Below are 72,089 nucleotides of genomic sequence, written 5' to 3'. Positions count from 1 at the left end.
CTCTCTAGTGAACACTAGGGTTTGGGAAAAAAAGAGAAAATGAATATAGGTGCAAGGTGCCTCACGGGTTAACATATTGGATTTAATCTCCAAATAAAATTGGGTTAATTATGGAGTTGGTCATCAGAATATCAGATTAATTAATATTTTTAAGATACTTACAAATTGATCACCAAAATTGATTTAAGAAGATTGAGTTAAACATAAATGAATGAACATAAACGAATATAACCGAATGAACATAAACGAACATAACCGAACATAACCGAACGAACATAACCGAACGTTCACGAACGTAAATGAATGAACGAGACCTATGTTCATATTCGTTCATTTAATTAAACGAACACAAAATCTTGTTCATGTTCATTTAATTAGTAAATAAACACACATAAACGAACTTCCCGCCGTACGGTTCTTGAACTTCGCCGTACGGTTCTTGAACGGTTCGCTGAACGTTCTAAATGGTAATCGAGTGGTGTACGACGTTGCGTATAAACTAGTTTTTGGCCTAAAAGTAAAGCCGGTACAGGTGAAAAAGTAAAAACATTTTGGTGTTAGCAATGATGAGAAAGAAGGCCACAAGTGGGCTCAGGCTTAACACGTGTGTGCTGCCTGGCATTGCCGAATGCTATTCAAGGCCAAGGCTTTAAACCATAGATATCACAAAAGGGTTAATATATATAGATATTATATTCATGTATACAGGTTGAATTTCAGATGAATGGTTGGCAGTTGGTGTCTGATTCTCAGGTTGTTGTCTCAAGAAACATTCCTTCTTTCTAATCAGAGTAACATAGTGAAACTCAACATTTATGTCTGCTATTTGAAGAGGACTGCAATGTCTTTGTTTTGCGTGTCCAAATGTGGATTGTTTGATCTTCTTGGTGTCCTTCACTTGACAGTTTGGGGTTGCTAGGTTGGGTAATTTTGGACAAGGATATTGGTGGTCTGGTTTGGTGCAGCAAGAAAGGAGCTTTATTGGTTTCCATGACGTTGATTTGTAGCCGGTGAAAACACAATTGAAGAAGAAAACACAGGACAAAATCCACACATGAAGTTCATGAAACTTGGATCTCGACCAGACACTTTCTACAGTATTGAGGCTGTAAGGTCTCTCTCTTCTGATGTCTCTAGTGACCTTATAATTCAAGTGAAAAGAAGTAGATATATGCTTCACAAGGTAATTTTTTTCTCAGCTTGATGTGATACAATTCAGTCTCATTTTTCTTATACTGATTCTTTAATTCATTGTGCAAGCAGTTCCCTTTGTTGTCAAAGTGTTTGAGGTTGCAAAGGATATGTTCTGAATCCCCTGAAACATTACAACGCCAAATAATACAATTACCTGATTTCCCCGGTGGAATCGAGGCTTTCGAGCTTTGTGCTAAGTTCTGTTATGGCATCACAATCACCCTCAGTGCCTATAATATCGTCGAGGTCCGATGTGCTGCCGAGTATTTGCAGATGACGGAAGATGTGGAGAAAGGGAACTTGGTTTACAAAGTCGAAGTTTTCTTCAATTCCTGCATCCTACATGGTTGGAAAGATACTATTGTGACCCTACAAAGCACCAAGGCCTTTCCTTTATGGTCCGAAGACCTTGGGATTAGGAGCAGATGCATAGAATCGATTGCGTATAAAATTTCAACGCACCCTTCGAAGGTGAGCTTGTCGCATAGTCATTCAAGAAGGGTCCAGGATGATATATCGTGTAATGGAGCCGAGATCCAGGGGCACCGACCGACAATCAAAGGTTGGTGGGCTGAGGATATTACTGAGTTGAGTATTGACCTCTACTGGAGAACCATGATAGCTATTAAATCCGGCGGGAAAATACCCTCTAATCTCATTGGCCATGCACTGCAAGTTTATGCATCTCGATGGCTACCCACCATATTGGCAAAGGTAAAAAAAGCTAACAGAGAAGCAGCGGCATCAAGCTCGGATTCGGACTCTGCGACTGAGGTTACTTCAAAGCACAGGCTTCTGTTGAAATCTATAGTTAGCTTACTCCCATCGGAGAAAGGCGCTGCTTCTTGCAGTTTTCTACTTAAGCTCTTGAAAGCGGCCAACATTCTTAATGCTTCATCTTCTTCGAAGATGGAATTGGCTCGAAGAATTGCACTTCAATTAGAGGAGGCAAGAGTCAGTGATCTGTTAATACCTTGTTCATCACACTCGAGCGATACCCTCTACGATGTCGACATGGTTCAGACCATTTTGGAGCAATTCATGTCACAAGGACAAAGCCCTCCCACGAGCCCTCCAAGATCGAAGCTGGGGATTGAGATGATAAGAAGGTCGCGTTCAGCCGAAATCGGTAATATCGAGTTTCAGGAAGCCAGGAGATCCTCTTCTGCATCACACAGTTCCAAACTAAAAGTAGCAAGAACTGTGGATGGATATCTCCAAGAGATTGCCAAAGACAAAAATCTACATCTCTCTAAATTCATTGCAATAGCTGAGACAATCCCGAGTTTCTCTCGGCAGGACCACGACGATCTCTACCGAGCCATCGACATTTATCTCAAGGTAAATACAAACTGGTTTCCTGGCCTCATTAGTTTACCAATGAAGGTGCAGATTGAATTAGTTGTCGTTTATGTCCAATCCAGGCACACCCGGCCCTAAACAAGAGCGAAAGAAAAAAGTTATGCCGAATCCTCGACTGCAAAAAGCTTTCGGTAGAGGCCTGCATGCATGCTGCTCAGAATGAAAAACTTCCACTTAGAGTAGTGGTACAAGTTCTATTCTTTGAGCAAGCTCGAGCAGCCGCTACGGGGGGCAAAGTGGCCGAGCTCCATAGCAACATCAAGGCACTTTTAGCCTCTCATAACATTGTTCCATCAAAGCCTACAGGGCCTTTAAGCACTACTACTAGCAACATTCCAGCGGATGACCAATGGAGCATGTCAGGCATTAGATCCCCCAAGTCCAGAATTTCGATTTTAAAGTCGAAGACAGCTCGAGACAAGGATTTGGACGAAATCGAAGATCTTCTAAGTTCAAGGCTTTCTGTGCTCTTCCTACCGGACCCAGAAGAATGTTCAATAAGTTGTTGTTCATCAATAGAAGTGGCAACCAAAAGAATTAAGTTTTGTTTATTTTGAAGCTAGGATGATAAATTTTAAGGGTAAACCATACATACTCTTTCTCCTTTTTGAATGCGTTGTAATTTTTACCTAAAAATCAAGATTAAATTTAAGCATTATATTTCTGTCTAAACACCTTTGTTTTAGGCTAAATTGGGGTATACATTTTTTTGTCTCAATCTTCGATCGCCTGTAGCTCCAATCATAATCAATCGATTCGGATTAATTTCTAAATAAGAGTAAAGTTATGCTCTCTTTTTTATTCACTACACTTTAATTCAAAATTGGATTCGGTATCAAATTCTTTACCATTTAGTTGATGATAAATTATTATACTCAACCCCAAATCTGGTAGAATGAGCATAAGATTTGCATGACTCTATTAGTCACATGTACGGGAGCATCTGTTTAGTTTAAATTTGAATATTAATATTTTGGTACCAATTTTAAACTTTAGCTATTTAGTATTTAAATTATTTATGTTTTGTAATTTAAATTATTTTTGAATTTTTAAATAAAATAATTTAATTTTTTTGGCACAACCAAACGATTCCAGCAATTTAAGGGAGGATTGTTATCTTTAGAAATTCTAGATTTGAACATGACATTTGTACAAATTACACACCAATGAAGGGTAAAAGGTATAAACATTAAACACGACTGTTCAACTCGAGGAACTAATCCGATGCAAGCTTATTTCACAAAAATATATAATCGCATCACATTTCACATTCGAATGATGAATTATGACTCGCTTGCTTACCAATATGTTCTGCAATGAGTTCACATAGCTTTGGAAATCCTATATATATAATTGTTTGAACTTGGGTTATTTAGGAGAACAATGTTTGGTAACTTAGTGGACCCAAATGACCCAAGTGCGAATGGCTCTATTTAAAACCATGATCAATTAAGGTATTAATTGCATTAAAATATCTGAATTATAATTATAATTATAATTTATTCTAAAATTTTAGAATATTCTACAAGACTAGTATTTTTGCAATACTAATGGACACAAGTTTTAAAAGAGAAAAGAAAAGCTTGGGATCAGGCTATAAGTAGAATTTATTTCGATTTACGAGAGTCAGAAGGAAACAATAAAAAGGAATATGCAGAATGATCCTTATCCAATGTCTTTTTAAGGTTTAAAGCTGGACCGATACAGTTGCTTTTAACCTCCAATGTCATCGCCATTTATAGCTATATATATCTCCACCAGAACTCACAACTTATTACGGGTGTCATGCCATTATGTAAAAACACCAAAATCTTCAATAAATTATTTGCAACTTATTTATATATTCTTTGTTTATTTATTAAATGAATAAGTTGTAGACACCCGTTTTTGATCGGGATTAAAAATATATATATATTTATTATATTATTATTATTAATGCTAATAATTTAATAACTTACATATTTTGTAGGCCAGTCCAATTACATAACCATTCAGAATCATTTTCGCCGAACTGCCAAGCCAACATAGAGCCACCACCAAATGCCTCTAGAAGCTGTCATCATCTGGCCATCTCAGCAAATGTGAGTGGATCAAAATCAAGGTCAACAAAAGATTAAAAGTTTACCTAAACCTTTGAAATAAAGAAAAAATCCCAAAAATTACGGGATTAGGGATACCTGCTTCAGCACTAATCAAAGGAAAAGGTGGATTCGAAACAATTATAAATAGGGGAACTTTCAACGGGGAAAAAGGAGGGGGAAGCAATCAAGAACAGAAAAAAAGAACACTGATGAGGGGAATTTTCTAGATAAGAGAAATTTGTAAAAAATTTTCATTCTCTTCGACAGAATCAATACCAAGCAAGATACATCTTAAGGTTTTCAATTTATTTTTCTACTTATTATTTTCTGTTTTTATTAATTTGAAATGATTCCAAGATGAATATGATATTGCTTCATTCCATTTTTATATCTTTAAAAGACAGCAGTAAGCATAAGCACTGGTCAAAAGCAGTAACCGTGAACCATAGAGCCAACATCGAATCAGAATATCAACCATATCAACATTCGATGATCACGATTTTAGAGGCTAAATTTCAACCATAAACCATTCGAAGCAAATAAATAAGTATTAACAGTGATATTATTTTTAAAGAAATTTTTTTATTTTCAAAATTTTTATTTTGTAAAGAATACAAATAATAAAAAAAGTTTAAGTTCAATTTACCTGAGGGTGGAGATTCATTAATTGAAGCCTCGTCGGTTTCATCACACACCATTAGAGAATTCGTCATTAGGAACACGAGGGAGTAGTGAATACCTGTCGTTGGAATTTAAAAAAAAAAAAAACGCTTGGCATCATCAGTCGGTTGAAAGGACGATCAGAGGTGGATTTGGTCACCGACGTACGGTGACCTGTGAAGACTTTAGGCTTTTTGGAGTGTCGGCTATGTCGAGAGTTTAACAAGTCCTAGGTGTGTAAAAATCTGGGTTTAGTTTTGCTTTAAGATTTTAGAATGTGGAGGAAGGTGATACGTTCTATTATTGATACTGGTGTTTGTGTGTTGAAAACTCTGTTATGTGGTGGGGCTGCGAGCTGTCTAATTCTTAATTTAAGGGTGTTGTAGTTGCGGGATAGGCGGAGATTGTTCTTTGTGATTGCTGGATGTTGTGGGCTTAGTGATAAGGGCTAGAAGTATAATTTCCATGCTAGTTCCATCTTTTGAATGATACTGCCATTTTTATGCTAATATAAGACAAGGGTTTTAATTACTTGGCTTATTCAATAAGGGCCCGCTGGTTTTTACTTTCAATACAAATTTGGTCTTTGATTTTAGACTTTTATAGTAGTTGGTAGTTCTTTTATTTTTTTTATTATGTTCTAGTCCATTATATTTTAGCATATTCTTGTTAATGCGCATAGGTTTTAATTACATTAAAATATGGATTTAGTGTGTTGTGTTATATGTTGTATATTATATTTAATATTAGCTTTTATATCTTATATTTGGTATAATATTGATTGTGTGATTATTCAAGTTCTTTTATATATATATATAAATTATTGATATCATGGTCGTTTCATTTATTGTTTTGTAATGATTACTACTTAGTATCTAATGTAATTTATATGTAAGATTACTTCATCATGTTTCAATATTTATTTACTTATAATTTACGTGCATATAATCCTTAAAAAGTTGGTGCAATGTTTATACGCCATAAATTTTGCATGTTTCTTTACTTAATATATATATATATATTATGTTTAACGTATACTTTTCAATTATAAAATATTATTTTGTGCTAATAATTTACGAAATTACGCCTTAAATAATTAGGAAATATCTTCGAGGATTTTTCGCATAAATATTTATATTCGATAATTTTATTTGTTTCATTTTTATTTATTTGACCCAAATAAATGTTTCCTTTATAATTTTTTTTAATCATTAAATTTATTATATGTGTTAAGGTTAAATTATTTTATACAATGAAACATTAAATATCTCTTTAACTAACTAGGAAGATATTTTAAATTATTATTGGTATAAAATAATACCTATGATGTTTTATGGGATTATAAATCAAATTAAAAGTTGAATTTATAAATTTCATTGCAAAGACATTAAGTAATCGATCAGGTACCGATTTAGGGCGTTATGGGGTGCTAATCCTTCCCTACACGTAATCGACTCCCGAACTCATTTTCTGGTAACGCGGACTTCAATTTGTTGTTTTAATTAAAATTAATTTTTATTTAAAATGACAATGTTTTTTTGGTGCCCAATTACACCCTAATCAATGATTGGTGGCGACTCTTCGAATCATGTTTTTTTATTTGTAAAATAATTTCTAAATTTTCGAAATGAGAGGTTTGTTTCATGTTATTTTTTTAATTAAAAATCAATCAAAAGAAATAAATTAAAAATGACGTGGTTTTCAAATTCCACTTTTCCTTTAAAAAAAACGGTTACGACAGCTTGGCGACTCCGCTGGGGACTTTTTTTAGAGAGTCAGGCCGATAATCGATTAGTCAATTGTCTTTGCATATGAAAGTTATAAATTCATTCTAATTTGGTTTTTGATCCCTGGTTTGTTTTAAATTGTTGTTTGCATTTAATTTGTAATTTGATTAATGAATAAATAGTTGTACTAACGTGTGATTTACATGTTTCAGTTTTCTGACCTTCACTTTAATCTGTTGATTTTCATGGATCGAGGCAAAGGATTATGAGTTTCCCCACTGTCGCTATAACTCTTCGATATTTAGAGCCTTCTAACTGTGCTCTGTCCCGTTAGGTAGAGGTGAACGCTACGCTTACGTGAGAAAAATTGCTTTTCTCCGCATGGGCTTTAGCAAATAACCTCTAGGGTACATATGCCTTATGTTTACGAGTGAAACATTGCGTTTTCTCGCATGGACATAAAGAAATGTATCCTCTCGAATTGAACTTGACCCGTTTAAGCCTATAATGGGTGAGGGTCAAGGGTCTGGCAAGCCTAAGGGGGCACCAGCAAAGGACAATTTGAGGACCTGTTAGTGTTACCAAAACTTTGCCCGTCTTATGATGAAACTCTGTCCGCAGACACAAAGGGGAAACTCATTCTAACCTTTTCCTCGAATTTATTTTTTCGATATGTATAAGAATTAGAAAAACATGCGGTTAGGTTTTATATTTTTCGTACAAAGACTGTGATCTAGAAAAATGTGGCTAGGATTTTTTTTTTTTTTGAATGACAAAGCATGTGGGTAAATCATGTTGGGTAGTCCATATGGATAAGGGTTAGGATGTATATATTTTCAAGCTTTATTTATTATATTGTTTTTCTTGATTATTATTATATACTAACACATTTTTTTTGTGTTCGTGTTTCTGTGTTTTATTACTGTTGCATTACATTATCATTCATAAAGAAAGGTGTTGGTTCACGAAGTGGTCATCAAAGTAGAAGGTGGTCATAAAATGGACAAGAGCTTTCATAACAAGGAAATAAAAAACGCGGAAGTGAGGTCGTGGTCAGAGGAAACTCAGATGAAGAAAGGCGATAGTCTGACTGAAGGCTATATATCGGTACTACCAGAAGTTGCTCCGGTCAGTCTAAAGCAAAACGATCTGCAAGAATTACGTGAAATTTGGGAGGGTTGGAATTCTGATATGAAGTATGCTTTCTGGCAAAAATATGGTGACATAGCCATGTTGTTGTACGTGAAAGTAAACGAACCCCTGATTAAAGCTTTGATCCAGTTTTGGAATCCAGCATATAGTTGTTTCACCTTCAACAAGGAAGACATGACTCCCACGTTGGAAGAGTACACTTCCCTATTTCATTTCGAAACGATACATTTGGATAGGATTTACTCAAAGGCCACAAGAGTGCAATCCTTCAAAAGCAAACTTGCAAAAATTACCGGAATGGGGGAGAAGTGGGTTGCTGATCGAATCCAAAAGAAAGGAGAGTCTGATTGTTTCCCTTGGCCGTGCCTGAAAGAACTTATTGTCAAACATGACGATATTGAGAAGAGAATGGAGATGTTTGCTTTGGGAATTTACAGTTTAGTGATTTTCCCGAAAGTTCTTTGTCATGTAGAATCCGCTGTAGTCGATTTATTCGAGCGTTTGGAATGGAAGGTGAATCCTTTGCGTTTGGCAGAGACATTCAGGGCGCTATAGTTGCAGAAGAGCAGAGAGTAGTCGCTTCACTGGTGTATCCAGTTGCTTACTGTTTGGATACGTATCCACTTCTGGAGATGGATCGAGAGTACAGTCCCGGTTTTTCAATTGCCTATTCACCATTAAAAGATTTCCTCACCAGGAATGGCCGGAGCATCTCACCAGGAAAGATGGGTTTCACTCTTCAGAAATCTACAAGATCATGATATAGTGTGGCGTGTTCCCTGGTTAGCTTTTGCTGATGTATTGTACAAATGCGGAGATTCTGATTGGGTAACCCTATTAGGGTTATGGGGTGGAGTAGGTTATGCTCCATTAATGGTATTACGACAATTGGGGCACGCCAATTCGTCCCAATTACATCCTCTAAAGACATCTGAATTTGTGTACTACGGAGATCACTACAAGAAAAATGCTCGAGTGATGTCAGATGCATGGAAGTCAATCTTTAGAACCGATTTAGTAGAGCCGAGGTCATGCTGACACCAGATTATGTGGCATGGAGAGCGGCAAGAAAGATGTCATTCCCTTGGCGGATCGTGATCAAGTAATTCCTTTGGAAGCACAATTCAGACACGTACCATCTAAGTTGGAGATACTTAAGAGTGAATTCGAAGCAGAGATCGCCAGAAAGGAGGCGAGTGTGAGGCTCTTAGACAAAAATTTTGTGTTGGACATTCATAAGGGGTTTTATAATAAACATTTGAGTTGATGCGGAGAGAAAAGAGAAGGTTGAGGCTAATTTTGCTAACTTACAGAATGATTACCGAAGAATTGTTGGGCTCGAAAAAACTTCAAAACAGTGGAGGTTGGAGCTCAAGGCTGAAAGGGATCGTCGAGTTAGGGATATCAGAGCCGAAAGAGAACGTCGAGTCAGAGAACTAGAGGCGGAGAAGAAGAGAAAGATCATGAACTCGAGTCAGAGAAGAAGTCATGGGCTAGTGCATGAATAACGAAAGGAAAGAAGCTAAAGAGTTAAGACAAAGGCATACTTTGAGCAAGAAACGAGAAGAGGAGCTCACTTTTGAAGTACGAAGGTTGCAAGTTAATATTGAGGAGCTCAAAGTTGAAGATCATAGTAGATTAAGCGAGATTAAGGAAGGAAAACGAAGGGTAGAACAGTTAGAAATTGAGAAAAATAATATGTTTCAAGGATTCGAAATGGAGGTGAACAGCATGCAAAATGAACTTGAGATTAGAGGACAAAGAATAGGTGAACTCGAAGCTGAAAAGAGACGAACCAATGAAGAATTGAAATTAGAAAGACAACAAAGATCATGTGCTTAAAGGCAAACAGGATGAAGTGTTCATTTGGATGCAAAGATGTGTAACAAAGAACGAACGAATAAGGTCCTTAATCAAGAGATGCAAGAGATAGAAGCAAGGCATGAGGAAAAGTTAACTCAGGCTCAAGCAAAGAATGAAGAGTATGGTGTTTACATTCGGCAGCTTGAAAATTCCTTGTTCACAGAAATAGTCAGCGCTGGCCATCAGATTTAAGGGTTAGTCTCGAAGAGAATGCTGCTTTACGAAGAAAGGTTAATGATTTAGAGAATGCCTTGCAAAGCTGTCAAATACAGATCTCTAGTCTTAAGCGTACTGTTGAAAGTACCCGACAGCAGTGGCAGAACTCGAGTGATCGTTTTGAAGACTGGAAAACGAATGTGAATAGCATAATCCTTGAAACCATGAATCAATTAAGCAGTGTTGCAAGACAATTGGGAGAGATGGACATTCAAGCAAGAGTTATCCATAGTTATACAAGTCCCGCATCAGATGTAGGAAAAAGGGTCAATTGGCTTGTCAATGAGATAATGGAACTGAGCACTAGAGCTAGGCCTTTTCTGTAATAAATTTTTCTTGTAATGATAAGGGTTTTGTCCTAAATGAAAGTTGTTCTAAAGATTGATCACGTCTTATGAATCAATGCCTTTCTGCATACATTTGCATTTTGTTTAAGTATTGTTTTCTGTATTTTATTCGCACTTTTATCATTTTATTACCACGTAACATGCATTCATTCATTAAAACACCAAAAATAATGTAAAATATGATTTCCAATCATTGTAGTTATTCTGGCATTCACCTCACACCCGTACGGTACTCGGATATAACAAAGAAAATGGAAGCTAGAATGATCCAACTTGAGCAAGAACAAAAACAAGCTCAAGAAGAAATGAGAGAGGATTAACTAAGATGGAAGAAGATAACAAACTCGCAAGCCGGTCTACTACAAAGGATGGAAGAAATGTTTAAGAAACATGCTACAGGTGGAAGGATTGCGGATGACCAACTAATGTCATCCGAGCAAGATCCATCACATCCTCCAGGGTTTGGAGCTGGAGCATCACATCCTGCGGGGTTTACTTCTGACCCTCAGTACCCACCAGGGTTTACACCAGAATCCCGTCCTCCTCCTGGTTTCACACCTATACATATATCCGCTCATCCTTCGGTACCTCAAGAAACTCGACCTCATGTATATGTTAGCAATGAGAATCAGCAGCACCACATGGGATCCACATTCCCAAACATTTATCAGCCTGTTTCAGGTGTAAGGATGGGGGAATTTAATACCGAGCATTTAACCCCGGATCTGAACGAGTTAGCCGAGAAGGAAAAAGCCAATGAACAGATAAATCAACAATTGAAGAAATTGGAAGAAAGGGTAAAATCGGTAGAAGTGATTGAACCGTTCTATGGGTCTGATGCTAGAGAGTTAAGTTTGGTCCCAGATCTGATTATCCCTATAAAGTTCAAGGTTCCCGAGTTTGAAAAATACAATGGAACCACTTGTCCTTCTTCTCATATAACCATGTTTTGCCGGAGGATGGCTGGCCATGTGAACGATGAAAACTGTTGATTCACTGTTTTCAAGACAGTTTGACAGGTTCTGCCGCTAAGTGGTATAACCAATTAACTAGGGCTCATATCAAATCATGGAAGGACTTGGCAAAAGCATTCCTAGAACAGTATCGCCATGTTACAGATAATTCCTGATCGGTGGACTCTTCAAAATATGGAAAAAAGAAGCAATGAAACTTTCCGACAATATGCTCAAAGGTGGCGTGATGTTGCTGCACAGGTCCAACCCCCTTTACTCGAAAAGGAGGCTACTGTAATTTTTGTCAATACTTTGAGAGCTCCGTATTTGGGGCATTTGCTTGGAAATGCCACTAAAATTTTGCTGATTTGATCATCTCTGGTGAGCTCATCGAAAATGCTATAAGAAGTGGCAAGATTGAAGTAGTTGAAGGGTCTAGCTCCAAAAAACCTGTATACCGAAAAAAGGAAAATGAAGTTAACAGTGCAAATGTCTACCACAAGAATACTGCAAATAGTGTCACAATAACCCAATCAAGGGCTGAGAGGAATGACATGAACACCATCAGAAATGATTTCAGGGGACCTCGTAAGGATAGAGAGAAGGTGTCCTTCACACCATTACCCGTACCCTATTCAGAGATATACGCCTCGTTATTCAAGGCAGATGTGGTACGCCCCTACCGTTTGACCCCTCTTCAACCACCGTACCCTCATTGGTATGACGCAAATGCGCATTGTGATTACCATGATGGAATTGCTGGCCATTCTATAGAGAATTGTTATGCCTTCAAAAAGATAGTGCAGAATTTGATTAACACAGGAGGATTACAATTTGATTCACCAGATGCATCAACACACCCACTACCGAATCATGGAGGTAAAGGGATAAATACCATCCATGAGGAGAATAGGAGGAAGGCAAAGACAAACATTCATGAAATCAAATCTCCCTTCAGATGGGTATTCCAACAACTCTATCAGGCTGGCATGATTCGACAAGATCTTAAGCCAAAGACCAATGAGTGTGAACACTATTGTGAATATCACCAAGAAGAAGGGCATGAAATTCAGCCTTGCCCTGAATTCAGGGGGTTACTACAAAGATTGATGGATAATAAGGAGGTAGAGTTCTTTGAGGAAGATAAGGAAAAAAGAGAAAAAGACGTCTTCATGACAGAAAATTCTGAGCCCGTTCACAAAATAAACAAGCCAGTAGTCATCACTGTGAAATCATCAGCAATGAATTCTGGGTCGTCAACGCCAAAAGTTGTAATCACAGCTCCTTCACCATTTTCGTTTAAAGACACCCGCAAGGTGCCTTGGAATTACACTGCCAATGTTTCATTAATAAGAGAATCTGGTTCGCTAGAGAAAATAAAGGTAGTTGAAGGTGAAGCACCAGTAGACAACTTGATGACTGGAATAGTGAATGAAGTCGGGCACTTCACAAGAAGTGGGAGGTGTTATTCTCCTGAGATGTCAAAAGAAATGGACAAAGTGAAGGCAAAAGGAAAAACTGTTGTGGTACCGCAAAAGATATTTGATGATGAACTCGCACCGATGATCAATGAGCCGGTAACAGAAACGCAAGTTCAAGAATTCTTGAAGTTTTTAAAACATAGTGAGTATAATGTAGTTGAACAGCTACACAAGCAACAAGCACGGATTTCAATTCTGGATTTGTTAATAAATTCAGAAGTACATCGGAATGCTTTGTTAAAAGTGCTCAATCAAACATTTGTGCCTGAGGATATATCAGTGAACAAGTTGGATCGAATTGTAGGGCACATAGCTGCTGACAACTACATAACTTCACTGATGATGAAATTCCTGATGGTGGAATGGGATCAGTAAAAGCCCTCAATATCACAACTCATTGTCATGGTCATGTCTTGTCAGGCGTTTTGATTGACAATGGGTCTGCACTTAATGTTATGCCTATGGCCACATTACGGAGGTTACCGGTGGACAGCTCACATATGAGGGCCTACCAAAACATTGTTAGAGCTTTTGATGGAACCCAGCGGGATGTGCTTGGAAAGATAGAGATACCATTGTTGATTGGACCAACTGTCTACAATATTGATTTTGTGGTGATGGACATCAATCCCTCATATAATTGTTTGCTTGGGAGGCCATGGATTCATTCTGCAGGGGCAGTCCCTTCGTCCTTGCACCAAAAATTAAAATTCGTGACAAATGGCCAGTTGATTAGTATTGGGGCAGAGGAAGAGATTATTGCTTCTGTGACGACTGACGCCCCATATATTGAGACGAATGAGAATGCCCTAGAGTGTTCCTTCAGAGCTTTAGAATTTGTCAACGCTACTTTCATTGCTGAAGGAAACAAGATTCCTCGCCCGCGTTTATCTGATTGTACTAAGATGACTGTGCGAGAGACTCTAGGAAAAGGAGCCAATACAGGAAAGGGTCTCGGTATATGCTTGCAAGGGAGTTTATATCCCAAATTTTTCATGATGAAGAACGATCGCTTCGGGCTGGGATTTAAGCCTGATTTTCAGCAAAGAAAGAAAGAAATGAAAAGAGAGGTGAAGTGAGAAGAGCTAGACTGAAAGGAGAGGATATTCCATGGGAGCGTATGCTTTTTCCTCCCCTAGAAAGCTTTTTCAAGTTTGGGGGAGTATTTGATATGGAGCAACAGTTAGCCAGAGCAATTGATGAAGAAGAGCAGATGAAAGACAGAGACTTGTTCAATGAAGCTATGGAGGGTTTGGTCATTAACATGATAACTGGGGATGATAAAGCGGGAAGATATTTGGCTGGAATCCGTCCTTGCTTCCCAGGGGAAACACTGAAAAATTGGACTGCAGAGGATCTCCCTGTAGTTTTTAAGATTAATTCAGAGTAATACCCAGTACTAATCCTTATACTTGTGCCCGCAAGTATTAAGGAATTTTCATAAGGGCAGCTATGTTAACTCTACTTGCTTTCAATAAAAGACAGTCTTTTATTTCTTAAATGGCTATCATTATTTACATTTTCATTTTCATTCTTTATATTCATTTCATAAATTTTGGTCTCCTTTCAAATATATTCGATTCAATTTTTCTATTTGCAGGTGTCACAATATCAATAGCATGAATGTTTCTGAATTTAATACTGAGATAAACTTTGAGCAGCCCATATGTTTGGAAGAAATCAATGAATGTCAGGATGAGGTAGAATGTGATGTTCCGAACGAACTATTAAGACTGGTAGAAAAGGAGGACAAACATATCTTACCTCACCAGGAAGAAACTGAGGTTATAACTTGGGAACTGATGATGACAAGAGAGAAGTTAAAATCGGCAGCACACTTTCTGTTGAGATAATGCAAGAATTGATAGATCTGCTCCGAGAATTCAAGGATATCTTTGCATGGTCTTATCAAGATATGCCAGGACTGAGTACAGACATAGTGGTGCACAAGCTTCCGATAAAGCCTGAGTGTAAGCCAGTTCAGCAAAAGCTCAGAAGAATGAAGCCAGAAATGTTATTAAAAATTAAAGATGAAGTGATGAAACAGATTGATGCAGGGTTTCTTCAAGCGGCAAAGTATCCGGAATGGGTCGCAAACATAGTCCATGTGCCAAAGAAAAATGGGAAAGTTCGCATGTGTGTGGATTACAGAGATCTTAATAAAGCAAGCCCAAAAGATAATTTTCCATTGCCTCATATAGATACTTTAGTGGACAACACTGCTGGTCATTCGTGGTTTTCTTTTATGGATGGCTTCTCGGGGTATAACCAAATAAAAATGAACACTGAAGATATGGAAAAAACTACATTTGTGACTATGTGGGGCATATTTTGCTATAAAGTGATGCCATTTGGTTTGAAAAATGCTGGGGCAACTTACCAAAGAGCTATGGTGACTCTTTTCCATGACATGATGCACAAAGAGATTGAAGTGTATGTGGATGACATGATTGCCAAGTCCAGGACTGAAGGAGAACACATTCAAAACTTGAGGAAGCTTTTCCAAAGACTGAGAAAATATCAATTGAAACTCAATCCAACTAAATGCACCTTCGGGGTAACATCAGGGAAGCTTCTGGGTTTCGTGGTTAGTCAAAGAGGAATTGAGATCGATCCAGATAAAGTAAAGGCCATTCAAGATCTTCCACCACCTCGTACACAGAAAGAAATTCGAGGTTTCCTAGGAAGGTTAAATTATATATCTCGATTCATTTCACAATTAACTGAAAAATGTGATACAGTTTTCAAATTACTTCGAAAGAACAACCCCGAAGTTTGGAATGACGAGTGCCAAGAGGCTTTGGAGAAAATCAAGAGATATTTGTCTAATACTCCAGTTCTGGTGTCACCAGTTCCTGGTAGACCATTGATCTTTTATCTAACGGTCTTTGAGAATTCGATGGGATGTGTGTTGGGGCAGCATGACGAATCTGGAAAGAAAGAGAGAGCCATCTATTATCTAAGCAAAAAGTTCACCGATTGTGAGATCCGATACTCGCCAATTCAAAAGCTATGTTGTGCTTTGGTATGGGCTACTCGAAGGCTCAGGCAATACATGTTATACCACACTACTTGGTTGATATCTAAGCTTGACCCTTTGAAATATTTAATGGAATCACCGGCTTTAACTGGTAGATTGGCTAGATGGCAGATGTTGTTATCAGAATTTGACATTGTATATGTGAATCAAAAAGCAATCAAAGGGAGTGCCATAGCAGATTTCCTTGCAAGTCGTGCTTCAGATGATTATGAGTCCTTGAACTTTAATTTTCCAGATGAGGATTTGATGTGCATTACAACCAAGGAGGAAACAATTTCAGATGATAAATCCTGGAGGTTGTATTTTGATGGGGCATCTAATGCTTTAGGACAAGGAATTGGAGCGATACTGATTTCCTCGGAAAATGTCTATTATCCTTTTACAAGCAGATTGGAGTTCTTTTGCACCAACAATATGGCAGAGTATGAAGCTTGTGCTATGGGATTAAGAGCAGCTATAAAAAGAAAAATCAAAGTGCTCCAAGTATATGGAGACTCCTCATTAGTGGTGTATCAATTGCGAGGAGAATGGGAGACAAAGGATCCAAAGTTAGTGGAATATCGAAGATTGATCCTTGAATTGGTAAAAGAATTTGAAGATGTCAATTTCAATTATCTCCCTCGAGAAGATAATCAAATGGCAGATGCTTTGGCCACACTGGCTGCAATGTTCCAAGCAAATAGAAGAGTTGATATGATGCCAATTAAAATGCAAATATAAAACCCCGGCACACTGTTATGATATCGAAGAAGAGGTAGATGATCGTCCATGGTATTATGACATTTTGCAATACATCAAGCATCAAATTTACCCACTACATGCATCTGAGATCGATAAAAAGACAATAAGGAAGATGACTACTGAATATGTATTAGATGGGGAAGTTTTGTACAGAAAGGGTAGTGATCAAGTTTTGATGAGATGTGTAGATGCCCGAGAAGCGAGAAGTATACTTGAAGAAGTGCATGAAGGGATATGTGGAACACATGCAAGTGGGCTTTCTATGGCCAGGAAGATCATGAGATATGGATATTATTGGGCCACTATGCATTCAGACTGTGTTGATTATGTAAGAAAATGTCACAAATGTCAAATTTATGGTGATAAGATCCATGCATCTCCGTCACCTTTGCACGTGATGACTGCACCATGGCCGTTTTCTATGTGGGGCATGGATGTCATTGGGGCAATTACACCAAAGGCTTCGAATGGACATCGCTTCATATTTGTGGCAATTGATTATTTTACTAAGTGGGTTGAGGCTGCCTCATATGCAAATATCACAAGATCTACAGTTTGCAAATTCATAAAGAGAGAGATAATCTGCCGGTATGGGTTGCCAGAAAGAATCATCACAGATAATGCCACCAATTTGAACAATAAAATGATGGTAGAACTTTGTACTCAGTTCAAGATAAAGCATTCTAATTCAGTGACCTATCGTCCAAAGATGAATGGGGCAGTGGAAGCAGCAAATAAAAATATTAAAAGGATCATCACAAAGACCACTGAGACTTACAGAGATTGGCACGACAAATTACCTTTTGCTTTATATGCATATCGTACTACAGTGCGAACTTCGACAGGGGCAACGCCTTTCTCTTTAGTTTACGGGATGGAGGCAGTCTTGCCAGTGGAAATAGAAATCCCATCACTTCGAATTCTGAAAGAAGTGAAGTTGGATGAAGCTGAATGGGTTCAGGCTCGGTTTGACCAATTGAATCTCATTGAAGAAAAGAGATTAAAAGCTATTTGCCACGGTCAGATGTATCAGAAACGGATGATGAGAGCTCATGATAAGAAGGTTCATCCTAGAGAATTTCGAGAGGGTGATCTAGTGCTAAAAAAGATTCTGCCAATTCATAAAGATTTCTGAGGAAAATGGATGCCTAATTGGGAAGGTCCATATGTTGTCAATAAGGCCTTCTCTGGGGGAGCATTGATTTTAACAGAGATGGATGGGGAAAAACTGAGAAATCCGGTAAACTCAGACTCTGTTAAGAAGTACTATGCTTGAAGAAAAAAAAATGAAAAAATAAAAAGAAGAAAAAAAAAAGAAAGAAAAAATGAAGAAGGAGGGTTCGAGATGAAAATCCACAAAGGACATCTTGAAACCAAAGGAAGACTTTGAGTTGAAAATCTGAAATGGCGGCTCAAAGGCATTTTGAGATTAGGCATCAGGCAGTTAAATCTTCTCGAAAGTCTGATATTTTGAGAGAAGCTTCACATTTACAGAACTTTTGGCAAACCTTGAAATCCTTCAGACAGAAGCTCAACTCAATAGTTATATCAAATGGATTGATTCAGGAACACTCATGCTAATGTTTTATAGGGACATTTGACTTGTGGTTATAAATTTCCACTATTTATGTGATTGTCATAACTTTGTAAATTCATTTCCTTGTCAGTGAATTTAAAGTTTTTATTTCAAGTCTCAATTTTATTCATTCTTCTTATAAGTAGATTGACATGGCATTAAAAATAAATAAAAGACTTCTTGGTATTACTCTGAATTAATACTTCCATATCAGAAATTTTAACCCTAATACTCGAAGAGAGTAGGGTAAGACATGACCAAGAAAATGCATGTGAGATGAGAAAAAGCACATTGAAAACACTGATATTTGATACGTTGACAAAGATGAACAGATCAAAAGAAAGTAGAAAAAGATTTGTATGGGAACAAGAGAAATAGCCCAAGCAAAGTGTGGGGTGCAAATGAAAGGTTGAATGACGTGTTTGAAATGAAGATTTACAAGACCACAAAGCTCATAATATTAAAATGATATCATGCATACATTAATAGGCATCTATAAATAGGAGCATGCTCATTCATTCATATTCATTGAAATGCTTCGAATGTTTTGACAGAAATTCAGAGAGAGTCAATAACAATTATGATCCACCGCAGAAGGAGATGGATCAACATTTTCAGTGAAGAGTTCATAATGAGAAGAACTCGTCCTAAAGGAGAAAGTTCATAATAAGAAGAACTTGTTCAACCTTGGTTTGGTTCCATCACAAAAATAGGTGGATCAGCATTTTCAATGGAGAGTTCATAATGAGAAGAACTCATCCGACAGAGGGAGAAGAAGTTCATAATGAGAAGAGCTTGTTCGACCTATCACTCGATTCATGACATTTCGAATCAGTGACACCTCGCTTGAGGAATTGACATTTCCAATGGAGAGTTCATAATGAGAAGAACTCATCCGAAAAAGGGAGAAGAAGTTCATAATGAGAAGAGCTTGTTCGACCTATCACTCGATTCATGACATTTCGAATCAGTGACACCTCGCTTGAGGGATCAACATTTTCAATGGAGAGTTCATAATGAGAAGAACTCATCCAACGAGGGAGAAGAAGTTCATAATGAGAAGAGCTTGTTCGACCTATCACTCGATTCACAACATTTCGAGTCAGGGACGCCTCGCTTGAGGGATCAACATTTTCAGTGAAGAGTTCATAATGAGAAAAACTCATCCAAAAGAGAGAAGAATTTCATAATGCGAAGAACTTGTTCAATCTAACAACGAAGGAAGACTGGACAAAAACTGGTTGTCTTTTTCATCTTTTCCCTATTCTTGTTAACACAAGAATGCGCAAAGAGGGGCAGCTGTAGACACCCGTTTTGATCGGGATTAAAAAATATATATATTTATTATTATTATTATTAATGCTAATAATTTAATAACTTACATATTTTGTAGGCCAGTCCAATTACATAACCATTCAGAATCATTTTCGCCGAACTGCCAAGCCAACATAGAGCCACCACCAAATGCCTCTAGAAGCTGTCATCATCTGGCCATCTCAGCAAATGTGAGTGGATCAAAATCAAGGTCAACAAAAGATTAAAAGTTTACCTAAACCTTTGAAATAAAGAAAAAATCCCAAAAATTACGGGATTAGGGATACCTGCTTCAGCACTAATCAAAGGAAAGGTGGATTCGAAACAATTATAAATAGGGGAACTTTCAACGGGGAAAAAGGAGGGGGAAGCAATCAAGAACAGAAAAAAAGAACACTGATGAGGGGAATTTTCTAGATAAGAGAAATTTGTAAAAAATTTTTATTCTCTTCGACAGAATCAATACCAAGCAAGATACATCTTAAGGTTTTCAATTTATTTTTCTACTTTATTTTATTTTCTGTTTTTATTAATTTGAAATGATTCCAAGATGAATATGATATTGCTTCATTCCATTTTTATATCTTTAAAAGACAGCAGTAAGCATAAGCACTGGTCAAAAGCAGTAACAGTGAACCATAGAGCCAACATCGAATCAGAATATCAACCATATCAACATTCGATGATCACGATTTTAGAGGCTAAATTTCAACCATAAACCATTCGAAGCAAATAAATAAGTATTAACAGTGATATTATTTTTAAAGAAATTTTTTTATTTTCAAAATTTTTATTTTGTAAAGAATACAAATAATAAAAAAAGTTTAAGTTCAATTTACCTGAGGGTGGAGATTCATTAATTGAAGCCTCGTCGGTTTCATCCCACACCATTAGAGAATTCGTCATTAGGAACACGAGGGAGTAGTGAATACCTGTCGTTGGAATTTAAAAAAAAAAAAACGCTTGGCATCATCAGTCGGTTGAAAGGACGATCAGAGGTGGATTTGGTCACCGACGTACGGTGACCTGTGAAGACTTTAGGCTTTTTGGAGTGTCGGCTATGTCGAGAGTTTAACAAGTCCTAGGTGTGTAAAAAATCTGGGTTTAGTTTTTGCTTTAAGATTTTTAGAATGTGGAGGAAGGTGATACGTTCTATTATTGTATACTGGTGTTTGTGTGTTGAAAACTCTGTTATGTGGTGGGGCTGCGAGCTGTCTAATTCTTAATTTAAGGGTGTTGTAGTTGCGGGATAGGCGGAGATTGTTCTTTGTGATTGCTGGATGTTGTGGGCTTAGTGATAAGGGCTAGAAGTATAATTTCCATGCTAGTTCCATCTTTTGAATGATACTGCCATTTTTATGCTAATATAAGACAAGGGTTTTAATTACTTGGCTTATTCAATAAGGGCCCGCTGGTTTTTACTTTCAATACAAATTTGGTCTTTGATTTTAGACTTTTATAGTAGTTGGTAGTTCTTTTATTTTTTTATTATTATGTTCTAGTCCATTATATTTTTAGCATATTCTTGTTAATGCGCATAGGTTTTAATTACATTAAAATATGGATTTAGTGTGTTGTGTTATATGTTTGTATATTATATTTAATATTAGCTTTTATATCTTATATTTGGTATAATATTGATTGTGTGATTATTCAAGTTCTTTTATATATATATATATATATATATATATATATATATATATATATATATATATATTATTTGATATCATGGTCGTTTCATTTTATTGTTTTGTAATGATTACTACTTAGTATCTAATGTAATTTATATGTAAGATTACTTCATCATGTTTCAATATTTATTTACTTATAATTACGTGCATATATAATCCTTAAAAAGTTGGTGCAATGTTTATACGCCATAAATTTTGCATGTTTCTTTACTTAATATATATATATATATTATGTTTAACGTATACTTTTCAATTATAAAATATTATTTTGTGCTAATAATTTACGAAATTACGCCTTAAATAATTAGGAAATATCTTCGAGGATTTTTCGCATAAATATTTATATTCGATAATTTTATTTGTTTCATTTTTATTTATTTGACCCAAATAAATGTTTCCTTTATAATTTTTTTTAATCATTAAATTTATTATATGTGTTAAGGTTAAATTATTTTATACAATGAAACATTAAATATCTCTTTAACTAACTAGGAAGATATTTTAAATTATTATTGGTATAAAATAATACCTATGATGTTTTATGGGATTATAAATCAAATTAAAAGTTGAATTTATAAATTTCATTGCAAAGACATTAAGTAATCGATCAGGTACCGATTTAGGGCGTTATGGGGTGCTAATCCTTCCCTACACGTAATCGACTCCCGAACTCATTTTCTGGTAACGCGGACTTCAATTTGTTGTTTTAATTAAAATTAATTTTTATTTAAAATGACAATGTTTTTTTTGGTGCCCAATTACACCCTAATCAATGATTGGTGGCGACTCTTCGAATCATGTTTTTTTATTTGTAAAATAATTTCTAAATTTTCGAAATGAGAGGTTTGTTTCATGTTATTTTTTTAATTAAAAATCAATCAAAAGAAATAAATTAAAAATGACGTGGTTTTCAAATTCCACTTTTCCTTTTAAAAAAAACGGTTACGACATAAGTTTAAATATATGTGTATTTCGATTATTTATATTTATATAAAATTTTTTTATTAATACATCTATTTAAAATTGATTTTTTATGCATAATATATTTAAGATATTTATGTTTATTTTATTTAAGTAATATATATATATATATATATATATATATGTTTGTTTATTTTTTTTTATTAAGGTTTGGTTATTTTATATATACATAAAATAATAACATGTTTATTTACAATTTATTTGTTTACTATTCATAATTAAATTTTAAATTATTCAAAAACATGTTTAATTATATGTTGAGTTATTTTTTTATATACAGTTAGTGAAAACCTTTCACTAATAATGTTCAAATGGTGTTGAGTGTCTTTTTTTCTATATTTAAAAAACACAATTGTTTAATATATTATTGGTAGAAAAAATAATCACGCAAATACATTTAAGACGATGACAAATGTTTTATTCATTTGTTGTTAATGTTTATAAAAAACAATTTTTAATTTTATTATATGAAGAGAAAATATTTAAAACTATAAAAAAATTTATTTGAATAAACTAATTACATAAGTCACATAATTTCTCTAAACCCATAGAAGTCCACGAATTAGTCCCTTAAGAAATAAAAAAAATACCATACACAAAAAGGTTAAAAACTTAATTAAACAACTCGAATAAATGATAAATATAAACAATTATCATTTTCGATGATAAAGGATAAACACCATCAATATAAACATTAAAAATACATATAACAATAACTTATTAGCAATATGGTATTGTCACAATTCAATCTTAACCTAACATCAGTGATTGCGAGTGCTATTAATAACTAGCATGAGGGCCCAAAGCACACATGAATCGACATGATAACCAAATAAACATCATTTGGATTTGGAGAGAATGGTTAAATTATATCCTGACACAAGAACAAACGAAAAACGTGTCACAACAAAAGATAAAATCAACTATTATTTTTATACGATAAAAAAACTTAAATAATCAAAATAAACAACATAAATTAGATATGTAAAAATAAAACACGATAAATTATTAAAAAAAAGATATAAAGAGGAAAAAAGGGAATAAGAAAAACCACCGATGTTGGGGACCAACACTAAATTAGTATCACAGTAGGAAAAAAATTAGATATGTAAAAATAAAACAGGATAAATTATTAAAAAAAGATATAAAGAGGAAAAAAGGGAATAAGAAAAACCACCGATGTTGGGGACCAACACTAAATTAGTATCACAGTAGGAAAAAAATTAAAAACAAATGGCGTTAAGGAATGAAGATTTATTTTTAAATGTTTAAAGATATTTTAAGGATACTAGTCATTATCTTAATGTGTTTGTAAAATTATTTTTTTCCGCTCGTAGTGCACCAAATAATAAAAAATTGACATATTTTTATCTGTGGACAGTTTTCGGTTAATAATTAGTATATATCTATAAATATTTTTATTAAGACATTTATTTGATATGTAGGAATATATTTATAAAAATATTAAATGAACACGTTACATGGACCTGATTAAGAAACATAATGACGCACAAGTTACTAAATATGATGGCATTACATGTTATAAAACTACTATCGTTATCCTATCAAATACTTGATTATGACAAAAAAAACCCTAAACTCATAACAAAAGAGACTTGCAAATTTCAACACATGCTAGTTTAAGGTGGGTTTGGGTAAGAAGCCTTGAATGATCTCCTGCAACAGGCCTGAACCAGAAGGGTCCTGTGTGAAAAATCCCACGTCATCGGCTTCACAATTGGAGATGGCAGCTGGTGCAGGCACAACTCGACTCGAATTCTTATCCTTGAGAGGAAGAGTCATGGTGGATCCAGTAAATGAAGTAGCAGCACAGTTGCTGTGGCTTAACCATGGAGAAGGATTGGTTGAGAGATTCAAGGAGGTAGTGGCAGCCAAAATGCTTGTAGAAGATGTTCCATTGATAAACGGAAACTGGTTAACTGGAGGCATACCAAACAATGGCCGGGCCAAAGAGTACCCAAAATGGTTAACCGAGTTGAACGGAGTAAGAAAAGGGTCGTTGGCGGTGTGAGGCACAGCGGCAGGGTAAACAAAATTGGTTCGAGCCTTGATCCCACGCATGGCTCGAGCAGCATGGTCATAGGCACAAGCAGCTTCTTCTGCCGTGTCAAAGGTCCCGAGCCACCGCCTCTCCTTGGACTTTGGGTCACGTATCTCGGCAGCATAACGGCCCCATGGCCTGCGGCGAACTCCGCGGTACTTTATGGACCCTCCACCATTTCCTATGAGAAACCTCTTTTTCGTCGCTGTTCTCGTCGCGTTGGTGGTAACGGCAGTGGTGGAGGAGGCAGCGCATTCCGTTGGATTGACGGTGGAAGAGTGTAGCGGGTCAGGTTCAGGCACTTGTGGGATGCCATATACTCTCCAAAATGTTTCTTCCATTGGGTAAACTAAAATCTTCAGTCTTAAGCACAGAATTACATCAATGTTGACAAACAAGAAAAGAAAAGAAAATGGGTACCTTTCTCTTGCGTCGTTGGCAATGCCACCTCCAAGCTGGGATGTGGAACATAATCATTATGTATATCTTATTTATAATGCTTACCACTAACCCATTTTCACCAGGATTGTTCTTCACATTGGTGAAAAACGCTTTTTTACCGGAAATATCTTCATTTTACATTACTCAATTGAGTATTAATTCCATAAATAATTTTAATCTAATAAGAAAAATATTATATCTCTTAAATAATATTAAAGTTCAAATTCTGAAAATAAAACAAATTAAGTTAGAAGAATTATTTTCTTTACAAAATTATACAATATCTAATTCATATTAGTTAATTAATAAATTACACATGATAATTATAAAAATTTATGTTAGTTGTAAATTTATATTTAATAAAATTCATGTATAGATCTTTTTATCAATTCACTAGTAATTGTTTTTTAATAATTTTTTAGATAATGTATAAACGGTTCTCAACGAAAATGACGGGGTCACAATTTATATGCATTTTTTCTTTCTTTTAATCTTAAATTTTAATAAGTTTATATATATTATATTGAGTAAATTTCAAATGGGTTGTATTTATTAAACATACGTTTAAATAATTACCATCTATAATATTTTTTAATCAAAAAACAATTATCATATATAAGATTCATACATAACGTAAAGTGTAATTTTTTTGAATCAGTTACTGATATCGTTAATTAAACTAAAAAATACATTGTTTTTTCCCAAAAATCACATCCATATTTTATGTATAATATAAAATTTTGATACACTTTATTACCATGTCTTTAATATATTTTAGAATTATAGTTCTATATTACATTTATTACATATAGAGATTGAAGAAGTCTCTTATTGAGAAAAGAATATTAAAATCTCTTTTCTCATACATCTTGGTTTTATTATTTGTTTATTTTTATTTTACAATATGTTACACAATTTATTTAAAGAATTTTAATTAAGAATTAAATTATCTATATCTAATTTGAAGGAAATCATTTAATACTTTTCAACTATTCTACATATTTGTAAGTCAAAACCCCATATCAATAGTCACTTTGAGGCATTAAATATGTCTACAAGAAAGCAATATGGGTACTAGCCCTTTGAAAATAGCAATTATAATGTAAAACAGCGTTGTTAGGGCGCTCACCTAGGCGCTAAAGTGCAGCAAAATACAAAGATTTTGCCGTAAACCTTTCCATGTGTGGTTATTTTGATTCGGCACTATGCTTTTCACGTTTTATTACGCTTTCCATACTAATAATACTATCATGCATACACAATATCATGAACAAAACAGTTTTAAGAAATATTTTAAATTAATATTTTATCTTTTTGTAATTGAGTCCAATAATAAATTATTAATAAAAATTATTATTCTCGTTTTCTTAAACTCCATTATTTAAAGTGAATGTTACGTCCTATTATATGACAAATAAAAATTATTTTTTAACAATTGTGATCGTGGTAATAGATGTGTGCATAGTCATGATCACAGTCTAGGGTGTGAAAGATATGATAATTTTAAGAATATTTACACTAAACAAAAGCGAAATTATAAAAATGACAAAAATTCAATTAAGAAAAGAAAGTAAAATCTTTTTGTTGTCAATGTGAAGGTATAAATCATTTGGCTCGTACCGATCGTACGCCAAAGTATCTTATCAACCTTTATTAACACATTAAATGATAATAGAAAGAAAATATAAACAATTTTTAGTATTAAGTACGGTAAAAATAATTTAATTTTTTTTAAAAAGGGTGTCTTGTTAAAAAACTTTACTAATCCAAAATGGAGGAAAAAAATGTCCCGAACCAACACGAAGTGAAAACCCGACACGATCGAACGAAAGCACCAATACAATCATGTGACATTGTTAGCTCAACACAATTAGATGTCACTAGTTTTTTAACAACTATTGAAGGAAATAATTGAATTTATTATTATTATTTATTTTTAAGAATAGATTTTCATATTATGTGATATTTTTTTATTTTTCTCTCTTAAGAATATGGTTACTTTTTAAATATAATCTACAATAAATGGTGACGACTAGACAGTACAACCACTCATAACATTAAGTATAAATATTATATGTAAGTTCTTAGTCTAAATTTTATTATAATTTAAGTTTTATTATATGTAATATCATGCATGTTTGTTTTAATTTATACTTTTTTGAAAACATTTTAATTTATATTAAAATATATTGTAACACCCCAATTTAGGGGCTAAATTTTAAGAAATTATAAAATATTGGATTTAATTGGTATTTTGAAAGAAACGGTGGATTAAATTGTAAAATTTCAAAGTTGGCAGACCATTTTAAGAAATGCAGGAAATTCAGTGGCTAAACTAATGATTTTATCATTTTTCTTTAGGAGTTAATATAAATCTCATTTCTCCGTGTATTTCTGCAGAAATACACTCATAATTCCTCTCCCGGTCAATAACTTTCAACTCTGATCTACTAGTCGTCCGACCTCCGATCGACGAGCCGAAACTACCATCGTGTTCGTTGTCGAGCAAGAAACAAAACCCCTCAAACCTTTTGTCGTGAATCGTCACCGTTCGTCGTTAATTTCAGTCGGAAGTATCGTCGGTAATAACTCGATTTCAATTGATTTTTCGTCGATTCACGACAATCCGATGATCCGTTTACGACACCTCCCGCACCATCGTGTTCCTTGCATCGTTCCGAGTCTGTCGGTGTCATCCTTGGTCTCCGTTGACGGCGGCGCGTGAGGAGGTGAAGCAGTCAAAGTTTCTGATTTGTTGAAATCGAGCTCTCTGCCGTTCAAAATTGTGAACCGAGCTTTGTAAGTATCTCAGAATCGCTCAAAATAATTTTTAAGAATTTTTCCGTGATTTTTATGCAGCCGGAAGGATCCCCACGCGCCGCCACTGCGCGTGGGGATGGTCCAAATAACTGGTTTAACCGGTTTTGGAGCAGATTTGACCGGTTTGACAGGTTACAACCCGACCCGACCCGTTGATCGTTGTCCGGCGTTAACCACTGATGATCAAAACTTTGTCGGGCTTTGACCGGGCATTAAACGGCCTTTGACTTTGACCGAGTATACCTATCCTGATATTTTTCGACGTTCCAAATCCGATTCCGCAGTCCGCTTTTCGAAATTCGGACCCGAAGGCCTCAAAATTGGAAGTCAAACTCGTTGACTTTGATTTTGACCAAAAATTCCAAATTTACGAAAAGTCATATTTTATGCTTTCGAAGTCCTGAATCCGAATCCGAAGTCCGTTTCACCAAATTCGAACTCGGTAAGCTATTGTTCACTGATTTATCACCCGATTCGATCCGTTTATCGCAATTAAGCTCCGTTTCTGATATAATTTATGTTGATATGTATCTGAGGAATTATTGGAAGTTGAATTGAAGATCAAAGGCGTTCGAATGGAATTTTTATGGTCGATCAATATTGCACAGAAATCGAGGTAATACTTTACTACCTCTTTATGCTTTATGGAACATGTTTATATTGATAAATGCATGAACAAGATAATGTTGATCACTTTGGTAGAGTTGAATAATTTATACACTCGATATGATGTGGTAGAAATTCTGTAACTGATTACGGATCAAATGACTAATATAAGAGATTGAGGAATTGTTAGATTAAATTACAAGTTTGTGATTAGTGATAAATAAATCAGCCCTGTATCTACAACTTATAATTTATTTCATCAAAAGTTAAATGTTAAAGGTATTTGGATGAGAAATTATGAGAATAATCTGGTAGGGTAAAATTACGAAAATACCCTTATGTTGTAAGATGACAAGAATTATCCCTGGAAGTTGGTTAGTAATCTCTGAAAAGACATATTGATCCGGTAAAAATTATTGACGTGCATAAGAAATGCTAGTTTTGATTAGGAAATGCGGATAATCGGTTTTTAGTCTTATGAGGGTTTGTGAAGGATACTAGAAGTCTGTTAAGGGAATCATTTCAAGATCAGAAAGTGTTCAAGAAATCAATTAATCATAGGATCTCTAAATTATAATTATTTTTGTTAAGAGCTAATATCGAAATTATCTGGTTAAGAAATTACGAAAATGCCCTTGAGAGGTAAAATAGTCCGAGTTAACCCTGAATGAGAAAATACTTTGAGGATTTGTACTTAACTCGATTAAGTACGGATTTGATTTTTAAGATCCTGACTTAGTTCAGGAAAATTCCTGCTATTCCGTTTGTAAAATCTGAGAAGGCACTTGACCCGGAAATATCCGAGTTATGAGTAAATACCTGAAGAACAATTTGTCGGGGGTGTTTTGTTGTCAGAATTGTTCGAAATGACTGAAATAAATGATAAGACTGAAGTTAATAGTAAGATCAGACGGAAGGAAAAGATTAAAGTGCACTGAATCTGTAAAATGACCAAAAATACCCCTGTAATGGAAATGACCCAAGAATATCACCAAACTCAGGAATGATTGGATATCCTCGAGCTCTGAAATAAATGGAATAAAACTGAACACCAAAATTAAAAAAATACCCTCATGACCTATACCAAGTAAATGCCTTGGATTAATTAAGGAATCCAAATAAGCATAGGTATTGGCCTACCTTTAAAAGTAATGGAACACAATTTAAGTGAGTAGATCAACCTTAAAGCTATGCCAATACCTGAATGGAATATATATTACTGGAATGCGTGTTCGTCTTCTTAAGTTTGACTCGAGGATAAATTTTGGAAGTATTCAACTTAGTTCAACTCTGGATCGCATTCAGTACTAAGAATTGGACGTTTGTTCGACAAATCAACCACGAAGACCAAATTGAATGGAACGGAAGTGCAACATGTGTCTGAAAATCAGGAACGCTTAAATTACTCTAGAAAATCCTGAAGTATCTGGAATGGACTTGAATGCTAAATAAATTAAGTAACCACAAGGACTGAGGATTGAATAAGTGAGTTGGATGAATCTGGAAATGTTAATGAACAAATATGATGTAATGTTCTTATGGATTATGAATTACAAAATCAAGTACGTCAGTATTTCATGATATGGTGAAAGCATGAACATGAAATAAAGACATTGGAAGATTTATTCAACGTTAATTTCGAAAATGATATATGAACAAGAATTTGTGGTATTAAAGAGTAAATACCCTGGAAGGAAAATGAATTGACCAGTCGACATAGATTGTTAAGGTTCTGAATCTTCGTTGTTAAGTTGTTCGATTATCTACTCAATTGATATGGATGTAAAAGATCCTGAATACCCTTCTGATTACGTACAACTTCTGAAAACTGTCCAAATAAGATATGATCCTGATAATTCACATTCTGAATAACTGATGATTCCGTCAGTTATTGAACTTTTTACAATAGTGATTCTAAATTCTGACATTCTATCGGTATACTGAAGATCCGTATTTCTCTACTTGCTAAGATTATCCAGTACCTTTGAATAATATTTGTAAACTCTGGTGTGTTCCCTAATTATATAATTATTTTATCTGACTTTCGACTTGAATTTTATTATGATATATGACCTGAATTCTGTTTTGATTTATGATCTTGATTCTGTTCTGATATCTGTTCTGAATTCTGTTCTGATATCTGTTCTGAATTCTGATATCTCCGCTTAATGACGGAAAAATGTTTTAAATGGGGGTATTGTTGAAGGAAGAATTTCCGTAGGTTCCTCGGCTTTGTGCTCAGGGCCTTATATGATGTGTTGGGTTGGGTGTATGGTTTTGGGGAACCTACACAGTATGATGTGTTAGGATGGAGGTATATATATATATATATATATATGTTTTAAAAAGATCTGAAAAGTTACATGGTTTTTGGGAACACACTAGATAACTTATTCTGATCTCCTGAACTCAGTCATCCGAAATATTTTCTCTGAAACGAAAGCTCATTGTCCGTTACCACCTGAAATATCAGTAGGATCTCTGCTCAGCATAAAAATCTATAAATGTTCGGAAACAATAAGGAAATATATATTTATCTGTATCTACACGTTCATCAGCATCATCTGGTAGTTCTGTATTACTGAGTTTTCCAAAGCTCACTCTATTACTCACCTTTTCAGGTTAAAGGAATTGTATCAGTGCATCTATTGACTTCAGTAAGGGAGTTCTTCCGGTGTTGTTGTAGAGTATGGTATATGTGATTAGGGGGCATGTAATTGTATTTTGATTTATATACGAGTCTGGAAATCTATTTTATTTTTAAATAGTGACAACTGATTTTATAAGTTATACGTTTCAATAAAAGTTTTAAATTTTCTGCTATTTTTACAGTGGGTCGCTCCGGTGGCCCTAATGTGACTTCCCGAATCGGATCGGGTTACCCGCATCGGTCTGGGGGTTACATATATTCTTATTATCAATCCATCATATTTTATAATAAATAATTTCTATTTACATACATATTAGTTGCATTTACAACTTATAAATATAATTCCAATATGATTTTGTTTATTTAATAATTAATAAATAATTTTTCTATTTAAACTCATACATCCACACTCCCGCGTTGCCAACCTTAAAAGACGAATGAAATGCAATATGCAGATTTTATATCCATACATGTAATACTATCAAGTTCCACTAAAGATAAGAAGGAAAATGTACAAATCAAACAACTTCAACGATTAAAGAAATGTTTATTATTTCTAAAGATTTAAAATTAAAACACATCGTCTATAAAAATCTTTGAAATAAAAAAACGTTAAATAATTTACCATGAAATGTCCAATCTACAATTATAAATAAAAGACGACATCCATGGGCCATGGCCAACCATTCCCCCAGATTTCCAATTGTAAAACAACACAGACACAACATTTCCATACATCATTGTCGTTGCAGTTTTCATAGTGGTCGGTACATTACATACCTACCAGTGCATGGTTTTTGATTATGATGTTGGGATTTTGGATTTACCAAATTTAATTAAGCATTAATGGTTCCCCTTCAAAAATGATATGTCATTTCGAAGGATGCAGGTTTGTTAAAACCAGTAGTTGCTTTCACAATAATAATGAATAAAAGGTAGCGTCGAAGAGAGTCAATAAATTAAGGGTAAACTACTAGAATGACCACTTACATTTCATATTTGTATATTTTTTCTCACAAAATTTAAAACATTTAAGTTTTGGTCACTCACATTATATCGTTTTATTAAGTTTTGGCAACTGAGACGTTGTGTGGAATTAGTTTAATGATGTAACACGACAATAAAAGGGTTTAATTTTTATTTTAACACTATGTACCTTAGATAAAATACTAATTATGGATGTTTTTGTAAACTCAAAGCAATTTAAGATAAATTTTCAATTTATTCTTTTTTAATAAACTTTTCACCTATGCAAACCCAAGCTTTCTCATCACTAACGCCGCACACTCTCGTTTGTCCCTATGCTTCTCGTTATTCATAGAACAAGAGATCTTTCTCGATCAATCCCTTTGCCCCTCATTCTTCGAGAATCAGAAAGATTCTTTTTAAGTTTGAATTTGTTCATTTGGAATCTGGGTTCTTCCACTTCATTTTTATTTACTTATTTATTATTTTATTATTTTTCTCATCGCCAGATAAAGGTGATCGGTGACGGGAAAGATGAACAACGAGAAGCCTAAGGACAGAAGAGGGTGTGCGCTGTAAGTGGTGAGAAAACTTGGGTTTCGGGAGAGACGAAAAGCAATTAAAAAGAATAAATTAAAAATTTGTTCCTAATTTGCTTTGGGTTTACAAAAAGGTCCATAATTAATATTTTACCTAAAGTACAAGGGTTAAAATAAAAATTAGACCCTTTTATTAACACGCTGCATCATCAAACTAATGACACTCATCGTCCAGTGACCAAAACTTAATATCGATAACGCAAGTGTCACATGCCAAAATGGGGGTAAATTCTAAACATTTAAAATGTTTATGTTGATTTGTGAATTCCTTAAAAGTGTAGGGATTGATTACACAATTAACCCTAAATTTAGGTTATTTAAATACTACTTTCTTTTGATTCAAAATCGTGGTGTAACATGTATCCCCCATGTTCTATTGAAACATCCCAATTCATCATTCGAAACCATATCATATCATGGATCTAATGAAATAGGATGAATTGAGACAATATTTTGTGAATACGTAATTATCTTGAATATATTAATTATTTCTTTATTTTTCGATCATCTGGAAGGGACAAAAGAAACATCTTGTTCGTTCTTCAACAATTTCTGATCTCTAGTGGACCTCTTAGTAAGATTCGAACCTAGATGAAGTTTTGACCATCTATTACAGAAAAAGAACCAATGAATCTTGTAAGATTCCTATTCTTTTTATTTTTTTTAATTGTGCCACCCAACCATCTCTCTCTCTCTTTACCCCTCTCTTTCACACTTCAATTTTTATTTGTTTAACAGTCATCCAGGTCGTTATAGTTGTCACCACCGATGTTATTTAATTCAATTCATCGTTCCCGTTCAATCAATGTCTTGTGTCTTTACCTTCTACATCGCCACCCTCATTGAGATGTGAGAAGGGATAAAACTTTTGGATTTTGTAAAATATTCACTCTCATTGCTCTTCATCGTGAGCCAACATTATAAAGGTCTCTTTAACTGTAACACCCAAAATTTAATTAAAGGATTAAATTGAGAAGTATTACAATTTTAAGGCAATTGAAAGAAAATTTGGGACAAAATTACTAAATTTGGGACATTTGAGGTTGTTCTATAAACTTTAAACCAATTCAGGGACTTAGCCCTAAATTTACCCAACCTGCCAGTTAAAATAAAACAAATAAGAAAATGTAAGGCTATGGGGGTTTGAAACCATGATCTATATGTATAGCCATCCATGCTCCTATCATTTAGGCTAGAGTATTGTTATGTTATATATTTATAACTAAAGTTTTAAAGTATAGTTGGATCAGATCCAACACCCCAATTAAACTTCTCATGTTCCAAACCAAATCACCAAAATTTTATCTTTTCAGTTGTTTTCCACCGCTGATCAACCACTGTGCAATCAGTGGTGATCGTCACCTCTACTACCACTAAGCTCGTCACCTATACTACCACCGTGCTCATCGTCATCCTACGATCAAAACCTAACTGACCACACCCCGTGAAGCCCTGTCATTTGCTGAAAAATGTGCTTCAAAGGTTCGTCGGTGCTAAGTTTTGTCGCCATTATTTTCATCATTTTTGGTCCATCTTCGGTCCATCTTCGATCGTCTATAGCTTGCACCTCCACCAGCTTTGTCCTTCTCAACGTTTTACGAACAAACCCTAGCCGATGATGTTCTTTTGTCGTTATTTCACTGTCGTCACTCGCCCGTCGTCGTCGAAAAAAAGGGCCAACCATTTTAAAAACCCATTATTCTTCGTGTTTCGTCACAAAATCATGCATGTACGAGACACCCAAGGTGTCAATCTAAAAATCTGGAAAATTTCACGTCGATCTAGCGATCAGAGCAGCCGCACGTGTTGCCCCTTGCTCGTGGACGTCGTCTTCCAGCCAAGGAGTTTGTTGACTGGCTAAACATATTGGACCGATCTGGATTAAGCCACCTAGATCGAGCCGAGCCGAGCCTTATGGACTGAGCGGAGCCGTACCTAGGTGAGTCGTTGACCTTTAACCCAGTCGTTGATCGACTGTTGATCACTGTTGACCGTATGTTAACTTTTTTCGAGAACATTTACCCTAAGGTTTCTCTACATCCTAAGTCTGTTTTTAGGTCTATTTTACCAAATTCGAACCCGATAAGTTGTTTTTCAACATTTTAGCTTCAAATCCTATCTGTTTTTCGTAATTAAGTCCCAATTCTGATGTAATTCATTTTGTATGTATCTGAGATATTTTTGGGCGTTGGATTCAATTTCGAGAGTAATCAAATGGAGTTTAAATGTTCGAACGGTGTAGCTCAAAAATCGAGGTAATACATTACTACCATTTGCATGCTTTACTGAACGTGTTGGTATTTTTTAATGCATGAATGATTATGTTTGGTCACATGTGTGTAGTAAATCATTTCTAAACTTGATTCGAATACAGTAAAAAGTAAGTAAATTGAATAAGACTGGGATGATTCGGATAAGAAACTAGAAGACTAATAAGAAATAATTTTAAGTTCAGTGCTTAATCGATAAAACAATCAACCTAAGAATATTTAAATTCTAGTTATTCTCGTTAAAAGTTTTAATGCTGAAAATAATTGGATAAGAAATTACGAAAATTACCCTTGAGAGGTAAAAATGGCTCGTATTAGCCCTGATAGTAAAAGTACCCTGAGAATTCATATTTAATCATGTAAATTACTAATTCAATTAAATTCTTGATTTGTTCGGAAATTTTTGAGAATCAGTTCGTAACCTTTGAGAAAGCACTAAACCTAGAATTTTTTATTAATGAGCAAAAACCCAAAGACTAACTTACCGGAAGTACTCTTATTGTCAGAATTGTTCGAAATGACTGAAATAAATGACAAGTTTGAATTAAATAAAAAGATTGAATTGAATGAAAGGATTAAAATACCCCTGGACTGTAAGATGACCAAAATACCCTGAATGCTGAAATAGTAGAAATACCCATAAACCCTGAAACAATCAAAATATCCTTGTATTTCAAAATGAACGAAATACCCTCGAGTCCTGAAATGACTAAATTAACCTCAAGTACCGAGATGACATAAATACCTTCGATCTAGAATAAGTGAAAGTCCTTGGATAAATTTTGGACATATTTATAAAAATAATAAATAAAAGTTGTATCGCCCCTAAGGGTTGAAACACGACCCAAGCATATCGATCATGCTTGCTACTATTACAATATGAGAATAAAATAAATACAGCCTGAATACCCGTTTGTCTCCTCAAGATTCGTCAAATGATGGTTCTATAGGTGATCATTTCGACTCTATAGTGCAATCAATAAAAAAAAATGAATATTGTGAAGTTACTCTACTTGTATACTTGTTAAGTATCATATGTGATGGGATTAATACACTTCGATTGGACTTGTAATCCTGATAAGATACTTGAAATTTGAAATAATGTAAATCACTGTTTACCTTTATTAAAGTGAATTACCAAAATTTCTTAGGAATAAATAATTAAAATGCCATTGTGAGTCTAATTGATGGAATCACCCTAAGAATTTCTAAATCTTAAGTAATTTTGATGTAATAGTTCCTGAATATCCTTTGGATATATTCGAATATTATATGATCATGATGTATCACTTTCCTAATGATTGATTAATCTGTTAGCTATCAAACTCTTTAAAAAGGAATATCTTGTCGAAATTTTGATTAGTTTGTAGAAGTTTCATGTTTTTCCCCGCCTGATAATTACCAAGTACCTCCGGAATATAACTTAATCATCTAGTGTGTTCCCTGTGTGCTATATGATTGTTTTATTTGTTCTGAAATGTGATTTGTTATTTGGTTGGCTTATGAATATTGTAATTGTTCGATTTTCTGATTTACTGGTTTATTGATTTACCGTTTGTGAACTATGACTACTTGATATATGCTTTCTGGGTATATGTTTCACTGGAAAATATAATTATGTCTGATTTATGGATCATGGAAATTACTTTTTACTATATGAACTATTTTATTGGGATATTATCTAGGTAGAATTCTGGAGTATGAAGGTTCAGCTCTGATCAAGCTGGTAAATCCTTACGGACCTAAGGTGACCTTGGGTAGGCTCTGAGGCCCCAATAAACTCACTTGAGTAGGCTCTAAGGCCCCAAGATGCTCCCTTAGGTTGGATCATATGCCCTTTGGGTCTAGGGTAAGTCCTTACGGATGCAGGTATGGGGAACTTCATATCGGTGTTCAATTGGAGGGAATTACAGATGTTTTAATATGTTTTTAAACTACCACTGTTTTTTTATAATATATGTACATTTTGCTCTGATTTTTTTGAAACACACTAGAGTTCTCAACCCAACCTCCTAAATATATCTCTCTGAACGTTTATTCAGACTGTAAATATTCCAACAGTTACTTTAAAATTTAATCAATGAAATCTGAACTCACCGATAGAGCCCGATGATGCTCGTATCACTAAGGAAATTCATGCTTTACCATATATATGATGACCTATTACATACATTTGGTAGTTATGTATTACTGAGCTTCCCAAAGCTCACTATGTTACTTTCTATTTTAGGATAAAGAGTTTGATCATGTACTTTTATCGACATCAATAAAGGAGTTCTATCAGTGTTGCTTGCTGAGTACGGTGCATGTAGTTAGAGACATGTAAGTTGTATTATGTTTTTATATTCTAGTTTGAAATTTATTTTAAATACTGGATATAATTGAATTCTTTTTTTAATATATATGAGCGATTTTTTGAAATTATATTTTTATTTATAAATTATTTTATGATCTTAAATGGTTTACCAAAAATTTTAAATTTCTCAGATTTTCAGTATGGGTTGCTCCGGTGGCCCTAATGTGACACATTGGATTGGTTCGGGTCACCTATATCGATATGATGGTGCTACATTTAGAACCCTTAAAACTCAAATTTGGAAGTTTTAATATTTTTGGGTGCCAGAGGACACCTCATGCGCCCTCATGCGTTACTTCTGTGAGTGGGGGAGTGTTTTTTTAGCAAATCAGTCAAAACAGTTCAATGATTAAACCAGTTTGAGTTGAATCAATTTCAACTTGTTAACCTGACCAATTGATCATCAACATTGATTTTTTCTATAGATATTTAACTTTATGTTTATCGACGTTTTGAGTTCATTTTTGCAATCTGTTTCGTTGAATTCTGACTAGAAATTCTTCTTTAGAATATTGCATTGCTTAAAATTGTGTTTATGTTAAGTATATTTTGAAATTAAAGGTTTAATTTTTTTTTATTTTATGTTCTGAAGGTGGTCATCTGTCTTTGCACCACAATCCAGCGAATCAAAACCACTTCTGTTTAGCTCAGTTTGACTTTGCATATTCGACCTGAGTTACATGTGAGTATTGTTAATTGAATTAAGGGCTTCTTTTGTTTAAAATATAGTGTTTTAGTAATCATGTAGTGTTATGTTATTGGAAGTTCCTACACTTCATGACATACGCTAACTAATTTCCGGTAGAACCTAATATTAACATTTCCAGTAGAAAAAATAATGTTTTATATAGCACCCAATATTAACATTTCGATAGAAAAAAATAATGTTTTAGGTAGCGTTTTATTGGAAATGTTAAAAAAATATTAACATTTTTGGTAGTGTCTTTTCTTAGCTGCATATTAAGGCTGTCGTACTTAATACATCTCATTCCTTGAGAGTGTTACACTTTATGACTTTTATGCTAAATTATGTATGATTTATTTGTTATTGGATCACCTTGAGTGCGTGACAACTTATGTATGTATTGTTGTACTGAGTGATTTCTATATGCAAGCACGTTTTCATTTTTTTTGTAAAATGTTATGCAATCATGCATGATTCCTGAATAATAAGACGATCATGTATGACTCAGGCTTTATTTGGGTTCTTGGGATTTGAAATAATATGGTGGAAAATTTTTGTATTGGGATTTTCTATAGAAGTCTTGGGTTCCTCTTAGTTGGGTATGATTCTCATCCTATTTACTATGTTGGGTTCCTCTTAGGTGGGTATGATTCTCATCCTATTTACTATGTTGGGTTCCTCTTAGATGGGTATGATTCTCATCCTATTTACTATGTTGAGTTCCTTTTGGTTAACTTGGATTACTTAAGAGGGTAAGGTCCTCATCTTGCTTATTATTTTAGACTGGTACAGACGAAATATTTTATATTATGAGGGACAAATTTATAAAATTTTAAGGACAAAAACATATTTTCAATAGAAAATATTTAAAATATATAAGAATTTAAAAATTTTAGTGGGATGACAACCGCCACCCGCCCCCGCCCCCCTCTAGGTCCATTCCTGATTTTAAAAACTTCTTGTTATGATGTTCAGGTGATGTGTAGTTAAACATATTGATTTACTTAATTAATTTTTTGTTTGATATATTATGTTGATTGCGGTATTTATATATTTTTTATATTAGCTCATCCATTTTTTACCTTTCTTTTTCATATCATCTAGATGTAGGACGTGTTCGACAATTGGAGGTTTGATATTGATTTTATATTGTATGAGGTTAAATATTAATTTTTAAAATTCTTTTAACTATGACATGAATTTATTTATGTTATTTTATATGATGACAATTTTTAAAAATGATTTGTCAAGCATATGTTTGTTCCGAAAGTTGCCTCGGTGATCAATGTGTTGTCCACAGTTCGGTCGTAACTTTCAGGTCGGGGATTACATTTTGTGGCTAAAACTTAACTTTTTGGAATTTGATGAGTAAAACTTTACAAATATAAAAGTCAAGTGACCATTCTGGAAGTTTACCCATACTTAAATGAGAAGCTTGAGGCGGCCTAGCATGCATTCTGAGATAATGAGAACCTGTACTTTTAACGACAAAACCTGGGTTTTGTCGGATCCCTGATCGAGGCAATACGGTCATCGATGGAGCAACCAGCTTTTTTACAGACAGCCATGAATGATAAATCAATCTGCAGTCCTTACCCCGTGTATTATACCTCTCATTTTTGGCTTAAAACACAAATCACCCCCATTACTTTGTAATTTTATCAAATTCTCCTATTTTTCGTTAAATTAGTGTCTAAACTTGACTAGTTCAATCAAATTGACACCTAAACTTTTTTGAATCAAATTATCCCATAAATTTTGAAAATGTGACACAAAAAAACTAGTAAGATTAACAACGTTAATTCTAAAGTGTTGAAATTATCACTGTTAAGTCAATCGAATGGATGAAATAGTCAAGAGGGAGTGAATTGACAATTAAAAATTTTAGTGGAAGCTTGAGAGAAAATATAAACAAATGAACACAAGAATTTAGAGTGGTTCGACTTTATCAACCAAAATCTACATCCACTATCTTAGCTATCCACACTAAAGATTTCCACAAATTCACTAATTTGTATCTACCTTTGAGGATAAGGTGTAACCTTACAACTCCCTCAAGAATTATACCCCAAATTCTTGAGACACTCTCTCAAAGAGAAAATTACTAATTGTAAACTTATAAAATTCTCACTAGGAATGTGTTTGCACAATTTAAGAACAACTAAGAACACTTGAGAAATGAATACAAATGAGTACAAGAAGTATTCTTTGACAGCAAAATTAATATTGAAAAATGTTGACTTGATTTGGCTCAAATTTATTGTTTTTTACTTTCTCTTTTTGTCTCTTGTCTTCACAAATGACTTGGGATCTTGTTTTTATACTCCCTCAATTAATTACAACCGTTTGAGTTGTTGTGGGAGTGAATAAAGATGTTGGGAGGTAGTTTTCCCGCATTAAATATTGTCTAAAAGCTTGTAGTATCGGTACTCGGTCTATCTGTATCAATACTTCCTACATTAAATACAAAAATTTGGCCGTTGGGAAACTATAGTATCGATACTATCACAAGAGTATCGATACTACTATATTCAATAGTGTCGATATTTTACATAGTATCAATACCATTTTAGTATACTGGAATTTTGACGATTCTAAAACCAAAAGGTAGTATCGGTACCACCATTGGGAGTATCAGTACTACTATACTAAGTAGTATCAATAATGTATATAGTATTGGTACCATTTTAGTATTTTGTTTTGACACACTTGTATGCAGTATCGGTACTGTCTTAGCAGTATCGGTACTACTTCATCATTTTGAGTTTCAACATCGATATCTGTATCGATACTTCTTGAACAATATCGGTATTGTTTTAGTAGTATCGTTACTACTATGCTTAAAATTCATTTTTGACTCGATTGAAGTTCAAAACCCCTTAGTAAAAGTTATTTCAAAAATATTTCCAGTATAGGACTCTAATTTTCAGTAGAGTGGGGAGTAAAATTGACCTTTTAACTTTAAAGAATAATTTATATATTCGAATGACTGAATCAAATATAATCTTAAAATTTGTAAAAACTATTTAACAATTTTTTGTATATCAAAATATCAAAGTGTTTTAAACAATCACAAATGAGGAAAGTTCTAAAACTCAGGGTTAATTTATGACATGTTTTTAAATTTTGTGGGATAGTTTGATCGAAAGAAAAGTTCAAGGACCAATTTGATCAAATCTACCAAACTTAAAAGGCTAATTTAACCACCCAAAAAAAACTTTCAAGAGATAACTGACCAAAACTACCAAGTTCATAGATAAATTGTGTTTTAAGTCATTTTAAGGATTTCTCATTTTAAATGAGAGATAATTATATTTAAGTATATTAAAATCCATGATCATTAGAAAGTTGTAAGTGCGATAGTACAATTAGTATTGAACTGAGGGAGCAGTTAGGGTAATTGTCCCGTTAAAAATTTTAAATTATTACATATTTTAAATATTTTCTATTGTTAATCTGTTTTTACCCCTTAAATTTTGCAAGTTCATTTTTTCTAAAATTTTAAAAATTTGTCATCCGTAACATAAAATCTTACACGTTCGTTCCTAAGTATAATCGAACTAATATTCTATCCGTTTTTCATCAACATACCTAAATTAGTTATAATAAGTGAAAGTAGCATCTTTATTTGATTTATTGTTAATTGATATAAAATTAAATATTTTTAATTCATCAAATATTAATTTTGTTAATTATAATTTATATTTTTTTTGGATAAATAGAATTTTATTACCAAAGTAAAGAGGTTCAACATACATCAATCATCCCAAAACTGGGAGTATAAACACCTATATACAACAAAAAATGTTTAGTCTATACCCCAAGAAGTACAAAGTCTAGAATTAACAAAATTAAGTCTAATAATATTCTTGTCTCTGAGTTTGATTCACACAAGCTCCTTAATAGACACGAGGAGTTGATCAGCTGTTCTTGTTCCTCTGTTGAAGATTTTTATGTTTCTTTCCTCCCAGATGAAGTAGATAAAAGCAGTCCAAGCAATCCTCAATATGGTAGAAAGCAAAGATTTACCCTTCCATTTTTGTACAGTCCATTCAATTCGTGATTCCCAAGTCCTGTGAGTATCTCTTATGCTTGAAAGAATCATAATAGAGTTCCAAAGAGAAGAAGCATAAATACAGTCAACAAAAAGATAATTTCTAGATTCATTGATCTCATTGCATAGAACACATATTCTGTCAGAAGTAATTCCCATTCTAAATAGTCTGTCAGGAGTTGGAAGACGACCCAGGATAGCCATCCAAGTGATCATGCTTAGTTTAGGAATATGAAGAGGAAACCAAATCTCTTTGTGCCAGGAAACCTTGTCTCTATGAACTCTGATATCTTCCCAAATGTCTTTTGTATTCGTGATTCCAGCAACAATTGTTGAGGATGCTTCATTCCTAAATTTCAATAGTTTTCTGATGGTCCAGCTATAGGAAAAGTTTGCATTGATGTCACTTATATCATTATATTTAAAAACATAGCAGTGGATCCAAGCAACCCATAAAGATTCCTTTCCAGCCAGAATTTTTCTGATGAGTTGGATCATGCAGGCTTTATTCCAAGAGCGAATGTCCTTCAAACCTAGACCTCATTCTGATTTGGGGCAACATATTCTTTCCCAGCTAATCCTTGCACCCTTAGCAACTGTATCATTACCTTTCCAAAGAAATCTAGAGCAAAGTTATTCTAAGCGATTGATAACTTTCTGAGGAAATATAAATTGTCTATTCCAGAAGTTAATAACACTGTGTAAAACAGTTTTAATAAGCTCAAGACGCCCAGCATAGCTTAAATTTTTTCCTGAGCACTGATGAAGTCTTTGTTTAGTATTATCAAAGAGAGGATGACAGTTTTTTTCAGTTATTTTCCTAGTGACAAGAGGAACACCTATGTACCTGACAGGGAGAAAGCCTTGTTTGAAGCCAGTGGCAGATTTAATGGATTCCAGGATTCTGGCAGAAATTCCAGTAACAAAATATTCAATTTTGCTAACATTGAGGTTCAGCCCAGATAAAACATAGAAGTGATTGAGGACACTGGTAACTCACACAATATATTCAAGATTTCCTTTACAAAAGATTAAGAGGTCGTCAGTAAAAGATAAACGAGTGATGCCCAGTTTTTTGCACTTAGGATGATATCCAAAAATTCCTCTGGCAGTAGCAAGGTTGAGAATTTTAGATAGAATGTTTATAGCAATCAAAAAAAGGATTGGTGATAAGGGATCTCCTTGTCTTATACCTCTCTGTCCTTTGAAGTACCCAATAAGACTACCATTGAAAGATATGGAGTACCTAGCTTCTTTGAAACAAGTTTCAATCCATCATGTGAAAATAGAAGGCAACCCTATGGCCTTAAGAGTAGAGGAGATGAAATTCCAATTGACAGAATCAAAGGCTTTTTGTAAATCAATTTTGAGAGCATATCTTGGTGAAATATTTTTCTACCATAGCCTTTGACCAATTCTTGGGCAATAAGTGTGTTTTCAATAATGGATCTACCTCTCACAAATGTTGTTTGATTGAGGAATATTAGGTCAGGCAACAACAGAGTCATTCTTTTTACAAGAATTTTTTAAATAGTTTTGTACACAACCGAGCAGCAAGATATACGTATGTAATCCTTCACTTTGTTAGGATTCTGGATTTTAGGAATCAGGGCAATAATGGTGGAATTGAATGCAGGAAGGATAATAGTTTCTTTAAAGAAATATTTTACTGCATTTACAAAGTCTTCCTCTACCACAGACCAAGAATGTTTGAAAAACAATGGAGTGGACCCATCAGGTCCTGGATCTTTGTCATTCCCTTGATTAAATAATGCCTCTTTGATCTCTTCTGAAGTAACAATTTTAACCAATTCTATAGCAACCTCATTAGGCACATGGAACTGAAGCAAATTTCTCAAGAAAGAAGGGTCAGTAGGAATAACCTTAGGATCGATATCTCCTAGTTGATGTTTGAAGAAGTCAATAATTTCATTAGCCATATCATCATAAGACTCTAACCTTCCCCCCTCATTGCTAATAAGAACCCTTATGATGTCTCTTTTATGTTTAGAGGCAATGACAGAATGAAAACGCTTGGTACAGTTGTCTCCATCCTTGACCCATTGAACCTTTACTTTTTGTTTAAGGAATAAATACTATGTTTCCTCTAAATCAGTCAGCTCCTTTTGAATTATCAATTATTTATCAAAAGAGTTGTTACCATTAAGAATAGAAATTTAAATTTGCTCCAACTCACTCTTTTTAAGTCTGACCCTAGTAGAGATGTCACTATAGTTATCCTTGTTGAGATTTTTCAAACTAGGCTTTTGGCGTTTAAGTTTAATGAACAATCTTTGCATATGGTTTTCTTGAGTAGGTTGCTGCCATGATTGTGTGACTTATTCAAGAAAATTAGGGTGTTTGGACCAAAAGTTGAAAAATTTAAAGGGTTTTGGCCTATTGATTTGAGCTTCTTTATTTATCCATGCCAGAGCCATACAGTGATCCGAAGGGCCAGGAGAAGTAAATTCTACAAAAGAATTCTGAAAGAAAGAAGCCCAGGAATGATTAATCATCAATCTATCAATTTTCCTTGCAAGATAGGAATCTTTTTGTTTATTGCTCCAAGTATATGTTGGGCCGAAGAAAGGGTGATCAAAAAGAGAAAGCTCTTGAATCAAATCCTTGAAATCAATCATATCAGAGGAAGAATAAGGCCCTAGAAGAAGAGAGTCAGAACTTTCATTGTAATGCATAAAGGTATTGAAGTCACATCCCATAATCCAAGGAAGTGATCCAAACCTTGAATCCAAATCTTGAAGGTGCTGCCAAAGTAATCTTCTAGAAGTGCCACTGTTACTCCCATAGATGGTAGTGATAATGAAAGGAATGTTATTGAAGAGACATTTTACAGTAATGCTTTGATCAGTTGAAAGATAGAGGGAAAGATCAATATCCTTTTTCCACAGAAGCCAAATTCTACCATTAATAGCAGATTCATAATTGGTAAAGACATTCCAGCTCCCTAAGACAATATTGAAGATTTTCTTAGAATTTTCAGGTTTAACCCGAGTTTCCAGCAGACAAAGAATATCAACTTTGAGGAGATTAGCTTTATTCAGAACTTTATTCTGTTTGTGAGGATTATTGAATCCTCTGATATTCCAAAATCCAATTAACATTGAGGAATAGAGGAGGACGAGCCCTCTATATTTCCATATGAGATACATTTAGCTTTTGAGATTTGTTCTTTCTTTTTTGTCTTAAGATCTTTGATTAATTTAGCAACTCCAACAGTAGCAGGTCTGGATTTCTTTACTGGAATTTCAGTTACTGAAGAATTCTGATCAAATGTTGACAGAATATCAAATCTGTTTGCAGAGCCTCTTAAAGCATATTTAAATTTGATCTTTAGAGGCCTACCTCTTCCTCTTTTAGGTGTTGGAGTAGTTTCATTAATTTTAAGAACAAATTCTTGAGCTTGATTAGAGATATCAATATCTACATCATCACCAAGAGGAAAGGTTTGTGACTCTGGAATGATTCCCTCATTTGAAATATTAGGATGAGATTTAGAAGATTCTTGATTAGAAGCTTGATCTGTTTGGATGTTAGGAATGTTTTCAGGTTCTGTTCTTGGATCCTTGTTAGTAGAAACATCCCCATTCTTTGATGAAGAAGATTCAGGCAGGGAGTTTTGAAAAGTTTCTATACTTTCCAGTTTTTTATCAGACTTTTCATTGAGAAAAGTCTTTTTCCTCCAGATTTTAGGATTTGAAAGAGATGAATTATTTTTGATAATACATTCTTTATCAGAATGGACAAAAGTACTACATTTTCTACATCTGATAGGGTACCATGGAACTTCCACATAGATTGTGGTAGTTAAGCCATTAGCCAGAATCACATCAATTGTTTCAGGTAAGTTTTCCTTAGCTCCTACCTCAATACAGACCTTTGCATATTCAAGCATAGTTTTAGAAGCAATAATTGAGTCCATTGTTAATGGAACTCCTAGAGCACTAGCTATATAACTAAGGCCTTCCCTTGAATACAAATCTAATGGGACATTGTACAAGTGAAACCATAAAGGCAATCTAGTGAGCTCAAAATTCAGTCTTTGTAAATTGGGTTCCCACTTTTGAAGAATTAAAGGTTTATTGAAAATGTGCCACTGGCCATTCTTAAGAACCCAATCCCTAGCATCATCAGAATTGAAGGAGAAAATATAAAGATTATTCCCAGCGAGGCTTACCTGAACATGAGCACCTTTGTTCCAGAGTTTCTCGATTGCTCGCTGAAGAGACAATAAGTTTGGAGCAGCTCCTAAGAACTGACCTACCAGAGAAGACTTCCATTCAGCAATACCAGCCTCGAGGACCTCAAGGGGAGGTTGAACAGTTAGGGTCTTATCTCTTGATTTTGGGGCAAAATATGTGAGTTCGTGGCCAGCTTGACACCCAAAGAGTTTTCGCCAATCCATAGGACTATGAAAAAGAGAGAGATGAATCACACTGATGAACAAATTGAATCACCGGCGACGGGACGAGAAACTCATGATCCGTTAATCCCGTTAATGTGCTCCCAGAGAGAATCATATCGTGTTGGAATGATATATTATAATTTATATTCTAAATATCCATAACGTCCAAATATATAAACAATGTAAGTTAACTTGATCGAGTAGTTGACCATATGTTCGTGTTGATGAGAGCTCATTACAATTTGGTATATTAATTAGTTTTGCATTTCATGGTCCAATGCGTTATTTTGTCCCTTTTCCATCTAAACCCTAGAAAACTTTGAAAGCACATATATGAACACATTATTGGTTAGTTTAAACTACCTAGCCACTTTTAATTTTAGGCTTATATGAAAAATGTGCGGCTAAACTAAATCGCATTGTATTTTCAGGTACCTTTAGTTTTTTTTATAAAAAAAAGTATTTAAAATTTTGATATAGTGTGTGGATATGATGAATTTTATACAATTTTCATCTAGCTCACACATCAAATTTTAATTTTTAATATATTTTTATGAAACTCATCTTGTGAACATAAAGAATTTTATATATACCGTAACAAATAATCTAAATCTCAAATTAATTATCCAACAACTATATTTCTCTAATTGTCTTCTCGTCCGTAAGATTTCAAAATTTTGCGGTTGAACTGAGGCCTTTAGGATCCTTTATTTTCCAGTTCTTTCAATTTTGGGTAAATTACACTTTTAGGCCCTCCACTTTTCCATTCCGTTCATTTTTTAATTATTTTCTATATAACTATTCAAATCCTTGATCCAAGTCTTGAATCGAATCAAATTCAATATTTCGGTTGGTTTATCATATTAAAATAATTAATTTGAGAGTTGTATTTTGAATTTTTGTGGAACACGATATCTTCACTAACCAAGTTTCAAAAACTACCTTTCCTTAAAAAATTTCAACCTCGAATTTCTCGAATTATTTTTTCAGTTATATGCATCTTCCTGAATGACTTACACAATCAAATTTCTTCACTTTTTTATTATCAAATATCGTATTCAAACAAAAACTATCACGACCTCGTTTAAGCCTAACAATGTTTTAGTGTCAAGTAACCCAAATTCAATCTGAATATCGATGCTTATCAAGTAATCACTTACCAATATCTTTATCATATAACATAAATATAATTATGATACCCAGAGTATGTTAGAGTTTAGTATGCTAAACGAAGTAATCTATATAATTATGAAATCCTTTTAAACTGAAATTAAATAAATAAAATTTGTATGTCTTTATTATTTTAGTTTATTATCCACATTATCTTCAAAATTCAAATTGTATGTAAATCAATCAAGTGATAATCAAATATCTATTCATTGATTAATTAAATTGGACTGAATATAAGTTGTATTATAAGAGTGGTTATAATACAAAAGATAACTTATATTAGTTAATAATCTAAAATTATTTATAGCTCATAGAATATTACTAAACAATGAGGACATGATTTGTCTTAGTTATCAGAGAGATTGACTCCCAAATAGAGACGTAAATGTGTTAGTTTGGACTAGCATCATATTACACTAAAACCCAAGCTGAACTATTATATTAAATCCATTTAAAGATTAAATTCACTTAGGAATTAGGATATTCAAAAAATATATACCTTAGTTTTGAATAATTGTAGGACTATATATGTGTGACTTGAATACTTTGATATATCAAGATTGGATGTGTCATAGAATAGTAAGATAAGAGATGCTATGTTGAGTATGCGACTTATAAATGATGTAGATACATTAATAAATATGATATTATGGCTTGATTAAAGAGTAAATAGTGTCATTTCAATGATATTGTAAGGGTTTATGAAAATGGAATGCAGTCACATTTCATTAGTTAAAGATGAATGATTAATTGTTACTTCGTATGATAACCATTTTCTCTATTTGATTTATAAATTGAACATTGAGATAAAAGTGAATAAATTAGATGAACAAATTTAATCTAAAGTGATCATCATGTGAATGTAATATATTTATAACAAAGTCTTGAAACAAAAGCTACAAAAATGAAAGTTTCTGTAATTTTATGAGTGAGAATTTGATCTTGATATTGTAGTGACATAACTCATTAACTTAAACAATAAAGACTTAAACAATACAGATGTAATTAATTTGTAAAATTTTAAATTTATTACATATTATTTTAACTCACGTCAAATAAGTATAAATGATCCCTTCGCTGACTATTGTATAGGGTAGAATGAACACATTAAAAATATGAACACAAGGATACTTTTTAGATAAAAGAATAGATTGTTGAAAATTACTCAATTGATTAATAACATTTTCTCCTACATACATTATTAATCCTAAGATCTCTCAACTAATGGCAATTGAGCTGGACGATAAAACACCAATCAAGTCGTAGTACCCACATCAAACACCCTCTTCACCTTCAATTGACAACCGATTCAGGAAAAGAAGAAGAAGCAAATAACGAAGAACCAATGAAATAGTGAGATACAATGGATGCCGACACCCCTAAATCTTGATAGAAAGAAAAAAAATCAGGAAGAAAACTCTCTGAAAGAACCAAACAACACTTTTTTTAGTTGTTAATGGTTTCTACTTGTTCTTTGCCAATTCAAATCATTTCTAATATCAACATTGCAAGTTTTTCCTTCTTTGAATAAGGTTAATATGAATATGGTTGCAATGCTTGTTGGGAAATAACCGAGTAATTTCCCTATAACCAGATTAGTGAGAATGTGAAATAAAAGCGGAAAAAATAATAACCGAAATTGATAACGAAGTTCAGCCAATTATGCCTACGTCTCTGGACTGCTGCAGATCTTTTACTAAAGAGAGAAAATTTACATTTGTTTACAAAACACTCAAAACTCACAAGAAATCTCTCTAGTATTGGGAGAAAGAAATGATTTGGGATGATTTTAAAGCTAAATGTGTAAGGGTATTTATAGTTGAAGCTTAAGGACTAATATTTGAAAATACCCTAAAGTACAGGGACTAAAATGCAATTCTCCTATGCAGAAAATTCAACCAAAATGGCTGACTAATTTTGAACATTTGCAGCCGCCCCATTTGCATCCACCAACCGGAAAATCAGCTGCTCATATTCAACAAAATCATGCTCCACCAACCGGCTCCTTTGAATTTTCAACAATCTCCCACTTGAAGACTGATTTTAATCTGGCTTCACACCTCGATCAATGCAGCATAATTTCTGGTCTTGTTACTCTAGCATGCCAACTGAAGCTGAACACAACTTCAGTTTGTCCGTAGTCACCGTCTTTGTTAACATGTCTACCGGATTTTGAGCTCCACTAATCTTTTCAAGTTTCAAAATCCCATCTTCCAGAAGAGACTGAATAAAATGATATAACAATTGTATGTGCTTCGTCCTGGAATGAAAAGACGGGTTCTTTGCTAGATGGATAACACTTTGATTGACGCAATACAAGACATTGTTTTCTTGTTTCTTGTCTAACTCTTCCAAGAAACTTTGGAGCCAAACCACCTCACCGATGGCTTCCGTAATAGCAACATATTCTGCTTCAGTTTTGGATAGTGTTAAGATTTTCGGAAGCTCGAATCGACAATCGGAACGGTTTGCAAAGAGGGGTCGGAATGATTTTGTGTTTAGGGAGTAAGGAGATTGAAAGATAGAGAATCACACAACGATTTATAGTGGTTCGACTTTCTCAATCAAAGTCTATGTCCACTACCTTAGCTCCTCACCAATGATTTTCCAACAAATTCACTAATTTGTTCTTTCTTTTGAGGACAAAGAGTAACCTTACAAACTCCCTAATTTTTCTAGGCTAAACTAGAACCTTTCCCTAGCTTTTACACGGGATAAGCTAGAACCTTTCCCCTTTACAAAAGGATAAAATAAGTAAACAAGAAAACCTCTCTAAGGTAGGTGTTTACAAGATTGAGCTCACAAGAACAAAATATTTACAAGAGAAAGATGAAATAAGAATTAAAAACTCTTCTCTTATGTTTGATTGCTTGGATAGTTGCTCTCTTGCGTCTTCAAGTGTCCTTAGCTTGTATTTATAGCTTGGAATGTGTTTGAAGTCGTATATAGTCATTGGAGTTGTTTGGGGATGAGAAATAATTAATAAAATAGCTTAGAGCGTGGGGGGAATCGGTACCCCCTCATGGGGAATCGGTTCCCTAAGTGCAATCTGTTTTTGACCGTTAGACAGGGGGAAATCGGTACCCCCTGGGCAATCTAATTTTTCTTGAAACCCTTTAAAAAGAAAATATTTTTGGCTCGATTAAGGCTCGAAATACTTTGTAAAATTGTTTTAAAATAGTTTAAGTATAAAACACAATTTTACACTTTAGTAAGGATTAAAATGAACTTTGAAAGACTTGGAGTAATATTTTGATATTCAAATAATTATATCGAATATACTTAGAAAATCTTTTGTAAAATCTTAAAATTCATTTAACTTAATTTGTTATATCGAAACATCAAAATGTTTTCAACAGATAGAGCAACTATCTTCTGTAGTTGAGAAACCCAACTCACTGCAGTACCTCCTAGAGTATAGATATACCCTGTAGTGCTCCTGTCAACATTTTTGGCTAAGTCAACATCTACATAGCCTGTCAGTATCGTATCTCCACCTCTGAAATAAAGTGATTTGTTTGTGGTACCCTATATATATCTGAGGATCCATTTGACTGCTTCCCAGTATACCTTGCCCGGATTATTCATGTACCTGCTAACAGCTCCCACTACTTGAGCAATATCTGGTCTGGTACAAACCATGACATACATCAAACTTCCAATTGCTGAGGCATACAACATCTTCACCATGTGTGCACGTTCTTCCTCCGTCTTTGGTGACTGTTCTTTGGAGAGTTTAAAATGAACACCTAAAGGTGTACTTATTGGTTTAGCATCTTGCATGTTGAACCTGGAGAGTACTTTGTTGATGTACTCAGTCTGTGATAACATCAAAGTCCCTGACTTTGTGTCTCTCTTGATCCTCATCCCAAGAATCTGCTTTGCAACGCCCAGATCTTTCATTGCAAACTGCTTCGACAATTTTTGCTTCAAGTTTATAATCTCTTGCATGTTTGAGTCTGCAACGAGCATGTCATCAACGTACAACAATAAAATAATGAAGTTGTTATCGAACTTCGTGATGTAGCAACAATGATATGCTTGGCATATGGTAAAACCACTGCTACTCATAAAACTATCGAACTTCTTGTTCCACTATCTAGGAGCTTGTTTTAAACCATACAAGCTCTTCTTCAACATACATACCAGGTTTTTCTTGTCTGCCTCTATGAAGCCTTCTGGCTGCCTCATATAGATTTCTCCCTCTAGATCACAAAGAAGGAAAGCTGTCTTTACATCTAACTGCTCAAGATGTAGATTCTCTGCAGATACAATTTTCAACACCAGTCTGATTGCAGACAGTTTCACGACTGGAGAGAAAATTTCATTGTAGTCAATACATTCTTTTTTTCTGAAAACCTTTATCAACCAATCTTGCTTTGTAGCGTTTCCTCCCATCGTACTCTTCTTTGATCCTATAAATCCACTTGTAATGGATCGATTTCTTACATGATGGTAATTCAGCTAATTCCCACGTCTGATTTGACATAAGCGAGTCCATATCATCTTTCATGGAAGACTCCCACGTGACTGAATCCTCCACCTGTATTGCTTCATCATAGCACTCTGGTTCACAATTGTCAGTCAACAACAAGTAGTGCAAAGAAGATGAATAATGATGGGTTGGTTTAGGAATTCTGGAGGAGCGTCTTAGTTCTGGTGTGCCTGGTTCTTCTTGAACTGCTTCAGGACTGATCTGAACATCATTTCCGAAAATCTCCTCAAACTCAGCAAATTCCTTTGTTTCAGCTTTGGTATTGCAGCTACTTGATTCTATGGTTGACCTGTCTTTGTACATCATATTCTAATTGAAAATGACATCTCTGCTTCTGATGATCTTTCGATTTTCATAGTCCCGAAAACGGTAACCAAACTCATCACCACCATAACCAACAAATACACATTTGTTGGACTTAGCATCATGTTTACTTCTTTCAGCTGAATTTATGTGTACATAAGAAATACAACCAAACACTCTTAAGTGTGAAAGGTTTATTTCTTTTCTACTCCAAACTTCCTCTGGTATTCCACCATCCAAGGGAACTGAGGGCCCACGGTTGATCAGGTAAGCTGCAGTGTTGATAGCTTGAGCCCATAGCAATTTGGACAAGCCGACATGTATCCTCATGCTTCTGGGACGTTCATTCAGAGTTCTGTTCATATACTCTGCTACGCTATTCTGTTGCGGTGTCATGGGAATTGTTGTTTCCATCTTGATCCCATTGTTTGCGTAGAAATCTCTGAATCTACTATTTCTGTACTCTCCTCCATTATCAGACCTCAACCGCTTGACTTTCAAATCAGTCTCATTTTCCACCATGACCTTCCATTTTCAGAAGGTATCAAAGACTTCTGATTTCTTCTTTAGAAAATAAACCCACACCTTCCTTGTAGAATCAGATGAAGGTGACATAGTATAGTGAGCCTACAAGAGATGGAACTGGAGATGGTCCCCATACATCAGTATGAACCAACTCTAATTTTTTAGCCTTGGGTGTCTTGCCAATCTTTACAAAATTGACTTTGTTTTGTTTTCCAAAGATGCAATCGTCACATAGTCTGACATCTATATTCTTTAGATCCGACAGTTTCCTTTTTGACAAAAGTGTCTTCATCCCTTTCTCGCTTATATGGCCAAGCCTTTGGTGCCATAGGTTTGATTTTCCATCAGCATCTACTACTGCAATGATATTCTCTAAATTTGAGGTTACATAGAGAGTACCAGTCTTCTTACCACGAGCAATGGCGAGTGCTCCTTTGGTAATCTTCCATTCATAGCCTGAAAAGGTTGTATTATATCATTCTCCATCAAGCTGTCCTACAGAAATCAAATGTCTTTTGAGGCCAAGAATATGTCTCACTCCTTTCAGCTTCCAGGCAGTCTGGTTTGGCAACTTTAATCGGATGTCTCCTTTTCTGACGATCTTCAAGGTTTCATCACCAGCTAGATGAACCTTCCCAAAATCACCACTGACATAGTTCTCCATGATTTCTTGGCATGGGGTAGAGTGGAAAGATGCCCCTGAATCCAAGATCCATAATTCAATCGGACTGTTGACGCTTAGAATCATGACATCACCTATCTCCTCTGTCATGTTGGCAGATTCCTGTACGTCGGTATATTTCTTTGTTGCTCGGCAATCTATTTTAAAGTAACACTTCTTGCCACAATTATAATAGTTAAAATCTTTCTTTCCCGTTCTTGATTTTCCCCTTCTGGATTTCGATCTGCCACGATTTGAATTTCTTTATGAAGTTCTCCCTTTAGACTCCGTGTGCAAGGCTGAGGAGCTTGATGTTTCACCCGATTATCTCTGTCGAATTTCTTCACTCAATATCAAATCTCGAACATCATCGAATTTCAATTTGTTGTTTCCCGATGAGCTGTTGATTGCTGTAACAGTAGCATTCCAACTGTCTGGTAGAGATGATAAGAGAATTAAAGCTCGAACTTCATCATCGAATTCAATTTTCACGGAACTCAACTGGGTTGTGATTGTGTTGAGTTCATTTAGGTGTTGAGCCACTGATGCCCTTTCCACCATCCGCAAATTGAATAATCACCTCATCAAGTAAACTTTGTTTGAAGCTGATGTCTTCTCATACATACTGGAGAGAGACACCATAAGACCCGTAGTGGTCTTTTCCTTTGCTATATTGAAAGCAACATTGTAGGATAACGTCAGTCAGATAACTCGGAGGGCTTATCTATCGAGAAGAGCCCAGTCTTCATGCTTTATGCCCTCTAGTTGCTTTCCTGAGAGAGGTTGATATAGATTTTTGTGGTACAGAAAATCTTCAATCTGCATCTTTCAAAAGCCAAAGTCCGCACCATCGAACTTCTCAATTTTCACATTCCCTTCGTCTGCAGCCATCGCTCCCACTGTGTATTAGAACACCTCCGTCAACAAATTCGTATCGTCGACCAAATTTTACTATTCAAGAAATTCACTATTCATGTGAATAGTAACCTCGCAGAAAACCCGACAAAATTAACCACCAAAAGCTCTTGATACTAGTTGTTGCGAATTAACCGAGTAATTTCCATATAACCATATTAGTGAGAATGCGAAATAAAAGCGGAAAAAATAACACCCGAAATTGATAACAGAGTTCAACCAATTATGCCTACGTCTCCGGGCTGCTGCAAATCTTTTACTAAAGAGAGAAAATTTACATATGTTTACAAAATACTTACAACTCACAAGAAAACCTCTAGTATTGAGAGAAAGAAATGATTTGGGATGATTTTGAAGCTAAATGGGTAAGGGTATTTATAATTGAAGCTTAAGGACTAATCTTTGAAAATACTATAAAGTGCAGGGACTAAAATGCAATTCTCCCATGCACAGAATTCAACCAAAATGACTGCCTAATTTTGAACATTTGCAGCCGCCCCATTTTCATCCACCAACCAAAAAATCAGCTGCCCATACTCAACAAAATCATGCTCCACCAACCGGCTGCTTTGAATTTTCAACAATGTTGAACTTGGTAACCATGGCAATCAATGTCGCTCGCCTTGGATGTCTTCGGACAACAAAGGGGAACGACGGAGTGAGACCATGGGATCATCTGTCGAACGCTTGATAATCGGAGGGTGGTGGATGGTGAATTCGAAGAAGTTGAAGTAGTCAACGACAATGACAAGGATGGTGACAGGGTAGGATAAGAAGTCAATTTTATTTTCCAGGAAAGGAAAGATCTGATCTTCACAAAAGATTCAGGCGAAGACGACGAACGATCATATTCCTTGATGAGATATGTGAGCTCCTCATCAGAACTAATGGAAACCAGCACGTTTAAATCACGTGTCGGCAATTGGCAACGTAAACTCACCGACTTTCCACGCATTTCTCCCATCTTCAACAACAACTCTGCACCACATTACACAACATTATATAAAAGAATAACATAAAAACTTGGAATATAAACAAGAATACTAACCAGAGAATGAAATGGAGCGGTTTACGGAGAGAACACGGGTTTTGTCGCCGTGATAACAGAGTTTACAGTCGGGGTATCGAGGAAGGATTTTACCACGATAACTGCAGAAGAATTTGATAGTTGTGGAGTTAGGTCCAGCCATGATTCAATATAAGGTTTCCAAGGAAAACTTTTTAGTTTGTTGGTGGTGTATTGTTTTAGCCTACATATATATAAATTCATTTGAGGAGAAACTAAAAATTATATGAAATGGTTATGGCAGGTTATTGTTTGAAGCAAGTGACAACCAGATACGGTTAATATTGGTAAAATGGTGTTAAATTTATAGGTAATAATAAACCTGTAAACTAAATTATAACTTTATTTACTAAATGTATTTCTATTTCATTTTTTTCATATGATAAAAATTAACTTGAACTCATTTTTTTTTTCAATTTTTTCAGAAAATAAGATTTTTTTATAGGATGTTTAGAATTTTATTACTGATGCACATATATAATAAAAATATAATTACTCGAATAATTTTTTAAAGATATTAATATTTCTTTTCGTCACCGAATTCATTTAGTGAATTTGGATAGATGAAATTTTATTTTTTTTAAAAAAAAATCAGATAGATAAGGATTAATGTATGAAATTAAGAGTACATACTATTATGCCAAAGCTTTTTAAATACAAAGAAGATTACTCGAAACCTTCTGCATCCTTTGATCTTAGGATAAGTTGTCGAAAGTTAAGTACAATCTTAGTTATTTATCTTCTCCCATTATTCCATTTTTTTTCTTTTAATTTCTAAATTAAACATTTGAGAATGTCTTAAAACATCAACTTGACACTAAAAAATTAATATTTCTCTCACAAGTCCACAGATAATTCAAGTCTAACTGTGATTAACTGACATAAACAAGAACACGATATTCAACATTCAAGTCTAAGTGCGATTATAAACAATGTTAGATGTGTAATTAAAATTAGAAATATAACATTATTATTATATTAATAATATAAGCAAATTAAAGACTTGGCAACCCATGTCCAACATTTAAGTTCCTTTACTTGTGTTTAGAATTCTGAATTCATAACTTCTTAATTACTGTAATAATAATGATGTGAATTGAATTATAAAGCAGCAAAATATTGTTATATTTATAGAATAGATTTTATATGTATGATGTCACAATTTTAGTAATTTTTAAAGTAATACTGAGAAATATTTATTTATCGAACATGTCTTGCCAATTAGAGACTAAAAAAACACAACCTGGACTATCATAAATCTTACAATGATCGTCTAGTGATAGTTTGATAAGCAAAAGTATAAACAAAAGTATAAACTATGTTAAAGCTAAATTGAAAACTAGTAAAATTGAAAGGAAATAACGAAAAATGGGAACAAAAGGACAAGGAGATGGCCATGAACGACCACCACCACTGCCCCAAAGATCTCGTCGATTTCCTTGTAACTTCTGAATTGCCTAAGAGAAAGAGATTTTTTGAAATTATAAAATTGATATCCCATAAATTTTTTAAATATTTGAACGTAACGGTTCTTTCTCTGGTAAAAGTTATCATAGCTACTGATATTTTTAAACTCCCAATGCATGTTTCTTGTATTAGTTTGCTTCTTGATATTCTTCTTGGTGTGTGGTTCTTGATAAATTTCTTGCTTGTTTGCTTTCCAAATGTGTGATTTCTTCCTTTGTTTGTATTTGACATTCCAATAGTTGTTCGATATCTGTGTTAGAGAATGCTGCAATTAACGGATGACTGGTTTTTCATCCATCTGTTATGGATATCCTTCAAGTTTTCTTTCTTTATGTCAGAGAATATATTTTTAATTATTTTTAGTTATTTTAAATGATTATGATTCTATTAAAACTGATTATGATTAAAATTTTAAATATTAGATAAAAGTTAATTTTAATAGAACACATGTAGTTAGATGTGACAGAGTGGACCGGTAAGGAACTTGTGGTGCAGATGATATTGATTTGATAGCTTTATTGATGTGTTGGTTTCTTGCTTTTTTTTGTTTCTACATACTTCATGTCAACACACCTTTTCTTCCTATTAGGATTCAAATTTCTAAAAATAAGATAGATTTTTACTAGGATTCAAACTCCTAAAAATAGGATAGAGTTCTATTATGATTTAAACTCTTAAAGATATGATCCACAAGCACTATAAATAGCCACTGTAACTCACTATTGTAACACACGATTTACACACAAAACACAGAGGAAAGCACGGAAAATACAAGGACAAAGCTATTGTAAACGATTCGAAAATGAAATAAAAGGTAGCATCTTTTTTACATTGGTTCATTCATTTCTCGCATGTGCACGTTATTTTTCTTGAGATTTAGTTCGAATAACCCAAAACGTGGGTTGCGTATATAACCAAAAAGGGGTGGGGTTTCGAAGTTTCGAACCTAGATTTACCCCGAGGCGTGTTCATTTTTTTAAATATTTAATTCACCCCCTAAATCATTTTTTCCTACTTTATTATTCTTGTTATATATGCATGTTACTTTCTATTAATTTTATTATATATGTATATATGTTTTTTTAGTGTTATATATATATATATATATATATATATATATATTTCTTATTTTACATGTATAAATACGTATATTACTTTTGATTTTTTTTTTATTTTACTTATATATATATGCTTTTACTTTTTTATATATTTTACTCATTTATTTATCTATTTTTTTTTTATCTTTATCTTATATTTTATGTTTTTATATTCTTTTACTTGTTTTATTTATTTATTTATTTGTATTATCATTTTATTTTTATTTAGTTGTTTGCTATGTATATATTAGTGTTATTGTATTTTTTATTTTATATATTCTATTCATTTTATATTTACTTTATTTCTTTCTTAATCTCCTTATTTTATTTGTTTTACTTTATTTATCATTTATTCATCTCTTCTAACCCATATTTTGACTTTTAAAGGGTATATTTTTAAATCCGTCAAATGTAAGTAATTTTGGATCATTATTTTATCTTTTAATTTAAACTTATAATTTTCTTAATAAAAGACAACTGGAAATTACGTAGTACCGAAAGGGCAGTTCAAGGGTGCTAATCCTTCCTTGATTGTAACCGACTCCCGAACCCGACACATCTTTGGAAAGACGCAGATCAGGTAAGAAATAAGGTATCCGATCAACCTATTTATTCTTAAATAAATGATCGGTGGCGACTCCAATCCACATTTTTCAAGTCGAAGCCCAATCTTGGGGCCCAACCGAAAGACGGTTGCGACAGCTTGGCGACTCCGCTGGGGACTTTCAAGTGAGTCAGGCTAAGGTAATTTTCAGTTGTCTTTTCAACGAAAATGGTAAGTTTAAATTTTAAGGTAACATTTCGATCCTTATTGCTTACTTTTGATTATATTTTTTCGAGTAAATAGTTGTACTAACCCTTTTCTCAATGATTTCAGCCCTTAAAGTCTTTTTTCATCTAAGGCTCTAAACCCGAGCTTCGAACCCGTTTTAAGTGGGGGTGAAAGTGACACATTCGTGTGAATTTATTCACCTCATATGCCTAGCAAGTAGCCTTCGAGATTCATATACCTTATGTCTTCGTGTGAATTTATTCTCCGCATAGACATAAGGGAATGTGTCCTCTCGAGTTTAACTTAGTCCACATGAGCCTGTGATGGGTTTAGGACTAAGGGTCTAGCACGCCCAAGGGGGCACCAACAAGGAGAACTTGGGTACCATTTTTTAGCACCTAAACCGGGAGACTTTGAAGAATTAGAGCCTACCCCAAAACCTCATTTCAAACCCTAGGATGCCAGAATTATTTCATGCTTTACTTTATGTTCAATGCATGCGAACTAGACAAATATGCGGTTAGGATTTGTTTAAAATTAGCATACGGGATAGAGATCATGTCCGAGTAGGAATACTAAACATGTTCGGGTAGATATCATGTGGGGTATGATTTTTCATTTTATTATTTTGATTTACCTCACTAATTTTTTTATTTTGTCCTCTTTTATTTTGTTTTCATCATTTGCATCATAACAAGAGGCCATTGATCTATAAAAAGGTGTTTGTTACACAAAATAATCTTAATTAATGGATAAAGATATTGTAATACAAGAGATTAAAAACCCTGATGTACGACTATGGTCCGAGAAGACTCAGAAGGAAAAGGGAGACAGTCTTCAAGGAAGCTATGTGTCAGAACTGGTTAGCTACGCCTCTATTAGCCTAAAGCAGAACGACATGCAAGAGTTTCGGGACATCTGGGGCAGTTGGAAGAATGATTTGAAACAGAAGTTCAGTCAGCGATATGGTAACATTACACTTTTGCTTCATGTTAAGACTGATGAGCCCTTAATCAGAGCCTTGGTTCGATTCTAGAACCAGGGATACAGTTGCTTCACTTTTAACCATGAGGACATGGTACTTACCATCGAAGAGTATACTACACTATTGCACTGTGAAAGCATTAAACTGGAGCGAGCCTACATCAAACACATCAAGAGTCAGTCTTTCAAGAACAGAGTGGCTAAGATTGCAGGAGTTGATGAAAAGTGGGTGACTGACCGACTCCGAAACAAAGGTAACGGGTAGGGAATTGAGTGGATCCACATAAGTAAACTAATGAATGACCACCCTGATGAATGGAAGACTATAGACCTTTTTTGTACTAGGTATGTATGGCTTGATCATCTTTCCGAAGATTTTGGGATGCATTGATGCAGCCGTGGTGGAACTATTTGAGCAACTTCCGAAACGGGTCAACCCAGCACCAACCATCTTAGCCGAGACCTTTCGGTCTCTCAACCATTGCCGAAGAGCTGGCAGAGGTAGATTCATTGGATGTGTTCAGATCCTTCAAGTCTGGATTCACAGCCACTTCTGGAATAATAATGGGGTTGCCTACCGCCGATTTATCACTACGTATTCACATTTGAGAGAGTTCATCACCATGAAATGGCATGAAGGAACTTCAAAAGAGAAGTGGATGAAAGTCTTCACTCATCTATCAAGACCGAGATATTACTTGGAGAGCCCCCTGGTTGTTCCTCAGTGACGTTCTTTTCCAATGTGGGGACTCTGACACTATGACCTTATCTGAACTTTGGGATGCAGTTGGGCATGCTTCATTGTTAGCACTTAGACATTATGGGGTACGTCAGTTTGTCCCAGCAATATGCAGACTAGCTAAATCAGAGTTTGAGTATCACGGTGACAGTTATAAGAAGAGGATCAAAGAGATTGTCGATTCAGGGAAGAAAGTGTTACGGATGGATATTGTGGCTGCTAAAGACATGCTTACCCCAGACTATTTAAGTGGCGAAGATTGCAAAAAAAAACGACAATACCTAGGTGCCAAACTGTGAGGACACACGGACCATGGAGGAGCATCTCAGGCATATCCCTTCTGGACTTGAGATAGCCAAAACAGAATTTGAAGCTGTGAACAATGAGCTGGGGAAGAGGATAAAGGAACTTGAGGTTGAGTGCTATCAGTGAAATCTAGATGCCGACTCTCAGAAAGATCGAGCAGACAAACTAGAAAGAGAACAAAAAAGAGTCCGTTTAGAGCTCGAAGACTTGAGAAAGAGGTATTAAGATAAAGTCAAGGATAACTCCAAATTGAAAGTGGCTTCTAAATAATGGAATGATAGAGCTTGGAAGGAACATATGAAGACTGCCCAGAGGCGCTTAGCATGCAGTCAGCATCAAAACCAATGCTTGAGAATCCGGATGGCTGGTCTGGAGATACAACATGAGAGAGATGGCAAAACAATAGCTGAGTTAGAAGCTATTGTAGATGGGTTCAAGAAGCAAGTAAGCAAGCTTCAGATAGTGCCCTTCGACGGATGTTTACAGTGGCGTTTCCGTTGGGAGCAAGCACCACAAAGGGTGAAGGCCAGAGACGCAGTCATCCGAGACTTCCTGGATCAAGTACAGAAGGCAGCTCGTCATCTACACGGCCTGGCAAGGGAAGCTGGAATGGTCCGACAAGGCATACAACCAATGACAGATGAAGACAAAAGACTTGTCAACCTATTAGAAGCTATTCGGGGTCTAGAGGATTTAGTCCGAATGTACATTTTATTATTTTTACGTCTCTTACAAAATAAAACATTTTTGTCTAAGTAAAGATTATTTATAATAATAGCCACTTTTCTGGATCAATGCCTCGAACATTTCATGCATTCTTGCATTTTGCATTTTTGCATTTTTGCATCTTCGTCTACATTTTTAAGCATTTTCACTAACATTAAATTAAGTCATAGAGGATTCGATGAAGTGGTCTTAACCACATGACACCACATTGAAGAAATATTTTAACAATTAAAGAAAAAGCAGAAATCAATACAGTGGGAACCTGATCAGCTGATTGTAGGACAAAGCCTGCCAGGATGATCTAAAAAAAGAGTCCACATATCCTAAGGACTACGATGTTGAAGCTGTTTGCAGTTGCCACATAAGAAGCCCCAAACATTCATCTGAAAATTGTAAGGCGCTTGCCGAAGAAGGGGGCATGGCATATACCATTTGCACTTAGAGGATTGCTTTGTTTGAACACGTCTTTGATCTTTCATGTTTGCTTAATCTTTTAAAGGATTGAATTTATGTTATTTTCTAAGGTGGAGAAATTGAACAAATTTTAATCTTTAGTTCTTCGAATATTAAATGAATTAAGGATTCTTTTAATTCTTCAAGAATTACAGATTTTTGGCATATGACAAGATTAGACCTTTCTTATCTTATCTTAAACCCTAAAATAAAATACATCGATTCTTTACCCAAAATAACTCATGGTCATTACCAAAAAGACCAAATTCTTGAACATTGCCTTTATCTTTTCGATACACCCATACATTTCTTTGAGTCAATAAAATCACACCACTGTCTTTTTGGACTCAAAATTGACATTTTAATACCATTAAACCCCAAGGCATTGAGTTGTTCATCTGAACATGAGCGTTATTCTAAAGACACAACTTGGGGCATCGCGCGGGGAGCTTGAACATTGAGACATCTGGGGAAAAAAGAAGAAGAATTCATCTGAAATAATTCATCCGAAATAATTCTATCATGCATTAACTACATTGTTTTCATATGAATAGAACTAATCCTGAAAATCTATCCCCCTGGGGATACCTCTTCTGTGAAGACTTACATGTATGAAATGATGAATGGCTTTCTTTCTGTATCCCTTCACAACAGAAGAAAATATATATCCCTTGTGTCCCCTTTTGAGCCTATATTATTTTTTTCTTCTGATTCAACCCTAACCAAGGATCACCCTCCACACTGGGGGGCAAGGTGGAAGAAATCTGCTCACATGAGTGAAGACATCGATCCAAAGGTGGACCAAATGGCAAGTGCGAAGATCCAATCAAAAAAAAAGAAGAAAAGAAGCAAAAGAAGAAAAAGAAAGAAAAAAGAGAAACAAAAGAAAAAAAGAAAGAACAAAAATCAAAAAGAAAAAGGGACAAAAAGCACATACAAAGATTCCCTAAAGACAAATGACACATCAAGCTTCAAACTATGAGATTGATCAAGCACAAACATTCTCGAATCACTGAATCACTTCACTCGAAGATCATAGAGCATCAAGAGAGAGACATTTTGAGCAAGACATGATTGAAGGCATCAGAATGAATTGATCCTTGGTTCAACATCCTAAAACACTTGTTTGGGCCTATTTATCATTTTCTTTCATACCATGAACCCTGGCCTACATTACGTGCCTTAAAAGTCCCTTCTAATCATACATGGATTTCTAAATAGAAGAGACTATCTTCAGATTTCATCCCGCCCATCAGGATTAATCTTTGTTTGCAAAAAACAATGTAATTAATGCATGGTAGAGAAAAATAACAAAGGGGGGTTCAAGACGTAAATCCTGAATAACGTCTTGAAACCAAAGGAGGGTTCGAGTTGAAAACCTGAAAAGACGGCTCGAATATAAAAATTGTGCAACTGAGGCAATCACACAAATTCCTTGATACGACATCACACAACCCGAATGTGATCACGAAGGTTGGGAGTCAAAGAACACTTCCAGTAGAGGAGCATACAAGCTACCCCATCAAACCATTGAGCATCAAATGCCAAACCTATGAGCATCAAATGCCAAACCTTTGAGCATCAAATGCCAAACCCTTGACCAAACATAATAACCTGAGATTTTTTTTATCCTTTCCTTACTTAACCATTTCCCAAAAATAGCTTTGATCTTGGCACTTGTCAAATAGCTATAATTCATTAAAGGATTAACAACATAATTAATTCTTTGATATCCGATGAACTCTAGTTTATGATTCGTCTCAATTGTAAAACCGTGAAAGTGACAATATTTTCAAAACTTTGGATCAAACATTTTTCAAAACTCTTTTAATTGATATTTTCATAACTTTGAAAATAAAAGAGAAAGAAAAACATTTTTTTCAAACAAGACAGTCTCTCTAGAGTGGATCTTGGTAAATGACATGTGACTTTTAGACACAAAACTCATGCTCAGAATCAATGCTGAAGCAATAAATGAGGAACATTTGGGGCATCTTTGAAGATTCAACATCAAATATTGGGGCATTTTTGGATATTGGGGCATCATTTGGGGATTCAACATCCTAATGCAAATTATCAGACCTTTTTCAGGAGATAAAATATAACCAATTCATGTTACATGCATCTTATGCATACATTTTAGAGCATCATATTTATCATTTTCCACATACATAATTTTTTGCAGCTTTTATAGTCAAGTTCAACTTCACGACGAAGGGACTGCTGGTTGTCAATAAACAACTTCCCAATTTCAGAGCCAATTTCAACTTCACAGCGAAGGATATTGGACTCCAGACAACGCAAGTTCAACTTCACGACGAAGGGACCGCTGGTTGTCAATAAACAATTTCCCAATTTCAGAGCCAATTTCAACTTCACATCGAAGGATATTGGACTCCAGACAACGCGAGTTCAACTTCACGAAGAAGGGACCGCTGGTTGTCAATAAATAATTTCCCAATTTTAGAGCCAATTTCAACTTCACAGCGAAGGATATTGGACTCCAGACAACGCAAGTTCAACTTCACGACGAAGGGACCGCTGGTTGTCAATAAATAACTTCCCAATTTCAGAGCCAATTTCAACTTCACAGTAAAGGATATTGGACTCCAGACAACGCAAGTTCAACTTCACGACGAATGGACCGCTGGTTGTCAATAAACAACTTCCCAATTTCAGAGCCAATTTCAACTTCACAGCGAAGGATATTGGACTCCAGACAACGCAAGTTCAACTTCACGACGAAGGGACCGCTGGTTGTCAATAAATAATTTCCCAATTTCAGAGCCAATTTCAACTTCACAGCGAAGGATATTGGACTCCAGACAACGCAAGTTCAACTTCACGACGAAGGGACCGCTGGTTGTCAATAAATAACTTCCCAATTTCAGAGCCAATTTCAACTTCACAGTAAAGGATATTGGACTCCAGACAACACAAGTTCAACTTCACGACGAAGGGACCGCTGGTTGTCAATAAACAACTTCCCAATTTCAGAGCCAATTTCAACTTCACAGCGAAGGATATTGGACTCCAAACAACGCAAGTTCAACTTCACGACGAAGGGACCGCTGGTTGTCAATAAACAATTTCCCAATTTCAGAGCCAATTTCAACTTCACAACGAAGGATATTGGACTCGAGACAACACAAGTTCAACTTCACAACGAAGGGACGGCTGGTTGTCAACAAACAATTTCCCGATTCCAGAGCCAATTTCAACTTCACAACGGAGGATATTGGACTCGGAACAACGCTACTTACTTGGATTTCAACTTCACGACGAAGGATATCCAATTCCAGGCTCAACTTCACGACGAAGGGGCCACCCGCGGTTTCAACTTCACGACGAAGGGAATCATGCACACAAGCATCATCCATCTTTAGATTGGATTTAAACTTCACGACGAAGGATATCCAACTCAAAGAAGAAGTGTTTGTCAACAAAGACCTTCGAGTTAGACTACGCTCAGCTCCAAGGCACATCATTTACAGCATAACTCAAGGCTAGAAGGGTTATCTGCCATCAAAATTGTCGAGTTCGATTCCATTCAGCTCGATGACACATCAATCGCACTACTTTCCGGTTGCAGTCGAGGTTTTCAAGTCGAGAAGAGGACCTGGGTTAACCGTGCCTTAGTGACAAGCAACTATTTTCAAGCAAAAGCTATTTGTCAATGAAGATTTCTGAGTTCGATTCCGATCCAAGGTCTTTAAACCGAGAAGAAGACCGAAGGGCAACGGGAAGCCACATGCTGATTCAAATTTCGAACTACGGCTTCAATTTCATATCATTTCAAGATGAACTCGGCTTCACGACGGAGGAGTCATCTGTAACTCAATTCGACAGGGAGTTATTGAAACATCAGAGTCAATTTTCAACTCCACCGAACGAAAAGTGTGTCTTTTAATCTTTGCTCTATCCCCGTTACACGACTATGGGCAAAGAGGGGCAGCTGTCAACACACCTTTTCGTCCTATTAGGATTCAAACTCCTAAAAATAAGATAGAATTTTACTAGGATTCAAACTCCTAAAAATAGGATAGAGTTCTACTATGATTTAAACTCTTAAAGATATGATTCACAAGCACTATAAATAGCCATTGTAACTCACTATTGTAACACACGATTTACACACAAAACACAGAGGAAAGCACGGAAAATACAAGGACAAAGCTATTGTAAATGATTCGAAAAGGAAATAAAAGGTAGCATCTTTTTTACATTGGTTCGTTCATTTCTCGCATGTGCACGTTATTTTTCTTGAGATTTGGTTCGAATAACCCAAAACGTGGGTTGCGCATATAACCAAAAAGGGGTGGGGTTTCGAAGTTTCGAACCTAGATCTACCCCCGAGACGTGTTCATTTTTTTTAAATATTTAATTCACCCCCTAAATCATTTTTTCCTACTTTATTATTCTTGTTATATATGCATGTTACTTTCTATTAATTTTATTATATATGTATATATGTTTTTTTAGTGTTATATATATATATATATATATATTTATATTTCTTATTTTATATGTATAAATACGTATATTACTTTTGATTTTCTTTTTTATTATTATTTTACTTATATATATATGCTTTTACTTTTTTATTTATTTTACTCATTTATTTATCTATTTTCTTTTTATCTTTATCCTATATTTTATGTTTTTATATTCTTTTACTTGTTTTATTTATTTATTTGCATTATCATTTTATTTTTATTTAGTTGTTTGCTATGTATATATTAGTGTTATTGTATTTTTTATTTTATATAGTCTATTCATTTTATATTTACTTTATTTCTTTCTTAATCTCCTTATTTTATTTGTTTTACTTTATTTATCATTTATTCATCTCTTCTAACCCATATTTTGACTTTTAAAGGGTATATTTTTAAATCCGTCAAAGGTAAGTAATTTTGGATCATTATTTTATCTTTTAATTTAAACTTATAATTTTCTTAATCAAAGACAACTGGAAATTACGTAGTACCGAAAGGGCAGTTCAAGGGTGTTAATCCTTCCTTGACTGTAACCGACTCCCGAACCCGACACATCTTTGGAAAGACGCAGATCAGGTAAGAAATAAGGTATCCGATCAACCTATTTATTCTTAAATAAATGATCGGTGGCGACTCCAATCCACATTTTTCAAGTCGAAGCCCAATCTCGGGGCCCAACCGAAAGACGGTTGCGACACTTCCCATTTTTTAATTTTTAAAATTGGCAATGGCATTTCGTATCTTGAAATCTAGCCTTTTTATATACGATCATATAATAATATCAAGTTACTTAAATGGTGAAAAAATTATTTTTTAAGGATTGTGAGTTTAACTAATTGAGGTAAAAAAATTCTAAACATAAATTATTTTGTAATTATGTTAAACTGTTAAAATAAAAAATTACAAGATTTTTTTAGAATAAGGTATATTCTTCTTAGATCCTTAAAATATATTTATTTTTGTAATATTTTTTTATAAGTGTTGATGAGATTTCAACTTGGTCCTTTTCACACTCATGTATTATTTGAAATAATTGTACGTATTATTTTGTCGTGAAGAGATTGGCAAAGTTATTTTCATGTCAACAATGAATTTGTACCTCAAAAACCTTGGCTAAAAAGGATAGTTGAATAAACACGTGCTATTAAAGTACTTTTAGCATTACTTTATATATATATATTAATATACTGTTCACACTAATTTTGAAATAAAAAGACAAAAAGGGAAAAACTTGTAGTATCATACTCGATAAAGAAAAATATTGAAGTAATAAGTCACTCTAATTATATAACTTAATATTTAAGTTTGTAGCCTATCGTATATCAACGATGACTGCAAATAGCTAGTTGGTAAAGTGTCGCAGTCTCCTTTTTTGAATAATTTGTTTATTTTCGAAATTGTATTTTTAAGTTGCACTACATATTTATACGAATGAAATGGTTGTCGAGAGAATTAGTATCTCTTGAGATACATTTTCAAGCAGAAACCCATATGAGATGACAGTTTCAAAATCAATCATTGAGTTTTGAACTCATAAACTTGTTTCCATATTGAATATTCGAGTAAAATGAATCAGAACAGAAACCAACTTTTATAGTTTTGATATCAATGGGATGAGTTTCAATAGTAATAAAGAAAAATGTTTGGTTTAAGCCCTGTAAATTCTGTAAAATGTAATTTAGTCCTTTTATTTGTTATGTAGCGCAATTTCATACTCATCATTGATGAAATATTTGATTTATGTTTTAGTTGACTTATTCATTTGATGTGGTATCTCTAAGACTCTAACTTGGTTTATGATTGAATCAGATTTAAGTGTTACAATATACAATGAGGGTAGATAACCGACGGCATCGAATGTGATACAATATATATCCATATAGGGGTTGCTTGTGTGACAATACACCTCTAGTCTATTTTTTTAGTCTAATATTGTTATCTAAATCCTATCATACTTTGGAACACCTAACTAGCGGGGATAAGCCTGATGCAAATATACCAAAAAAAAAAAGATATATATGTTTGATTTTACAAAGAGTAGTAAAAATCCCTTGTGTTACATCGTCTCGTGCTTTGTTTCTCATCGGATTCAGAAAGAGGAGTTTTTTTTTATGAAGAAACTCTTTTTTTATACATGTTTAGGGTCGTTGGATAAGTGAAAATAGATGACTGAAGTTTACTATTTTTTTGTGTGGATATCTTCTCATTTCCTACTGTTAATCTCAGTCATTTATTTTTACTCATCCAGCGATCCTAAATATTTATAAAACTAAAAGAGTTTTAAATTGTATAATAGGATTTTATCACATATATATATATATATATATATATATATATATATTGCTTAGATAGATCTATTTGTGGGAGCATTTATTGAGTGTAATGTGTGGGAGTATTTGGTGCATATGACTGGCTATGGTGGCAGTGGTTGGTGACGGCGACGACAACTGAGGATGATGAGGGGATTTAGGTATTTTATAGGTTTGGGATGTTTTTAAAATTTTAAAAATATTTAGTTTTTTTTTTTAAATTTATAAATGTGCCACGTGTTATATTTTGAGTGGTTGATGAATTTTTTTTAACAGCCATGACTGATCAAACAATTAAAATAGTAATGTTTGTAACATTAGGTACTTATATTAACCTAAAAAAGTTTAAACACTTATATAATTTATATATATTTTTATATTAAGCTTATTTTTTTCTTATTTTCATTTTATTTCTATAAAGTTTAAAAGTTTGTGTTTCTTACCAAAATCCTAAAATTAACATTGAGGAAAAAATAAAACATAAGAATTGAGCGAAATAATAGGCTGAACTTTTACAATAATGTAGTTAAAAAAATTGCTCGAATAATGCACCAGAGATCCCAAAGTCATGATGCGATCTAAGCGACTTACCGAAGACGCATTGGAGTCCAAGCGTCTTTCCATGCTCGACAAAACCCATGAAGACGCATTGGAAACCTGCTCAATGTACAAAGGGTAAATTACACAATTCATCACTCAATTTTACCCTCTGTCCTATTTTACTCACAGTATTTTTAATTTTTTTCAATTTAATCACTCAACTGTTGGTTTGCTCATATTTTGGTCACTCTATGATGACATGGATTATTTTAAAAATATTTTCATATGATGTGGCATAATTTATTAATATTTTATTCCATATAAGATTATAATAAAAATAAATTAATTAAAAATCCAAATTATACCCTTAAATTTAAACCAAACCCTAAATCCCAAATTCATACCTAAACCATATATCAAACCCTAAATCCCATATTACAACCCCACCTTCAACCTCACCCTCTTGCTGGTAGACGATGACTCATCGATGGTAGTTAAATTCTTCACCATTTCTAATTTCAACTGGAGCCTTTAAATGCTTTTCACCATAGTCTTTTATGACTGCATTTTAGTCTGTATTTGCCGAACATACAAGGGCTTGATTAGGACATCAATTTTTTGCACTAAATGAGAATAAAATTTGTGATTTCAGTATTGAGCACTCTAGTAACAAGCTTCATTGAAGTGAAGCTTTATTCATATCGAATGGGCACTTGGAATTCAATGCTACTGCATTGTTTTGGATACCAATTTCAATTAGAAATTATGTGAGCACGATATTGGTTTCTTTAGTACACGAATTCAATGCTAGAGCTGATGGATCAAATTGGCTTCCATATAACAACTTGAACAATGGTCGATGAGTGATCAAAATAGGAATCAAACAAAAGTTGAGTGATTAAATTAAAAAAAGAGAATAACTTCAGTGACTGAAAATGCCTTATAATATACGATTTTAACCAACTTTTTTTGGATTTGCGAAAATGACCAACAAATTGGCAACGCGAACTCCAATTTCGCAACACAGGTTCCAAAATCGCAACGCGATTCTCCAAAATTGCAACGCGAATATGTAAATCGCAACATGAATTTGTAAATCGCAACACAAAAGTCAAATTCGCAACGCAAATTTATTTTTCATAACGCAAGTTTCCTTTTCGCAACAAGATTTTATAAATCGTAACACGAATTTTGATTTCGCAACTCGGTTTTCAAATTCGCAACACGAATTTTAATTTCGCAACAACTTTTGTTTTCGCAACACAAATGTTTTGGGTATATAAACTACGCAGTAGCAGTAACTCATAACCTAAATCCCTAAATCGTAACTCATTCCATCTTCATCTATCACTTTCTCCGACGACATCCGTTCCAATATCCAACGACATCCTTCCCCATCTCTAATTTTGTTTACATAATTTTATTTCTATATAATTTTTCAATGATTTCTCTCCCAAATTATCAACTATCAACTTAATAAAAGTATGTTTTCTCAAAGTTAGTGATGATATCTAGTTTATAGCTCGTTTGTTTAGTAAATTAATTTACAATTTGTAGAATGAAATCACCTAATGTTGATCATGTTTGGATAGATTTGTGTTTTGGAGGGTCATAGGAGAATGTTCATGGTGATTTACAATATATGCATTTACCCATGAATCTTCAACTAAAACTGTCATTAAAAAGTAAACTTATGAAACTCTTATGTTACGTGTTGCAAAGAAATTGAATTTAAAGCCTCTAAGTGGATTTAGGCAATCTTATCAGAGAAAAGGTAAAGTTTATTTGTTAACCGACAATGAAGATGTTGAACGATTCATTGCTTACATTAGTGTTTAGCAAGATGATGTTACATTGTATGTTGTTGAACCTAGAAGTAGTGAAGTTGGGTCACTAGCAGGTAGTAATCAACTAAGTGCTTCAACCCCAGTTTATGGTGCTCATAATGTACAACGTTGTTATCAACCTCAAAATTTAATGGTTCCACCACAATTTCATCACCAAGAAAATTTTGTTTCACCACATTTCCAATACCAAACACAATATCAAACACAATCTCAAAACCCACAACCTTTCCCTAATCCAAATCCCAATAAACTTTTAGCACCAAATTCCGGTTTTCGTATTGACCAGTTAGACGATGATGAGCCAACAGAAAAAATTATGAGTATTAGTCAGTATTCGAAATTTGATCTTAGTCAATATCTGGACTTTGATCTTGGTCAATACTCAGATTTTGATGATGTTTTAGAAGAAGAAACAGACCCTGTGTGTAATGATTTTGATATTCGTCAATACCCAAATTTTGATGATGAAACAGTCGCTGCATCCGAAGATGTTGTTGATGATAATGAGGAGGAGGTTACGACTATGAATGAACATGTTGAACATCCATTATGTAATTCATATAACCCTGAAGAAGAAAAAGAAGAGGAAAAAGTCCCCGGAGAAAAGAAAAAAAAGAAAATGCCACGGGAGTATAACTGGAATATGCCAGAATTACTTTAGATACCAGAAGAAGAGTTGGTAAATATAGCAATTGATTGTTACACAAAAGTTATTCATGTCAAGAAAGATGATTGTTTTGATACAAAGGAGGACTTGAATATAGCTTTGTATACGAAATGCGTGGAAGATGGCTATCAACTAAAAGTTAACAAATCAAGCAAAGATCGTTTTGAAACAAAGTGTATGATTGACAAAAACTGTATGTGGCGTATGATTGCAAAGAGGATAAAAGATTGCAAAATGTTT

At 34.4% G+C, this 72,089-nt stretch overlaps 3 protein-coding genes, 1 long non-coding RNA gene and 2 pseudogenes across 5 annotated transcripts; 2 read left to right on the top strand and 4 right to left on the bottom strand.

Annotated features, from left to right (window-relative positions):
• Window positions 1-1,033: 1,033 nt before the first annotated feature.
• LOC120203693 lies at window positions 1,034-3,271 on the top strand (annotated as a pseudogene).
• An 11,899-nt stretch (window positions 3,272-15,170) lies between these two features.
• LOC120203687 lies at window positions 15,171-18,093 on the top strand (annotated as a pseudogene).
• A 5,914-nt stretch (window positions 18,094-24,007) lies between these two features.
• LOC120203671 (ethylene-responsive transcription factor ESR2-like) lies at window positions 24,008-24,893 on the bottom strand. Its single transcript, XM_039203861.1, has 2 exons — window positions 24,862-24,893; window positions 24,008-24,797 (listed from the first exon to the last, which is right to left on the bottom strand). Exon 2 carries the CDS (start codon window positions 24,780-24,782, stop codon window positions 24,015-24,017), a length of 768 nt encoding a protein of 255 aa, XP_039059792.1. The 5' UTR covers window positions 24,783-24,797; window positions 24,862-24,893; the 3' UTR covers window positions 24,008-24,014.
• Window positions 24,894-32,296: 7,403 nt separating this feature from the next.
• Window positions 32,297-44,092, bottom strand: LOC120203683. Of its 2 annotated transcripts, none has more exons than XR_005523885.1 (3): window positions 44,082-44,092; window positions 36,440-36,445; window positions 32,297-32,422 (listed from the first exon to the last, which is right to left on the bottom strand). It is a non-coding gene; the product is annotated as an uncharacterized LOC120203683 (long non-coding RNA). The 2 variants fall into 2 exon arrangements; XR_005523886.1 differs by lacking the exon at window positions 36,440-36,445 and adding an exon at window positions 42,543-42,545 and having other exon boundaries at window positions 32,303-32,422.
• A 135-nt stretch (window positions 44,093-44,227) lies between these two features.
• LOC120203808 lies at window positions 44,228-46,311 on the bottom strand. The gene is made up of 2 exons (XM_039203983.1): window positions 45,057-46,311; window positions 44,228-44,853 (listed from the first exon to the last, which is right to left on the bottom strand). Exons 1-2 carry the CDS (start codon window positions 46,309-46,311, stop codon window positions 44,228-44,230), a joined length of 1,881 nt encoding a protein of 626 aa, XP_039059914.1.
• Window positions 46,312-54,957: 8,646 nt separating this feature from the next.
• LOC120203807 lies at window positions 54,958-55,570 on the bottom strand. Its single transcript, XM_039203982.1, has 2 exons — window positions 55,429-55,570; window positions 54,958-55,358 (listed from the first exon to the last, which is right to left on the bottom strand). The coding sequence occupies exons 1-2, from the start codon at window positions 55,568-55,570 to the stop codon at window positions 54,958-54,960; spliced, it is 543 nt and encodes a 180-aa protein (XP_039059913.1).
• Between the last annotated feature and the right edge of the window lie 16,519 nt (window positions 55,571-72,089).

Source organism: Hibiscus syriacus, unplaced genomic scaffold (assembly GCF_006381635.1).
Source record: "Hibiscus syriacus cultivar Baekdansim isolate YM2019G1 unplaced genomic scaffold, ASM638163v2 tig00010263_pilon, whole genome shotgun sequence".
NCBI lineage: Eukaryota > Viridiplantae > Streptophyta > Magnoliopsida > Malvales > Malvaceae > Hibiscus > Hibiscus syriacus.
The sequence above is the reverse complement of the archived record's forward strand: the minus strand, read 5'-3'. Positions and strand labels throughout refer to the sequence as shown.

Bases quoted from the DNA above. Each gene is read 5' to 3' on its own strand.
- LOC120203671 (XM_039203861.1), bottom strand. From the start codon at position 24,782: ATGGAAGAAACATTTTGGAGAGTATATGGCATCCCACAAGTGCCTGAA.
- LOC120203808 (XM_039203983.1), bottom strand. From the start codon at position 46,311: ATGGATTGGCGAAAACTCTTTGGGTGTCAAGCTGGCCACGAACTCACA. The intron at 44,854-45,056 runs GTATCTCATATG...ATATTGTCTTAG, and splicing joins ACAAATCTCAAAAGCTAAAT to GGAGCTGGAATGTCTTTACC.
- LOC120203807 (XM_039203982.1), bottom strand. From the start codon at position 55,570: ATGGCTGGACCTAACTCCACAACTATCAAATTCTTCTGCAGTTATCGT. The intron at 55,359-55,428 runs GTTAGTATTCTT...AATGTGGTGCAG, and splicing joins CCGCTCCATTTCATTCTCTG to AGTTGTTGTTGAAGATGGGA.